This window comes from Littorina saxatilis, linkage group LG2 (assembly GCF_037325665.1).
Source record: "Littorina saxatilis isolate snail1 linkage group LG2, US_GU_Lsax_2.0, whole genome shotgun sequence".
Lineage (NCBI taxonomy): Eukaryota > Metazoa > Mollusca > Gastropoda > Littorinimorpha > Littorinidae > Littorina > Littorina saxatilis.
Window position 1 is genome coordinate 65939902 of NC_090246.1, and position 52574 is coordinate 65992475.

At 40.4% G+C, this 52574-nt stretch overlaps 1 protein-coding gene across 3 annotated transcripts; it reads right to left on the reverse strand.

The window, feature by feature from the left end:
* Positions 1-5252: 5252 nt before the first annotated feature.
* Positions 5253-51913, reverse strand: LOC138959561 (spermatogenesis-associated serine-rich protein 2-like). 3 transcript variants are annotated; one of them, XM_070331094.1, is made up of 16 exons: positions 51722-51913; positions 35555-35637; positions 35091-35199; positions 22817-22863; positions 21820-22015; positions 21223-21381; positions 20477-20593; positions 20018-20147; positions 19724-19782; positions 18355-18464; positions 17794-17874; positions 16382-16403; positions 15738-15890; positions 15182-15252; positions 13835-13895; positions 5253-11841 (listed from the first exon to the last, which is right to left on the reverse strand). In XM_070331094.1, exons 2-16 carry the CDS (start codon positions 35591-35593, stop codon positions 11381-11383), a joined length of 1815 nt encoding a protein of 604 aa, XP_070187195.1. In that variant the 5' UTR covers positions 35594-35637; positions 51722-51913; the 3' UTR covers positions 5253-11380. The 3 variants fall into 3 exon arrangements, with proteins under 3 accessions (XP_070187195.1, XP_070187194.1, XP_070187196.1); XM_070331093.1 differs by lacking the exon at positions 51722-51913 and adding an exon at positions 45180-45272; XM_070331095.1 differs by lacking the exons at positions 35091-35199; positions 35555-35637; positions 51722-51913 and adding an exon at positions 23681-23920.
* Between the last annotated feature and the right edge of the window lie 661 nt (positions 51914-52574).

Sequence of the window (52574 nt, forward strand, 5' to 3'; positions counted from 1 at the left end):
CCCTCTCTCTCTCGAAGCTTTGTCCTGATAAAAGATGTTAGTTGACACACGCGCGCGCGCAGATTTTTTTTATCCATACATGTACAGATATACACTGTAAACAAGCATACTCTCTCTATCTCGTGCGCACGCACGCCCTAACGCACGCACTTCGGAGTGGTTCCGCATTTCATGTATTACTGTTGTTATCTACCTTTCTTGTTGTTATCTTCATCAAGATTTTGTTCCAACAACTTACCTTTCTTGTTTTTGTATTCTGAATTTAGGAACGTTGGCAGTCTCTTTGTTTTTACGTTTAGTCAAGTTTTGACTAAATGTTTTAACATAGAGGGGGAATCGAGACGAGGGTCGTGGTGTATGTGTGTGTGTGTGTGTGTGTCTGTCTGTTTGTGCGTGTGTGTGTGTAGAGCGATTAAGACTAAACTACTGGACCGATCTTTATGAAATTTTACATGAGAGTTCCTGGGTATGAAATCCCCAGATCTTTTTTTCATTTTTTCGATAAATGTCTTTTATGACGTCATATCCGGCTTTTTGTAAAAGTTGAGGCGGCACTGTCACACCTTCATTTTTCAATCAAATTGATTGAAATTTTGGCCAAGCAATCTTCGACGAAGGCCGGACTTCGGTATTGCATTTCAGCATGGAGGCTTAAAAATTAATTGACTTTGGTCATTAAAAATCTGAAAATTGTAATTAAGATTATTTTTTTATAAAACGATCCAAAATTACTTTTATTTTATTCTTCATCATGTTCTGATTCCAAAAACATATAAATATGTTATATTCGGATTAAAAACAAGCTCTGAAAATTACAAATATAAAAATTATGATTAAAATTAAATTTCCGAAATCGTTTTAAAAACAATTTCATCTTATTCCTTGTCGGTTCCTGATTCCCAAAACATATAGATATGATATGTTTGGATTAAAAACACGCTCAGAAAGTTAAAACGAAGAGAGGTACAGTAAAGCGTGCTATGCAGCACAGCGCAACCGCTACCGCGCTGAACAGGCTCGTCACTTTCACTGCCTTTTGCACTAGCGGCGGACTACGGTCATTGTGAAAAAATGCAGTGCGTTCAGTTTCATTCTGTGAGTTCCACAGCTTGACTAAATGTAGTAATTTCGCCTTACGCGACTTGTTGGATTTTTTGTTATCTTCATTTCGATCTCTTAGTATATGATTTTCGTTTGTTTCAAGTTAACCTAACCAAAATGAACGCCTTGTTAGAAGGCATATATCATGGACTCATTGTCGGAGTGTAAACAGGGAAGAAAATCTGCATGGTTTTATTATATTGACTCGCCTGAGTAATTGGTGAGTATTAGGATTCATATATGTGTCCGTCCGTATGTCCGGCCGGATTTGCGATTCCTAAACGTCCCACTGAACGACTGACGTCACAGCCGCTTCGGCCTTTTCCGGAGGAACACTGCGTGCCACTTCGATCGCGTTGCACTTGCAGTCATTCGGCGATGCCACCTTGATTATCAGTTAATAAAGTTATTATTCAGGCAATATGAAAGAAATTCGTTTTTTCTTTTGTTACACTTACACATAGTTTTATGAAGATCAATTTCAGACTCGGCAAAAGAATGGTTGTATCATGAGCGACTGTCACAAGCGAGAGGTGCGGTTCGGTCAGTAGGTCAGTCACTGTCGAACTGTTCGGTGCGAAGCACGGTTTGTTTCTGGTAACTATATTGATTTCTTCAAGTTGTACTAATGTTTACGCTTTGCGCTGCGGTTTAATATGTGTGCTTGTTATTGGCTAATACGATGAGCCCACGCCGTTTAGTTTGCAGACTGTGCACATGTGAGCTTTGTGTAATCGCGTTTTCATCATAACATACCACCGTGCTAAACCGCTTTGGGGAAAATGGTTTTAAAAAAATAATAATAAAAACAAAATAAACGGAATGCATCAGGGTTGAAAAGATTGAAGGGTGGAGTTTAGGACACAAAATAGATGACAAAAATAAAGCAAACAAGAAAAAAAAAACTGTAACCAGGAAGGGAGTCGAACCCGAGTCAGCTGACCTTCAAGCTGGAGCACAAACCACTAGGCTACGACAGCAACTGACAGACAGGGCTACAAAAGTGAAGGCATTTCAGGGTTACTCCGTCGTATGTGGCGTTTCTCGCGCATGAAGGTTCTGTTACCAACTCTACGGCTAAGAAAGGTTGCATTTGAAGTTAAATGTCCACTAAAATATCAAAAGGAACACCATTTCTGAACAACACAACGGTTTGCGCTCGCCTCTCGCAGTCGTTCAGGTGAAACCAAATCGGCTTGCCTGATACAGCAGATGTTTGAACACTTCCACGTCACACTGAAACACTGAGCTACAGTTTAGTAACGTGATATGTTTTCAATTGTTCGTTCACTTATATTGCTTTCAGATTTAACACACCAAGATGAATGAAACAGTGGCACGGTTTTCGTTGCGAAAATGTGCAATGGCAGTGCTACGCGATCGAAGTGTGTATTATGTACACGCGGTGTTCCTCCGGAAAAGACCGAAGCGACATGTGACGTCAGTCGTTCAGTGGGGCGTTTAGGAATCGCAAATTCGCAAATGAAGACCCTTTTTTTTTTAAACCTTGATCTCTTCCAAAGCTTCGTGCAATCTCTTACGTCAAAGCAAATAAACGTCACTCTGGAAAGTGTAACGTGACGTGTTAGTTAGAACTACAACTTCATCAAGGGGAATTAGCGCATTTTTTTTCCATTATGACGTTTGTCTCGGTGATTTTGGCATCATAAGCAGTGGAAAAACAGGTCCCTGCTAGACTTGCTTGACATTACTTCATTTACATGATATACACACGTGTGGTTTGAACGATATTGTTATCTAATGAGTGGTTTCTCTCGCGTATGTAGGATAAATCATTTTTTCAAAATTTGGTGGATGTTGAGTATGTCAGGCAAGTGATAGTGGCAGTGGGGAGGAGGTTGGGGATTGTGCCAGTTTGATATGTGAAATATTCTTAGGGTTGAATAACTAAATGGATTGATACAGGTGACATAAGAAGTTCTCTTGAACATTATTTTATGAAGCTGGAACAGCTTTTTTTTTCTTGTATTTTTTTTGATGGGGTCATAGGTTGTGGAGTCTTCCTTTTAAAGACCTACAAAACCCTGAGAAAATCAGGTCTTATAATGGGGGTAAACTTACAGAGGTTATGAACAGAATATCTTATAAAACAGGGTCTTGAAAATGTCTTATTGCTCTATACACACACACACAGACACACACACACACACACACACACACACACACACACACACACACATACACCACGACCCTCGTCTCGATTCCCCCTCTATGTTAAAACATTTAGTCAAAACTTGACTAAATGTAAAGACGAAGGACACGAGGGCAAGCAAAGGCTCATTTGTTTTTGGGGATCATGAAAACAGGGGGAGGTAAGGCCCGGAAGATATGAGTTACGGAGCTTGTTCGCAATTTAAAAGGAAGGGCGTCTTCTAAGCGGTAAGGTGGTTAAAGGAGGGGCGGAGGTAACGAAGGCGAAGCGTGTGCAAGCATTTGCTTTTCTTGTTCATAGTTAATTTGTAAAGCGCGGAGAGCATAGTTTACTGTGGTTCGCGCTATATAAGCAGTCATTATCCCCGAGTACGCTAGTACAAGGGCTCAGCAGACTTTAATTGTGTGTCTGTGTGTCTGTCTTTCTCCACTTAACAGCTTATTGCTGGGAAACTACTGGGCGCAGTTCGTTCAAAAGTTGATACACTAACTTGATAATAGGTCCGATTGATCGTATTAAAACTTCATAAATGGGACCTAAATGCGAAATAAACCACAAAAACGACTTGGCCGTAGGAGGAGTTCACACCGGCGGGGCAACACGCAGCCATTGACCTGATAGAACAGCCGAACGCGTCACACAAAAATACGTCATGACAAAGTTACACGCAAAGCGAAAGAGACTCATTTGACGTCATTTACTTTTGTTCGGAATTTTCCGTCTGTTCCGAGCTTGTCAGTGAAGACCTGACGTGAGTAAGCTTACCCAAAACGTCTTTGTTCTCTATTCTCATTGCAGCTGTGAAATAATCAGTCTTGTGTCTCGGTCGTGTAGGTACAGAGTTTGCTTCTGCAATCATTGTGTTCGTGTTGATGACGGCTTCATAAGACAAAATAATAAGCGAATCGATCTATCGCGAGGAACTTGACGTTTATGTACAAATCACCGAACCCAACCCATTTTTTGTGTGCATTTTTCTGAAGAATAAACTGCATGTGGTTAATTTCATCCGTTTAATGCTTGTCGAAACATATCTGATCACAGAATGATGAGGTCGCAGTTTGTAGGTTGAATCTATGAATCGGCCAGAGATAGATCTGCATTTCTGGTCAGAAACCAACATTCACACCACAGACATTCCAAACATTTATATTTATTGAGCGAGCCAGTCTGAAGAGTACTCGGGTCCAGCGCGAGCGTTTTTTATCATTATTATACTATCTGAGTGTTGCCACTGCTCTCTTTATAACACTGTGTATGTAGTTGTTGTTGTTGTTGAAGGGGGATTATGGAAAAGAAAAGGGGATTTCATCCAGCGGATCAATTGTTGTGTCCTCTTGACTGTGCCTGTGTTAGTAGACACCAAGCTTCTAGCGAGATTTCACTCACCTCAGTTATCAGCGAGACATAGTATCCAGTAGCGGGTTTTTTTGGTCTGTCTGTGTGCGAACTTAAAGTTCCTAAAGATAGATCTTTGAAAATGTACCCACTTTCAGGGTTTACATTAAAATGTAAATAATCGTTTTCTTGAACGTGTTTGAAGAGTTCTACATCTTTGAAACCAAGATTTTTAAGTGTCACCATCATGCACCACTTCGTAAATTATCTTGCTCTAAGAACTTGCTTGAAAGTACGGTACATGAACATTTTGCAAAACAATTTCAAAGTCAGATTCAATTTTGTTTGTTACTCTCCCCTTGAGAGTCCTTTGCTATTGTTTTTGTGTTCCTTGGTAACTATGAAATAGAAAATAATTATTATTTGGATTCCATAGGTCACACGTTTGTGCGTGTTTCTTTGTTTCGTTCTTTGTGAAAATATAAGATAACAGCTAGGTCAGTGATTATCCGTGAATCTAACATTAATTAAAACACAAGAAACTGGTGAATGACAACACAAGTCTCACACACAAGTAGTCCTCCATCAACAGCTGTTACTGTGCATTCTTCACACCAAATCAGCAAAACTGACAGTCAAGATAGGTGTGGATACTGGATTTATTCATATTCATGTACAGAGACAATATTCAGTGTGCTCATCACCAAGTAACCGTTGTTGAAGAAACAGCAATGCTATCAAAATATTTTCTGAATGAAAATGACACAAAAATAGGTTTGTTACTAACACATCTCTTTCTCTCATATCACTGCTGAGTGTGCTTCACCCCACAAACTCAGTGACAACCATTGCCCACGACAAAGTGCCCGGTCCTGTTAGCAATTTTTTCAGAGTGTAACAAAATACTGATTTGTTGCATTGATCATTGGCAGTCAGCATATCACACACACGCACACACACACACACACACAAAGACATTAAACATACAAGCATGTATACACGCAAACACACACACAGACCTGTTTACCCTAAACCTGAGGCAAGAGTACTTTTTCAAAAAGTTAAGTGTATTTTTCAACAAGTTGGTGTACTTTGCAAGCAAAGCCATATGGGCTAGGCAAAACGTGCGCCGTGGGTGCAAAGGTGTTTGTGTAAGAATAGCACTGATGTCTTGTGAACATCTTCAGAATTTAACTCCTTCCGATACAACAGGGATAAAACAATTTTATTTACCTGTCAGTTTATAACATTATAACCAGTGTCTTCCAAGCAGATTGATAATGAAAAGATGAAGTTCGTGAAATAACATCTGTGGTTGACAGTGGCAAGTTCATTTTTACAATCATCTCAGAAAACATTGCTTCAGCACGGACTACAGCCTTTTCTTCTGGCAGGATTTGCTTTGCGGGAATGAACTTAATAATTGATTAATTCCTTGGCAGCTTTCAGCGGATTTCTTTCCAGCAACCTTGTCCATGTGAGTTTTGGAACTGCAGTGTCGTTCGATGTCATATTTCCCAGCATGGACAACGGAGAAATCTGATTTACAATACTTGCAGTGTGCATGACTTATTCCCATAGTAGACTCCAGAATTCCTGGCTCTTTCTTATATTTCTCCAAGAAAATCTGCTGCTTCTGCTGTTTAGACTTGGTACAGTCATCCGAAACTGGCACATTTTACCGCTTCATTTTGCCACGATTGTCCAGACGATCGCACGTGCCAACAACTGAACAAGGTTTACACAGCTGAACCCTTGCTGTCATAGTTATCTCCCTTCGACCGAAACCGGTATCAGTTGTACAATCCCGTAATCAGCACACCAACACCGGAAAACGTATTCTAGACTTTGTCTTATGCGTATTTTGTGCGTGTGTCGCGTATTTGCGTACTGATAATAATTTGGCGTACAAAATACGCCCAAATCGTACTGGTAAACAGGTCTGCACACACCTTCACACTTCCCTCCGGCCAGAAAAAAAATCACGTTTAGAGAAGGTCAGTTTCATTTAACTGTCATTTAAAGGGAAAACTTCACCGCCCGGTACATCACATACCGGTACATTAATGAAGAAGTTATTTCAACCACAGTATGGTCAAGTGGACAGAAAACTGAGCTGAATGCAAACAACAGTTAATTCATGCTCACACCGAGGACTAGTGCACACATCACAGTAAAACCTGTTATAGACAAACAGCTCAAATTAAGTACGAAGCTCATCGCTAGTGTTGACCATCTCTTGATCAAAGATGTCACTTTACACAAGCCACATTCTGCTCTCAACTGTGACAACAACTAAACCGTATGCAACAAATAATGCAATTCACATACTGGTGCCAGTGGCCTACTAAATTCCCTGTATCAAAACAGTTTGTCGTTGTTGTGCAAATTCCGTGACCAAGAAAAGACAGTACAGGTACACACCGAAAGATAAAGAAACATGAACAGGCAGAACATCCTGTACTGAAGTGCCATTTAAAAACAGTTTCCACACACACTCATGAAATCAATCAATTTTCCCTACTACATTGTATCCGGAAAACCAAAACCAAAGCAGGCCAAAGTGTGTGCTTTTTCTCCATGATTATGTTTATAACAAAACTGTCTATGATCATAAACCACTGCCAACTCACCCTGTCTATGATCATAAACCACTGCCAACTCCAGGGTGTAAAACCCTGACCTAAAATAAAAGCGTTCATCCAACATAAACCACAAACCAAATTTCAAACACGACAAAGCTGACATACATGTATCCCCTATGACATGAAATGTTTGCACATTTTAAGGGACACCCATTCAACATTAATTCATTTTTTAAAGAAGGAAGCATAAACAAAAACAAGCAAGCTTGTAAAGCTTCCTTTGCTCTATTTTCTTGAAATATTCAAAGTTTTCACACACAAACAAACACAATCAAAATCAATTACAATTCCATACATCTGATGGGTAGGATCACTACTTGAGACAGTACAACTGCTATTAAGTAGTTAATACATGTTACTGGAAATGATAATCCAAGAAACACAAAAACACTCAAAATAGCATATACCTGCATGTATCTTCTATTACATGGATTAGTAATAAGTGCACTTTGCCGAGTTGGGACGGGTAAAATGTACAAGAAATTAAACTCGAAAAATTCCAGAAAAGACAGAATTTTCGATACTGAAGGTTAGCTGTTGTTGAGAGCAACTTCTTCAGACAAAGCCACTGAACAGAACTATATCTTGAAAATTACACAAACATATTTGAATAAATCTGCTAAAAATCTGATATGCCATCTGTAACCATGTGGTAAGAATCAAACATCTGAATCACAATATGATGAACTGATTTCCAAAAGTATAAAACAGCAATCTGCACACAAAATATGACCAATCATAGGAGATGGGGGAATTTGAAAATTTGAGCATATGCAAACAATTTTCTAAAACTTCAAAGAAAAAAATGCAGGGTCCCATAACCACAGCACCCTCAACCCAAATGCAGCAGCGGGCTCTTTACAACATTTTGTTTTCACCCAGAACAATTATTATGTACACAGTTTCATGATGCAAAATATACTTCTGCAAGGTTAAACATACATATGTACACAAAGTGAAACACAGACCGAGATGCCACAAAAGTATGGAGGAGAGCAGTGTAAAAGTGTGTGTGTTGGGGGCGACACAAATACCACACTTCAAAGGAGATACAAGTGTTTTACTGGCAAAGCCAAGAATTAGTCAAGTTTTTTTAATCATTTTCATACCCAATGGATTCTCTTAAAGATGCAGTGTAGGTCACAGCAATGCTAAAGCAACAATTTGTCTTTTCCTCCCAAATTACGATATAAACCGTCTTCTTCTTCTTCTTCTTCAGCGTTCCAGAATGTTCTGGTGACGTGTGAGTTCGTTTGCCCATTTGGGTTCCCCACACTATACTCTGAGAGCATAGTCAGCTTCACTCCGCTTTCGTTGAGTAGGCATCCTGGGTATTTCCGTGTTTCCATAACCCACCGAAATCCGACATGGATTACAAGATCTTTTCTGTGCGCACTTGGTCTTGTGCTTGTGTGTACACACGAAGGGGGGGTTAAGACACTAGCAGGTCTGCACATAAGTTGACCTGGGAGATCAGAAAAATCTCCACTCTTAACCCCACTAGGCGACAGCGACCGGGATTCGAACTCACAACCTCCCGATTAGGAGGCCGACATCTTACCACCACGCCACTGCGCCCGTCAAAAGCTTTACACAACTTTCTCACAGATGACTGCACATACCTTCAGAGCTGCCAGCCAAACCAAACCTAATGCGATTTGTCTGTCTGCATTTCCCGCCAAAATGTAATGAACATTTCCCGTGATCACATTCTCCTCTACCGTACCTACCTGTAGAAATGTCCATGGTTTAACTTAGATTTGTAACAAAGCAATAAGTATTGTCTTTTTAACTGCTGTTACTCACACAAAAAATTGTGCTTGACAATTCAATGTTTCAAAACACTCACACACACACATTTGTATACACCTTCACAAAGTACAAATGCCATCACTGCCTTATTCCTGTTCTCCGACTTCTGTATAAGGGGCATGTGGATGCAGAAAACAATTAAACCTTTTGTGTAAATGTGCATGTTTGCGTACGTGTGTGTGTGTTTATGGTTGGGTTTTTTTTCTTTCTGTCAGGCTATTTGTTGATTTTTTATTCAAATAGGAAACCGTTTGATAAAAAAACATATTTTCCTGAGAAAAAGAGACAAAAAGAAAAAAAGATTTCACTGTTATTCGTTGGTACAGGTGTGGGTTGTGTCTGCATGTGTCACACTCACAACAGATTTCTTTGAAATTTGTCATCAAAACAAAGTGGTCAAAGGGTCTAGTCCAGAGCAGACCTGCCTACCCCAAAAATTACAAGGAGTAATGAGCCCAGCCAAAAAGAGTAATCTGGTTTTTCGTTGCCAAAAGTAACGGCCATCGGTGGGTGTGACTATAAGGAGAACCCAAATAAAGAATATGACACTACCTTGCCTGTGGGGTCCTGATTTGGCCTATATGGTCCGCTTGACCCAAAAAGCAACAACTAACTAACTAACTAACTACCTTGCCTGTAGACATCCTCAATTTTCTCCCAACGGAGAAATAGTTGTTCATAAAGTCTTGCAGGACACAAACATTCTTCTGCACACTTTCTGTTCATATTCAGTTGCTTCGCAAAAATAAAATGTCATTGATTTTATCAAATTGTGAAGTCAGTCAAAACGACCCCAGAACACAGCACTGGGAAACTACACTGATTGAAACGATCTAGGATGACGAAAGCAAAATATGTCATGTGCTCGGCGAGAGCAAAAATACGAATCGGATTTATATCGGGACGAAATGCAAAAATTTGTACTTTTGGTTTCTTAAAAATCGTATTTCCATCGCGGAAAGCGTAGAGGCATAGTTTGGAATAAAAATCGTAGTAAATTCCGCCCAAATCGTAAGGGTAGGCAGGTCTACCAGAGGTGCATCAAACTTTTGTGCAAACTTGGTACAAGACAACTTGCTTGGTTGTGACATTGAAAAAGGCTTAGCATGTTTACCCAGTACACTCCAAAGCATAAAACATGCAGTCCTCAAAACAGACGGCAGAAAAACACAACGTGAACAAATCAAACCCATTCATCAAAACACACAGCAACAATAAAGAAAATGGCGTCATCCTTACTGTGCTGGTAATTATATTTCACATGTAAAATGGTAAAACAGGTTACAAGTTTCAGTAAGTCAATAACAACAGGTCAACAGAAACATAAGATCATGAACTGTTACATATTCTTCCCAAACACCTCAACTACACAACAGCTACTCTATTAATACACAAAATTTATCAAAGTCACTCTCGCACAAACCATTTTGCTAAATTTTCTTGCATAGCATTTGTTAGCAGGCAAATAGACGTGCGTTGTAGTTTCCTTCACAAGAGTACAGGACATGTCAAAATAGATAAAAATAATAAAGTGAGACACTCTGCTGGACTAGCAGGTGTAGCCCCGGAGTCACAAAAATTACATTCCCTGTGTACATTGACATTGTGCAGTGTGTTACATTTGCAAAATCAACTGACTTTCAATTAAAAATTCTGCAGTTACTCAAACCACATTCAGACACAATAATGAACTCTTTTTACAAAAGATATTTCTCAACAACTCAGATTCTTAAAAATATATTTATCACATCACCACACCACCACAAAACAGTCTCTGAACAAAGAGCTCATTAAATATTTATTTACATTTACTTGTTTCTTCCCACACAAAAGCAAAGGTACAAAAATATTGCCTGAATGTTACTTTATTTCAGATAATGACACTGTTGTTAAAGATATGTCACCTTTTCTCCACTTCATTCGTGTGTAATATTCTGGATATCATGAAAGCGTAAAAAGATTGATCAGTATCTTCACACAGCATGATAATATGACAAAATATTGTCGTCAGTAGTAATAAGACCAGTGACCAGTTTCAAACCCGTAAGTAGAACGTAAGTCATACTCCTTCCACAAGCTAGCAAACAAGTGACATAAATTTACAAAAACACCCCAGACCTCTTGACAATGCAGACTGGCAATTTGGAGGTGTAAGTGGGAATGTGTGGGGGAGAGGCCAAGTTGCAAAGTGCACAATGACGAGACTAGACCATAACTGTGATTGAACAGGGCAGTTGGATAAGACATTCGTCCCATGCTATCATCAGGCCTAGACACACCGGCCTAGCCCACCCTAGCCCACCCGTTGCAGTCAGCTAGAGCTGCCGTTGACCGTGACTGGTCGATCTCCTTGCCTGCCTTGGTCCCCTCCTCCTCCTCCCCCTCCCCCACGCCCTCCCCCTCTCCCCCCGCCTCCGGAGTAAGGTCGACGAGGGCTGTCCCGACCTTGGTTCTGCCCTCCTCTGTACCCGCCTGACCCCTGACTCCCACGACCTCTGCCTCTGTAGCCTCCGCCAAAACCACCACCACCACGACCACTGCTGCCACCACGACCACTGCCACCACCACCACCGCTGCCACCACGGCGTGGAGAGCCACGCTGGGGAGAGGGACTACCACTTCCAGCCGAGGCCTGGGTGGAGGATGGGGTTCCTGCCCGGGAGTCAGACTGGGACTCTCCTACGTGCGCTGCGGTCATCCACCCTTCTTGATCCTGGCGTGGTCCTCTGTTGCGATTCCTGCGCCGTGCGTTTTTCAACTTGCTGTTTGGATCTGGAAAGATGAGACATACAAGATTGACTTAGCTGATTTCACTGACTGAGTTGCCTGAAAGGCATGTTTTACCCTTCTTTACTTATTGTTTAATGATGTGTATATTGACTACATTTGGAAAACAAGTCTCGTGAGGCGAAATTACTACATTTAGTCAAGCTGTGGAACTCACAGAATGAAACTGAACGTAGTCCGCCGCTAGTGCAAAAGGCAGTGAAAGTGACGAGCCTGTTTGGCACGGTAGCGGTTGCGCTGTGCTTCATAGCACGCTTTACTGTACCTCTCTTCGTTTTAACTTTCTGAGCGTGTTTTTAATCCAAACATATCATATCTATATGTTTTTGGAATCAGGAACCGACAAGGAATAAGATGAAATAGTTTTTAAAACGATTTCGGAAATTTAATTTTGATCATAATTTTTATATTTAAAATTTTCAGAGCTTGTTTTTAATCCAAATATAACATATTTATATTAAACAATGGCGACTGCACGTGAGAGGGAACAACAAAGAGACCAAAAAGCAATGTACTCACGTTAAAATGATGAACATGGAACGAATAACAGCGACGTTTCGACCTAAGGGTCTTCTTCAGGCACAAAAACACAAAAGTACACACACACAAAAGAAGAAGAAAGACGATAGAACAGATAAAGAGAAGAATAACTGACAAAACAACTGCACTGCACAAACCAACAAATGACAAAGACAGCAAGAAGCAAGGGAAGCTACTCGAGGGGAAGCCAACAATAACACAGGCAAGAAAAAGTTAGCGTTGAAAAGCGGCAGTTTTGAGGTCTGTAGACCAAACAAAATGTGTGTGTGTGGGGGGGGGGATGAATGGGAACGAAAGAGGAGACTCACGTACCCGTGCGGACACACATACACACACAAACACACACGCACACACACACACACACATACACACAAGGTAGAACAGCGGGGAGAAGGTTGAGACGAATGAATTAACGGCGGATGTTAATTCCATCGGGGCAGGTAGTGCCGAGGGATGATATGATGTGGGACTCCCTGAGTTTGCGCTCGAAAGAGTCGCCACGTACTTGCCACAGAGCCATGACTCTGACATGATCAAGTGAGTGATTAACGGCGGTGAAATGAAGGGATACTGGCCTATTGCGGGAATGACGGATGTCGGCCAGATGCTCAGAGAAACGCACCTCGAGGGTGCGCGCGGTTTCTCCGATATAAATGTTTTTGGAATCAGAAAATGATGAAGAATAAGATGAACATAAATTTGGATCGTTTTATAAAAAAAAAGTTTTTTTACAATTTTCTGATTTTTAATGACCAAAGTCATTAATTAATTTTTAAGCCACCAAACTGAAATGCAATACCGAAGTCCGGCCTTCGTCAAAGATTGCTTGGCCAAAATTTCAATCAATTTGATTGAAAAATGAGGGTGTGACAGTGCCGCCTCAACTTTTACAAAAAGCCGGATATGACGTCATCAAAGACATTTATCGAAAAAAAGAAAAGAACGTCCGGGGATATCATTCCCAGAAACTCTCATGTCAAATTTCATAAAGATCGGTCAAGTAGTTTAGTCTGAATCGCTCTACACACACACACAGACGGACACACACACACACACACACACACACACACACACACACACACACACACACACACACCTCGTCTCGATTCCCCCTCTATGTTAAAACATTTAGTCAAAACTTGACAAAATGTAAAAAGTACTGCCAATTAGACAGAACTAAAGGATGCACCAAAAAGACTTCACTTACAGATCAGCGCTACCCTCCAAATAACTGCAAAATTGACCTAAGGGAATCATAACATGAGCAAAGCTCTGAAATGAAATGAAAACCGTCTATCAAAACAAAGTGAAGAACTGATCAAACTCTGTGGGATCCTAAGTTCCCTGGGAATCCAAAGATCAAATTCTGTCTGCATGAAGATCAGTACAGTGAAACATTGCCTGAAGTCTATGTAAGCTACCAAGCAAAATACTATACCTTCAACACTGGCTGAACTATTGCTGCCGTTTACAGAAGAGTGGCCATGAGACTGAAAACCCTGCAACAATGAAGACATCAATTATGTCTATGTACTCACCAGACCTGTTTACACTACACATTGAGCGTAGTAAACTACGATTTTGGTCCCCAAACTACGCAACTACGAATGCTTGTCTTATACTACGCAAACGTTTCGTTTCGACTACACATTTTGACATTTTGAATACGCAAAAACGCGAGCGAGTTCCGATCCATAATTTGTACTAACCGGTTGTGTACTGCGTGCAAAACATGCCCGGCGCCCGCGAGAGTAGCGTAGTCAGTTGGTCTTGCTGCTGTTATTACAACTATCGCGGGCGTTTCAGCACATACTTTTCTGAACGCGGTCACTTCGTAGCTCATTCTTTCTGGAGGGAAAAAAATGGCTACAGCGACGAACACGGATTCAGAAGACTTTGGCGATCAACCGCCACGGAGCAAAAAAAAGAAGCTTGGTCAAACTCCCAGCAAGGCTTTTCTGCCAAAGTACTATGAGGAGCATCCATGCCTAGTTTCGTGGAGAAAAGGGAAGCATTTTGCCCACTGCACTGTGTGCAACACGGCTTTTTCAGAGAAGCACAGTGGGCTTTACGACCGTGTAACCGCCACAAGAAAAGCACTTCTCATGAGGAATTCGAGAATTCCCGACCAAAGCAGAGGAAAAATTGGTCTGTTTTGTGAAGAAACCCGTGCCAGGGAAAGAAGACCAAGACAAGCTCACTTTTGAGAGATCGGTAACCAGAGCAGAGGCAATGACCTGCCATATTATTATTATTGCCGACGCAAACCTGTTCTGTATTGTTCACATTGTAATAGTTTTGTTTGGAGTGTTGAGTGTTTGTTTTAGTATGGTATAAGTAACTGTTCTGTTTTGCGGTTTGGGTTGATCAAATTGAAATACTACACATTCACCTGCCAAACTACACATTTGCCTTATTTTCACACCCAAAACTACACATGGTACATTTCAGGGGTAGGCAGGTCTGACTCACACTCAGGAAATGAACTGAAAAACAAATCTTGCAAATGAGAGCAACAAAAACAAAAAGTGCTGTACTGTATTTCACGGCCTAGATTTTACTCGGTACTGTTTTATTTCCACTTTAACAGACTGAAAAATGTTGCTTATCTTTCTCAAACTGGCCAATTAACTGAACAGTTACCAAAAATTACATACTCCGCCACAAATTATACAACACTGTGAAATGTGAATCAAAGGGCAGGACCTCTGCCTCTGAGTTTGCATTATTAGCTCCTGGATTTCATTCATTTATTTGCTATTCACTATAAGTCGCATCAACATACCTGGATTTTCAAGGAATTCTGCAGACGAAGTTGTAAGCTAGCCAGTTCCTCTGCTGTCATCTTGTTGCTGTCTGTTTTAAAAATAACAAAATAACAAAATGTATAGATATAAAAATAAAAGACTCTAATAAATAAGCAGAAACTACTCTTACTAACCCCATAGTAATTCTGCAAAAAAAGCAAGTTTCATCCAAGTAAGGAACAATAACACTTTTACTGACTGAGTCAGAAAACAATTGTTGTGAAAATGTGTAAATCAGTATGTGTATGACCAACGCAGGGAAACAAGGAATAATGAAAATCATTTATCAAATTTTTTTCTCCACCGAACATTCTGATTGTATCTTAGTCAATCAATAGTTAAAATATATCAAAATCGTACAGTTTTCCCAAATCGTACAAGTATCACTGGGGCAACCTTCAGTAAATTTATTAGGAAAGATGTACTAGGACTTGTGAGAACTTGCAGTCAGTTATGTAGAGTCAGGCCATGACAGAGGAAAAAGAACAAATGAAACATTTTCAGCTCATCACGTTCAGATTTGCTCTCCCCTACCTTCTTGTTGTTGAGAGTAGCGGGAGGGGAGGGAACTGGTCGCAAGGTCAGGCACAGGAGACAGAGGGGTGTGCACATCATCGGCCGGACTGCTACTGGCCACAGAGGACACTGAGGGCCGTCTGGCAGTGTACGTACACTTCACTGGCATCACTGTCACAAACACAATAGAAAACATTATACACACTTTTCACACCACAAAATACTAGTTGTCCTGACATTCTTCATGGTGTAAGGTAACATACCACAAACAAGTTTTGCAGTCAAATAAACTTGGGCAGGTCTACATGTGGGTATATTGGATTGACAAAGGGAGATAATCTCATACCAAGGCCCTGTGCAAAAAAAAGTCTGGCATTGAGGGAGAATTAAAAGACATGTCTGTAGGCATACACTGTAGGCATGCTATGTTTCTATTCAGTCATCATAGCCGTTACAATCTAAATAACATTTCATTCAAACAAAGATTTCTTCTTCTTCTTCCCCTCGTTCACTAAATAAAGATTTGAAAGCCCAAACAACAATCAAAATAATTCCTTCAAACAAAGATTTGAAAACCCAAACAAGGGCACAGATGAGTAACAGTCTTGCTTTCAGTCACATTTGGTCTCATAATAAGCAGTTTAATGGGAATACTTTCTCACCTTCTCCAAACCGGAGGATTTCCTGAAACAAACACAAACAATCAAATTCAGCATACAAAGTAACAGAAATAAAGCAAGTCATCATGTTGATGTCTTCAACACTGCGTTCATTTACAAAGTCTTTACTTTTCTTCACTAGCATTTTTACCTGTTTAATGTAAATGTTTTCAAACAAAATGTGATGACAAATATGATATTTCCTTAAATATAACATTTCGGAAATGGTTTTGTTCAATAAACAGGCGGCAGCGTTAAAATAAAATCAAGGCTGACAAAAGTAAAATGTTTTGTCCATGATTTGCAACTCAAAGAAAAGTTATAGCCAGGATTAAAGGTTTATTATTGTGCCTTTGCTCAAGCTTGTTCTTGATGGGCTACCTTATAATTCTGCGAGAGGAAGAATGTTGAACATAGCCGAAAACGCTTGAACACACTGTGAATGTATGCTTTTATCAGGACCAGAACAAGGTTGCCATAACACAACAAACAGTTACTTCCCTTGCATTGTACATACAGAAGGATCATCTGCTACAGACACAATTCACTGGAGGACATTTACAAATGTTTACCAAGTTAGGAAGCAACGATGGCCCAGAAGATGATAAAGTTATCTGGCATTGTTCATTTTTTCTTACTGACAAATACAAAACTACAGGAATCGCATAATGCCAACAAGATCCTTTACCTGATAACTCAACGACCCTAACATATTTCCGTAATCGCTTGGAAATTGAAAGGGTTAGCTATTCCACTGATCGCAAAACAGTAAATCCCCAACAAATTGGAAGGGTAACCTATTTTATTGATAGCAAAACAAAAGATGTCCACCTATAATTTTGATTCTGGGTATTTGTTTGAAATCTCAGGACTTCACAATGTAACAATGACTGAAATCATATGGTAAATGATCTAAAAAGCAGAAAAAAATTATTTTCACAAAATTCAATTTGCCATTTTCACTACAATTTTAGCACTTTGGGATGAGAAGTTTGTACAGCTTTTTAACATTTCTGTACGTATTTTTTCGACCCCTCCTAATAGGAGATTTTACTGTCCCAAGGCTTTTGGCAATTTTGGGGACCGAGTTATCTTTTCTTGTCTTGGTCCACTACCGGAAAGGATGATGCATATATATATATTTGTGTGTGTATGTGTGTGTTGTTTATTTCCTTTTTTTCTGTCTGTCTGAAGACAGGTAATTCAAGGGGAGGGTTATTCTATGCAAGGGAGGTAACTCAATATTAATGCTGTCGTTAATGACAAAATGCTAATACGAGGCAAAACTTACTACTCTAATCTTGATTACATCAGCTAGTCTCTGTAAAATCTATGGAGGCAGCTTGTCTGAGAGAAAAAAAGTTAAAGCAAGTAGATAATAAAATAAATCAGACTGGACGCAGATGGAAACTCACATCCCTTAGGTGATCGGAATCGTACTGAAAGCGTGTGGTTTTCCCCAGCTCCTCATCAATTTTGCGATCAGCCACAAAATGCTGAAACAAATTTCATATCAATGAAGTGCAGTGTACACATACATTCCTTGTTAAGGAAAGACTTGTCACAGAAACAACTAGGATGTGGGTAGAATTCCCATCTTCTTGAATGTATCTGACTGGGTGTTGAATTTTAACCCTTAGGCTGGTTGTCGCGACATATGTCGCGCTACTTTACGTATACTGTCACCTGGTTGTCACGACATATGTCGCGCTACTGGCTCAGTCCGTTTGGTCAGTTCCGATTACCTCCCATGGATGCGAAAACCTATATGACCGTTTTTCTTTATTTTTCTCTCTGTTAATTCACCAGTGGCTATGTAACATGTGTTACAAAATTGCACCAGTGTAAGGGTTAAGCAACTTTTGTGCAATGTAATCAATGACATTAGAGCAAATTTTGCACTGAGAGCATGAGGGCAATAGAAAAGTAGTGAACATCCCACCTGTCCAAAGCATAATGGAAATGTCAACACTCACCTTGACATCTGCCCTGAGATCAGAAAGCTCTGCCTCAGACAATTTTTCCGCGCGTTCAATGTGGACTTTCAGCATGGCAGCCTTCTCTTGTCGCATTTTGAACACGTCATCTGCACGGAAAAAAATACAACTAGCATTAATTTGATGTTTTTCTTCTGGAACATTAAATAATGAGGAACATGCATTTTGTCTCATATCATCAACAATGAACAACTAATCCTTACGAAAATCCGTAAAATTACAGAAATGCTCCAACCACCACCTGTACAAGATGACATCCTGCCCCAAGATGGCCACTCTAAAGTTTTCTAACTTGTAACGCTATATTATTGACCGGAAAAAGTTGACCAACCCTCCTGCTTTACATTCAGAAATCAAGTTTCAGTTTTAATTGGTAGTTCCAGCTGTCCAGTGACCCTCCCACATCCCTTAAATCCTCCAACCGCCCTCAACCCCTCCTCCAACCCCTCGAGTCATCAAGATGGGTTCCACTGTATCCACACACCCCACCCCACCCCCAAAAAACAACAACAACACAAGAAGGGCAAAGCCCATACGACTCACATGCTTGACCTCGACCTTTAGGGTAACTAAACCTAGCAATGACATCATACACTAAGAACTGCTTTACACATTTTTCCTACCAAAATACATGTGACCTTGACCCAAGGTCAAGGTCATCCAAGGTCATGCAACACAAAGCTGTTAATTCAAGACATAGGAAGTACAATGGTGCTTATTGGCTCTTTCTACCATGAGATATGGTCACTTTTAGTGGTTCACTACCTTATTTTGGTCACATTTCATAAGGGTCAAAGTGACCTTGACCTTGATCATATGTGACCAAATGTGTCTCATGATGAAAGCATAACATGTGCCCCACATAATTTTTAAGTTTGAAACAGTTATCTTCCATAGTTCAGGGTCAAGGTCACTTCAAAATATGTATACAATCCAACTTTGAAGAGCTCCTGTGACCTTGACCTTGAAGCAAGGTAAACCAAACTGGTATCAAAAGATGGGGCTTACTTTGCCCTATATATCATATGTAGGTGAGGTATTCAATCTCAAAAACTTCAGAGAAAATGGGAAAAATGTGAAAAATAGCTGTTTTTTAGGCAACATTTATGGCCCCTGCGACCTTGACCTTGAAGCAAGGTCAAGATGCAATGTATGTTTTTTGGGGCCTTGTCATCATACACCATCTTGCCAAATTTGGTACTGATAGACTGAATAGTGTCCAAGAAATATCCAACGTTAAAGTTTTCCGGACGGACGGACGGACGGACGGACGACTCGGGTGAGTACATAGACTCACTTTTGCTTCGCATGTGAGTCAAAAAAGCTTTTTCAGAATATCATTACTTACATGCTTGTTCTTTGACTAAGTCCATCTGTGTCAACATCTCTTTCTCTCTGGTGTTCAAGCTGAAAAAGAAAATGTGAAAATCAGTGAAAATGTGAAAATCAGTGAAAATCAGTGAAAATCAGTGAAAATGTGTAAAGATGAAAGGAAGTGGGAGGGATGAAGACAAATCATAAAACTCATGATTGCTAGGTATTATGTGAAAATCGACCTTCATTTTTTCCACAGAAACACACGCTTTCTTAGGCTCACGCAAACACCATTGCACATGTGCAAACAAAAATGATATAATCTTACTGCGTCCTCATTTCGTCAAAGACGGTCTTGACACTCTTGTGGCTGCGGTCCATCTCATGGTCCAGTACCAGACGGAGCCTCTCCAGTGACGTAGTCTGACGCTGAAGGTCTTTGATGGATTTCTCCAGGCCTGAAAACAAAGACAAGCACAAAAGAAATCTTTCAGCTTCTAATCAAAACTAATCGTCCTTATCGCCCACACACACACACACACACACACACACACACACACACACACACACAAACACTTTGGCCTGCATCAAAAACTAGTTCTTTAGAATTTAAGTCCAAGACAGTTCAAGCTTCATGAAACAAAAGCTGCCACAAATTTGATATGGCTCACTCCAGAGATGAAGTTAAAGCAAACAGGAGATGGGGGTTACAATAGGTTGGAAGAGCGTATTAACAACAGAGAACACGCTGTAAGGTGACAGATGATGACTGCACAGTACAACGTACCATGAAACGGGCGTCTCAAATGATTGTCTCCCCCTGCTCCAACGCTGGAAGCTGTGCTGCATTCACTAGCTGTGCGAGCGCGTTGAGCGTGACCATGATGACCGTGACCGTGAGACCCTGACACAATAACATCAGTTAATGAATATCAGTCAGTTTTAACAATTGTGTAAATTGTTTAAGTTTACCTCAATGAGTATTACTGTTCGATTTGGCCTTGCGTACTGCATTATTTATTTGTGTATGTTATGTGAGGCGCTTAGAACTATTTTAGGATTTGCGCCAGATAAGTTTCCTCATTATTATTATTACACTGGTGAATTACACTGGCCTCCTCCTGCTTTAGCTTGACATTCATGATACAGTCTTACTATTGAGATTACACAGACATAGACACATCCACTCTCTAACATTAAGACATACAGTACAGGACAGAAACTGTCATAGATACAAAAATAACCAGAGAGATCATGCACACTTCATAATTCCATAACTACTGTTGATACTATAAATTTTATCATTGTTAAAATCAGCATGTCAGTCATAATCATGCAGCCAGGACTTGTCAATCTATCAAACTTGCACTGAAATTTATAACATCAAGCAAAGAAAACTCAAAAAAATGTGAGGTAAGGACAAGGGGAGGACTAAATTCATCCATATAAATATGCCAGTAAGAGTCTGCAGCATTGTGCTCAAGTATAACATAACAAGTATGGCTACACAGCCAGTTGTGACTGCAGACATACCGGCGTGTCCGCGATGGTTCAGATGTTTGCTGTGTGCGACATGCGCCGAGGAGAGGTGGGTGCTGGTGGAGGTGGAGGCGGAGGGGGAGGGGGTGGGGGAGGGTCCGGCAGCAGCTGCCCCCTCCAGTGTACTGGAGTTGCTGACCCCTTTCACACTGCCTGCAACATATGATACGAGGGTCATCGTCCTTTCATTTGACATAAACAGATAAACACAGACATACATGCACACACACACACATCCTTCATAAACTTTAAAGTAGCAGAAATGTACACTGCATTATGTGCACTGGTATGTGGCAACTTTGGACATAAAAAAGCTTGGGCCTCCGAATGATACACACGCTAAAACAAATGATACACACACTATACCGAATGATGCAAACAATTCAACGAATGATACACACTCTACAATCTTGTGAAGAATGACTCAAACTGATGAGGCATTCTCTTCCTTCTCTTTCAAGGTATGATTTTCTCAAATTTGTTTAATAAAAGGGGGGTTCCACCCTTAATACTTTGACTTATTTTGTTTTCTTTTGGTTTGATCCTTGCATCATTCTGCTATGCTTTCCATTGTTTTCGAGCGCTTCTTACCAGTGTAGAGGTCACCGTTGGGCAGGGAGGATTTAGAGTTGCTGCTACTACTGATTCCGTTGCTGGTGGACGGCCCCTGCAGGGCGGAGGGCTGGCTGGAGGAAGACGCTGCTGACACAGCAGCTGCAGCTACCCCGCTGGATGTGGCTGTCGCCCCATTGTCAGCCTTCTTTTTGTTCTTCTTCTTCTTGTTTGGCTGAAGACAGAAAAGGGGTCCTTGGTTTTGGCACTGTCATCAACTTGAAATTATAACAAAATGTAAAGAAACAAAAAAAACGCACACGCACACACACACACAAACAGGTGCTGTTATAGATTGTTGTTGATAGCGTTAATCAAAGTTCGTCAAGAAAAAAACCTGTCCACTTTCTATCTATAAATACATATATATACAAACCCTTGCAAAGTTTGACACCAAAGCAGCAGTCCCTAATTTGTCTGACTTACCCAATTCAGATGTGAACATGCCAGGATTTTAGCTCATATGTGAAAAAGCACTGAACATATTCACACATATTCAAACCAAAAAGATTGTGCAAATCTATCCTCAAACGCAAACACTGAAAGCCTGCATCAAGCACATTCAAAAACAAGCACAAACCCTTCCCTCCTGCTCTACAATGTTTAACACACACCCACACACACACACACACACATACATACATATGTACCCTATCTTTCACACACACACACACACACACACACACACACACACACACACACACACACACACACACACACACACACACTTTCTCTCACAGTGTTGCTGCACAAATTCAAATCAATAAAGTGCAGATGGCCAATATGTCAGCCTGAACTCCAGTCTGTGTGCTCCCAACACTCTCTCACAGCCTGCAAGCTTCCAACATAAATTACTTGAGGCTGTTTGCAAGCCATTAAGGCCTTATCTCAAATGCTGAGCTGCATATATATAAACATCTTTTTTTTTCTAGCAAGGTCTGTTTGGAATATCAAAACAATGCAGTGAGAAGCTCACCTTCGTGGCTGGGACATGCCACTCCCCCAGTGCTTCCTTGGCACCATCTGCACATCATCAAGATATGACATGCAGTCAGCAAGACAATACTCTTCCATGCAATGTATTCAATATCAGCAATGGCTGTTTTATACATAACATTTTGTAAGACTAAGAGAGAGAGAGAGAGAGAGAGAGAGAGAGAGAGAGAGAGAGAGAGAGAGAGAGAGAGAGAGAGAGAGAGAGAGAGAGGGACACAGAGAGCTTCACACAGTCGCACTTGTATGCACACACACACACACACACACACACACACACACACACACACACACACACACACACACACACACACACACACACTTACATTCTTTTTGTGCTGGCTTGCCTTCAAGTACACAATTCATAAGCTTCAAATTTACACCAGAGAAAATAAGTAAATACCATGACCAAGGCTCAAAGACAGATCATTAGTTTTGAAGTATTTCACACTGACAGTATGACCTATACAGTACACCATCATCCGAACATCTGAGTAGGAAAATATATGGTCACTATCTCTGCAGTATAGTACTTCTGACAATGAAAAAGTTTATACCGAGTTCAGCACTACTGTTTTCCTGTACCCGTTGCCACAGTAGCCAGAGCAATTTCCAAACAAACGGGTCTACCAATTACATGCCCATATTTTCTTTTTCTGTCCTATTTTAAGTTCAACCTAATCCTGTGAAAAGGGGCGTTAATATTTCATTGGGTTATTTCCCCTAAAACAATGTCAGCAGAGAACTGCAATTTTAGTGCATTCCAGGTGCATGGTCTTATACATAATTCAACCATGATGAATGGGAAACACATACTCATGAAAAGAATGTTAAATTGTCATCAAACCTTCTTCAATGGATGAACTCATAATACAGTACATGTAAATCCTGTTTTCCTCTTACAAGCTGTGGCAAACTTAAACTTAGCACACTTCCTTCTGATAAAAAGTGATCCAACAACAACCATGTGATTTATCACACGGAAATAGCAATGAATATGCACACAATTCCCTTCTGCAGGAGAAATAAAGCTAGAAACTTGTTCCATTAAACAACATCCTGGTAAGAAGGTTAAAAAGAAACAGCAAGCACTGCTGTAGATGCAGATCTCTTCTGCTTAAAAGAAAACATACAGATACTAAGAATTAAAGCACAAAAGTGTACTTTTGGTTTGCTACTCTTTCAGAGAAATTGTTGATTCAGCTAAACCAAAAACAAAAGTACCCCTACTTATACATGTTCACATTCCGACCCCCATTGGGAGAATTGTGTGCATATAGGTGTGTGTGTGTGTGCATATAGGTGTATGTGTGTGTGTGTGTGTAAGTGCGTTTGTGCTTCAGTGTGCGTGGCAAAGCAAGGAAGGCAATATTTTATTTGTTGAATTTGAGGGAAAAAAATTACAATTAAAAACAACAAACAAGAAGGGCAAAGCCCATACGACTCACATGCTTGACCTCGACCTTTAGGGTAACTAAACCTAGCAATGACATCATACACTAAGAACTGCTTTACACATTTTTCCTACCAAAATACATGTGACCTTGACCCAAGGTCAAGGTCATCCAAGGTCATGCAACACAAAGCTGTTAATTCAAGACATAGGAAGTACAATGGTGCTTATTGGCTCTTTCTAGCATGAGATATGGTCACTTTTAGTTTGTTTGTTTGTTTATTTGTTGCTTAACGTCCAGCCGACTACGCAGAGCCATATCAGGACGAGGAAGGGGGGGATGAAGGGGGCCACTTGTCAAGCGATTCCTGTTTACAAATGCACTAACCCATTACTTGTGTCCCAGCAGGCTTTAGTAAAACTAAATTAATACCTACTGGAAGATTACCAGTTTCCAGTATGTTAAAATAGGCTTAACCTATCTACTGCTGGACTTACATCAGAACACTAACAGATTAAACTATACATGAATCGCGAGACAAGCGGCAAGAGAAGAGATTTTTGGAAAAAATACAGGTGAATGAGCAAGAAGGCAGAAAAAAGAAAAGAATTCATGAAGAAAAAGAGAGCATGACAGGAAAGAGGAACCAAAAATCTACCTAACAGCAAACTAGAAAGCTCCTGCGGTTCCAAAAACAGGAGGGGCTTTTAATTTCATAACCGCAGTGCCCCACTGCGGGACTTTTAGTGGTTCACTACCTTATTTTGGTCACATTTCATAAGGGTCAAAGTGACCTTGACCTTGATCATATGTGACCAAATGTGTCTCATGATGAAAGCATAACATGTGCCCCACATAATTTTTAAGTTTGAAACAGTTATCTTCCATAGTTCAGGGTCAAGGTCACTTCAAAATATGTATACAATCCAACTTTGAAGAGCTCCTGTGACCTTGACCTTGAAGCAAGGTAAACCAAACTGGTATCAAAAGATGGGGCTTACTTTGCCCTATATATCATATGTAGGTGAGGTATTCAATCTCAAAAACTTCAGAGAAAATGGGAAAAATGTGAAAAATAGCTGTTTTTTAGACAACATTTATGGCCCCTGCGACCTTGACCTTGAAGCAAGGTCAAGATGCTATGTATGTTTTTTGGGGCCTTGTCATCATACACCATCTTGCCAAATTTGGTACTGATAGACTGAATAGTGTCCAAGAAATATCCAACGTTAAAGTTTTCCGGACGGACGTCCGGACGTCCGGACGGACGGACGGACGGACGACTCGGGTGAGTACATAGACTCACTTTTGCTTCGCATGTGAGTCAAAAAGATATGTAATAATGGGACACAACACTTGTAATTAATAACCATTAACAAATCAAACTGGATTAATAACTTAATAATTATGATCACAATTGTGTTAATAAGTCTGAATTTCAGAGAGGAAGAGAGAGAGAGAGAGAGAGAGAGACATACAGACAGAGACAGACAGACAGAGAGACAGACAGGACAGACAGAGGAATGAAGGAGAGGGGTGGGGTAGGGAGGGAGAGAGAGAGAGAGAGACAGAGAGACAGACAGACAGACAGACAGAGACAGACGAATGAGGGAGAGGGGTGGGGTAGGGAGAGAGAGAGAGAGAGAGAGAGAGAGAGAGAGAGAGAGAGAGAGAGAGAGAAAGAGAGAGAGACAGATAGACATACAGACAGAGACAGACAGAGAGACAGACAGGACAGACAGAGGAATGAAGGAGAGGGGTGGGGTAGGGAGGGAGAGAGAAAGAGAGAGACAGACAGACAGACAGACAGAGGAATGAAGGAGAGGGGTGGGGTAGGGAGGGAGAGAGAAAGAGAGAGAGAGAGACAGACAGACAGACAGGACAGACAGGAATGAAGGAGAGGGGTGGGGTAGGGAGGGAGAGAGAAAGAAAGAGAGAGAGAGAGAGAGAGAGAGAGAGAGAGAGAGAGAGAGAGATCGAGAGACAGACAGACAGACACAGATGAATGAGGGAGATGGGTGGGGTAGAGAGAGAGAGAGAGAGAGAGAGACAGACAGACAGACAGACAGACAGAGAGAAACAGACAGAGAGACAGACAGAGGAATGAAGGAGAGGGGTGGGGAAGGGTTTCTTCCAATGGTGTAATGTGAGGTTAAACTGCATGTACTTTTATTCTCCCGATCCCATCCAGCTCCTAGTCCTATGATTACAAATACAATGCCTTCTTGAGTTATGCTACTCGTACCAGGTTACTATGCACTTCACTTCTGCTATCTCAGTCACATTAAATGAAGATGCTTAACCTGTCAGTCTGAGATTGGTTGATATGATCTGAGCCTGACAAGTCATAAGGAAGAATTACATGTAACTCCTTGAAAACCAAGTATTACAGCGCATAGTAAAGCCACTTACTGTAATAGTGTAAAAGGGCACCGTAAAATTTACCGGCCAATGATAGAATAGTTCACTCAAATACATGAATGGACTTTCTTACTTTGTACATGTATGCATCCAGACCTTCATATTTTATGGGTTATGATCATCACCTCTTCTAGACTAGAGAGAAGAGGTGATGATCATAACCCCTGCCTCTCCTTCAAGAACCTTCATTTTGAACAAGGGGTTGGAGTAGAATGGAAAGAGGAACAGGAGGGGATCATGTGTCTGGTGGTCTTGTGTGTTATTGCGATTCAAGTTAGTTTTTATTCCTATCCCTACTTCCTCTTTCTTCCTATGTTCTTAGTGACATTTGCAGAGAGCAGAAATTGTTCTCCTTCTTCTCTGTTTATGGGCTGAAACTCCCAAGTACGCTTGTGCTTTTTTAGGAGAAGGTTTCTATGTGCACTGTATCAGTGTATGACTGGTTTTTTGCCCGCCATTTAGACAGCCATACTCCATTTTTGGGAGATGCATGCTTGGTATTTTCATGTTTCTATAAACCACCAACCTCTGACATGGATTGCAGGAACCTTTCCGAGCTTACTTGGTTTTGTGCTTGTGTTTACACATGATGGGGATAAGGCACTAGCAGGTGCACATAAGTTAAATCAGGAGATCGGAAAAATCACAACCATTAACCCATCAGGCACGGACGTGATTCAATCACTCAACCTTCCACATGAGAGGCCGACGTCTTTCCACTAGGCTATTGCGCCCGCCAAGAGCAGAAATGACTTACATCAAGAGTTGTGACTTACAACCCCAAATCCTGTTTTAGACTACACAGACAAAATGTTTGTCATGTGCAACCCTTTCTTCCCTGCTTCTTCATGAGGTGGACAACATACAAAATATGAGACCCTGATCCTCTTCAACTTGCACCATCCAAATAGGAATGATCTTTTCGTGCCTCTGGAGAGTAATGTCCCACATATGATCCACACCTTCTGACTTAAGGATACTCCTGACTAAGGATAAACATTATAAATATGGATCGTGTTGCCACCCACAGCCTCCACCTTGTTTATTAATTTACCAAATAACCCTTTGAAATACCCTCTGCAGAAATAACTCCTGGTGTTTAAGCTTACATGTACTGGCCCATGGTTGGACAAGATTTGTGTGGCTTTCAGAAGCTGAGGGTCAAGGCTAAACCAGGATAAATCATAACAAGTCGCGTAAGGCGAAATTACTACATTTAGTCAAGCTGTGGAACTCACAGAATGAAACTGAACGCACTGCATTTGTTCACAATGACCGTAGTCCGCCGCTTGTGCAAAACGGAGTGAAACTGATGAGCCTGTTCAGCGCGGTAGTGGTTTCGCTGTGCTGCATAGCACGCTTTTCTGTACCTCTCTTCGTTTAACTTTCTGAGCGTGTTTTTAATCCAAACATATCATATCTATATGTTTTTGGAATCAGGAACCGACAAGGAATAAGATGAAATTGTTTTTAAATCGATTTCGGAAATTTAATTTTGATCATAATTTTTATATTTTTAATTTTCAGAGCTTGTTTTTAATCCAAATATAACATATTTATATGTTTTTGGAATCAGAAAATGATGAAGAATAAGATGAACGTAAATTTGGATCGTTTTATAAAAAATACATTTTAATTACAATTTTCAGATTTGACTAAAGTCATTAATTAATTTTTAAGACACCAAGCTGAAATGCAATACCGAAGTCCGGCCTTCGTCGAAGATTGCTTTACAAAAATTTCAATCAGTTTGATTGAAAAATGAGGGTGTGGCAGTGCCGCCTCAACTTTTACAAAAAGCCGGATATGACGTCATCAAAAGTATTTATCGAAAAAATGAAAAAAAACGTCCGGGGATATCATACCCAGGAACTCTCATGTAAAATGTCATAAAGATCGGTCTAGTAGTTTGGTCTGAATCGCTCTACACACACACACACACGCACAGACACACACGCACACACATACACCATGACCCTCATCTCGATTCCCCCTCTATGTTAAAACATTTAGTCAAAACTTGACTAAATGTAATCAAAAAAACAGGAAAGGTAAGTTGTTGGAACGTTTGTTATCGACAAAACAATACGTTACAATCACAAATATATCTCCCCAACGGTCTTAGTGCAGACAAACAATTACATTGCACTGACAAGAACTTAGCTTGATGGAATTTTCGGCCGCTTGCTGGTATTCATTTGCTTGTGGTTTACCAGCAAGCGGCCGAAAATTCCATCAAGCTAAGTTCTTGTTACTATGTATTTGTTTGTCTGTGCACTTAAAAGACCGTTGGGTCGATATATTTGTGATTGTAACGTATTGTTTTGTCAATAACAAACGTTCCAACAACTTACCTTTCTTGTTTATTGATTCTGAATTTTGGAATGTTGGCAGTCTCTTTGTTTTTTGATTTAGGATAAATCATATTTCAGAACAAATTTTCCAAAGGTAGAGCTACACATAGATATTAGCAAAGCAGATCTGACCTACATGTTTTCCCCACAAGTTATCAGAAAGAGAACATATGAACTAATGTCACAGTGTGTGGACTTTTCAGGTCATGTCAGACACAGTTTAGCCCTTTACCCCTGTGGTTGTACGGTTTGCCTTGAAACAAACTGCAATCTGAATTCTGATGCCTATCTCTGTGTCCATGTTGATATAGGCCAGCAAGCCACAGATAGCCTGAGTAGTGCGAGTGTCCCACACACAAATTGTCCCACACACAAATCGTCTTCAAATCACACAGACTTTAGCTATCTTCAAATACAATTAAAATGTCTTTATTGAAGGATGGGTATCCTTGTAGTGCCTGTCCTTCCTAGTTGATAACTCAGCAAACTAGAACCCAAGGGTATATTAGCCTTCTCTGCGGCACTCAATCTGACATAAATAAATTGTCTTCCTGGAGAAACTAATATCAGAGCAGATTGTGAAGTCACCATAATGCCTATATATGGCCTAATGCTTGCTAAAGCCTTAAAAAGCTGCACCCTTCTGTTTCAAAAGGTTTACACAACTATCTTCACAGATGACTACACATACTTTGAGTGTTGCCAGCGAAACGAAACTTTGTGCGGTTTGTCAGTTCGCATCTCCCGCCAAAATGTACATTTCCCATGATCATGTTCTGGGGCTAAAGACTGACCAAAATGGACCCAAATACCATGTTTTACAATTTTCTTACGAAATCAAACACAATGATTGTCTTGACAGTGACTAGAGTAAAGTACCCAAGCTCAAACAAATTCTCCCTCTCCTTCTGTGCACCTTGAAGTTTCAAGCACAGTAACTTAAAGTTATGCCACTACAAAAGTAATTCATGTCATCAAAATGTTACAGCAATTTACAGCTTCCCTGGAACCTTAATACAATGAAACTTAAGACCCTCCATTTTAAGATCCCCTCTTGTTTAAGACCTTTTTTCACAGTTTCTCTTCATAAGGTCTGTAAAATTACCTCTGTTTTAAGACTCCCTCCATTTTAAGACCTAATTTTCGCAGATTTGTGAAGGTTTTAATACAGAGGTTTCACTGTACAGTGATCTTGTCACAAATCAGTCCAACAGAGTAACTGGAAAATCTATGCATTTTCAACAACACAAGTTCTCCAAGACCAAAGAGGCTTTTTTCTATTCATCATAGTGACTTCATTCCTAAAACGTTGATAATGTTAATTGTAATTCAATCAAGTTTGCGTTTTAATGAAACAGATCCTGTGATTGGTCAGAATGCCCCAACTCATTAAAAATTACCGGTGACTAATTGTCGATAGCCACTCGCTAAAAAATCCATTAACAACCTGCTGGCGAGGCGCATTGATGCAGTCTCGGTTAGCTTTGAGGGTCATTTTACAAGTAGGAAATATGAAGGCCAACGAAATACCGAGACCATAAGGTATGCGAAGTGATGACGTCGAATACGTGACGTAAGTTGATGCATGAATTCTTCCGGACTACGTCAGTCAATTCCAAAGATCGCTTTTGTGATGAAAGAATTTGTTTTAGAGTTTGCTGTCCAGAAACCCGTCAAAAAAGAAGGAAAAATGTGTGTGAAAGAAAACAAAACAGGAGCAGAGTGATACGATAGGAATACAGAGACATATTTCTTGGGACTTGACCCTTGCAGGTAGGTGGACTGAAAGTAGTGTGTGAACAGAACAGAACCAATTCTGTCTGTTTACAACCGCATGAAAGCAGGAAAGAGATCGTCGTCAGATTGAATTACAATAACATTAACATGCTTCCATTTGAAACTTCTCGGTCTTCATCGTGGATTGACGCCCTCCCAAAGTCTAATTGAAGCCCTCCGTCGCTTCGCTCCGTCGGACTTCAATTAGCTTTTGTCGGGCGTCAATCCCCGATGAAGACCTCGAAGTTTCAAATGGAAGCATGTTAATGTTAATTGTTATTATTTATCAGCCTAAATCTGGGTTGGAAACATTGTTATTCTCTATACCTAAAAACACTCATGGTATCTTTTTCACAATCTTTGACCACATATGTACACTACTTTCCATCAGACACAATATTTTGTGAAGTTTAATACCCTGTGAGAATGTGTTTCTATCTAAACGTGTGCATGTTTGCTTTTTTTACCCTTAACATTAGTGCACATTCCAGGAAAACAATGGAAAATAAACTAGTGTATTCTGCATTCTGTAGGGGAGGCCTTCAAAGGCAAGTGCTTGCCAGCATAGCAAGAACTGCTCAATAAATAATTGCACTGAACAGAACCCGGTTGACCTTTGAATACAGATAACTACTGCTTCGCATTCAGATCAATGCTATGTACTGCTTGCAGGCTGCTACAGAGAAACCTTAAAACTGTTAGTGTTACACCATCCCTGCTTACTGAGGCTTACTGCTGGCAGAGCTGTAACACGCCTTAATTCCATCATTCTGTCAACCCGATTCATTCTTTCTTTATTTGGTGTTTAACGTCGTTTTCAACCACGAAGGTTATATCGCGACGGGGAAAGGGGGGAGATGGGATAGAGCCACTTGTCAATTGTTTCTTGTTCACAAAAGCACTTAATCAAAAATTTGCTCCAGGGGCTTGCAACGTAGTACAATATATTACCTTACTGGGAGAATGCAAGTTTCCAGTACAAAGGACTTAACATTTCTTACATACTGCTTGACTAAAATCTTTACAAAAATTGACTATATTCTATACAAGAAACACTTAACAAGGGTAAAAGGAGAAACAGAATCCGTTAGTCGCCTCGTACGACATGCTGGGGAGCATCGGGTAAATTCTTCCCCCTAACCCGCGGGGGGAGCCCCGATTCATCATTTTGGCCATTAAAAAACAAAAAGTACAGTGAGTATCTTTTCCCTAATTAGGGAGAGGACAAGTATTCCACCTGATAAAATTTGCTGAATCAGCAGACAATTTGACAGTATGACATACATGCTGGGCTTAATAACTGCAACTCTACCATGTAAAATTTGTATTATGCACATGCAATATACAGAAGTCAAGTATTAGTTTTGTGACTGCAACTGACTCTTGCGCATTGAAATCCATGGGTTGTAGTTCTATGAAATGCAAACATTGCATCTAGGTAACACAGCGGAGTGCAATCAATACAATTCAAGTCAATACAAAAGCTAGAAGCTGATTGTTGTTGCAGTCTGTCATTCCAAGCATTGTAAGCTTGACGGAGCCCTGACATTAACTGAAATGCCTAGCAATTCCAAGTCCACATATCCATGTTGTGGCTCGGTTGTCATAAGCTGGAATTATTTCTTGTAATTCCACGTCAACAGATCTATGTTACGGTTCGCCGGCATATCTCTTACAACTTCTCTAAAACATTATTTCTAAATAACGCAGCTTAACACTGAAGCTGAAATTCATTCCCCATAATTCCCAGATTGGACAGTCATTAATTACACATTAACATGCTTCCATTTGAAACTTCGAGGTCTTCATCGGGGATTGACGCCCGACAAAAGCTAATTGAAGCCCGACGGAGCGAAGCGACGGAGGGCTTCAATTAGACTTTGGGAGGGCGTCAATCCACGATGAAGACCGAGAAGTTTCAAATGGAAGCATGTTAATGTTATTGTAATTCAATCTGACGACGATCTCTTTCCTGCTTTCATGCGGTTGTAAACAGACAGAATCGGTTCTGTTCTGTTCACACACTACTTTCAGTCCACCTACCTGCAAGGGTCAAGTCCCAAGAAATATGTCTCTGTATTCCTATCGTATCACTCTGCTCCTGTTTTGTTTTCTTTCACACACATTTTCCCTTCTTTTTTGACGGGTTTCTGGACAGCAAACTCTAAAACAAATTCTTTTCATCACAGAAGCGATCTTTGGAATTGACTGACGTAGTCCGGAAGAATTCATGCATCAACTTACGTCACGTATTCGACGTCATCACTTCGCATACCTTATGGTCTCGGTATTTCGTTGGCCTTCATATTTCCTACTTGTAAAATGACCCTCAAAGCTAACCGAGACTAGTTGAGGCTGTATCAATGCGCCTCGCCAGCAGGTTGTTAATGGATTTTTTAGCGAGTGGCTATCGACAATTAGTCACCGGTAATTTTTAATGAGTTGGGGCATTCTGACCAATCACAGGATCTGTTTCATTAAAACGCAAACTTGATTGAATTACAATTTACATTGAAAAATGTTTCAACAAAAGAATATTAAAATTCATTTCTGCAGGAGCTCGCCAAACATTATAGCGCAAACCAAGTAGAAGACACAAGGCACTAGCTTTTCAGACTTACCTATAGTTCCTAGTAGCCACTGGTTATTTAAGTCAACAATTTCTAACCTTAATAAACTGGTCATTGATTACTGATATTATAATAATGCTATGCAACTGAGCTCCCAGCAATTTTTAACATTCTTTCATCTCTATAAGGCTTCCTGTCAATAACAAGCTGATTTCTATTCCTGGCCACACTTACTGAGTATCAAGGCTAATTTTCGTCACAATTCATCACTTCTGGCAGTTTTTGAGTCACTGATTCCTAGCATCCTCTAGGTGGCAGCTATTTTGATGAAACATAATCCAGCAACTTTCAAGCGGTTGGAATCCTTTTTCTTTGTGGGGAAAAGTTACATTCTGTTACAGGCCTGCAGACAGATGTCACCATTTTTAGTGACCCCAAATCCATCCTGGTTCTGCTTCGATTATTTTGGAAGCATAGCTGTGACAATCTCCCGCTGTTTCAGAAGCACAACTGTCAAAATATGCGACCGTTTCAGAGGCACAGCTGTCAAAATCAGCCAGTGTTTGGACACCACAAAAAATTACTGCTGTGCAAGTTCCTGCCACTCTTAGCCCCACACTGACCTCTGCAACCATTTGCTGGAGTAGTGGGCGATGCCTGAAATAATCAACTTCAGAGGTATTCGGGAACGCTGCTGTCAGAATAACCTCACTGAAAATTATGACTGAATTCAACGGTCCACAAATTTCACTCCTCAATTTAAAAGAAAAACAGTTAGAAAGGTCAAAATGATGTGTCACCTGTTGTGTGTTCTACTTGATATCACTATCACTGTATCAGCAAGGTATAATGTTTCAGTTATGACCGTACCCTCAGATCTCTTAATCTGAGTTTACAAACACTCATGCTTTCCTGCAAACCCATAGTTTATCATGGCACGCTTAATAGAACTGATAACACAGATACATATGACAGTGCTCTACGAACAAAAGTTACACAGTATGCTAGGACTATCATATATATATATATATAGATATACATTAAAATACAGCTTTTGCACCTAACACTTTACCAAGCCCTCCGAAAAACGATATTTGCTCCAGTAAACAAACATGTGGTATCTCTGCCTGCCGTTTTGACTGTGTCAATGACCAATTCAACATGCTTGTGAAATAAACCTTCACACAGTTCATATTCCTGACCTCCTTTTCTCAGTTGTACTTCCTTATTTACTGGAGCTTTTATAACCCCTCATAAAAGCTAAAAGGTTTTCGCAGTCAATACACACAACAACAAAAAGGCAATGCCTAAATTAAAACCAGGATCCAGAAAGAACACAATACAATGGTGCATTTGAAACAGCCAAAAATATCCCCGTATTGCAGGTGACTTTTCGGTGTATTCGGGTAAACTTAGACCAAGAGACCACAGAAGTTTCCTTGACTGGGACCTCAAACTACAGGTAAAATGTACCACTAAGCAATGGGATTGGAAATTTAAAGTGGGAGATTAAAACACCAGGACAAAGAAGAAAAGAAAAGACTAAAAGTAAGACAACACAATCAAATCCAGAAAAAGTTCACCAGAGTGCAAAGCCAAACTCAACTTTAGCTACAGCTTAAACCTACAGCTGATCTTGCACAGAAATTATTATTATAACCGTTTTTAATTTCCCATACACACATTGTAATACACATACACACATTGTAATACACACCCAATGCTACTTGTAATGTACTCACCCTCCAAGTAGGCTTGGATAGCCTTCTCTACGTTGTAGTCATAATACTGAAGGACCAGGACAATTTCATTGTTGCTCTTCCCTGGAACAACTTCTCTGACTGACTGAACCTGTGACAAGTAATCAAGCAAATAAGAATAACATAAACAATTTAAGCAAAAGCACAGAAATCTACAAAGCAGGTAAAACAAACAGCTAGATTAAAACCATTGAATTCAGGAAGTCAATCCTGTTATCTAGCAAACGCATGAATATTCTGTGCCCTCCCAGGCTAAAACGCATCACATAACATATTAAACACACTATTCATTTGAGAATAATACACGGTCTATAACGACTACCAAAAACAGCATTTAGACTTGAAAAATAGAACGCTCAGACACCAATTACGAATGCTTCACATGAAAGCCATATCGGCTTGCAAAATCACAAACCTTTGCTTTAGACACATGGCAGTTCCCTTACCTTTTCTTTGATGTTGTCATTTGCATCGGGACCTGCCATGACGGCTCTAGTCCTGGTGTCAAAAGAGATGGAGCCTGGGTGCTCTGAAAGTTTAAACAACACCAACTCAACTGTAAGTTTAAAGAAAAACTACAGAAGTGAGCACGACATAGTTTAGTGATGCAGATTGACCAGGCCAAGACTCAAAATAGTCAAATGACAGAAATATATTGTTGCTGTGTGTGGTGTGGGGGGCCTGGGGGGGGGGGGGAGAGAACTAAACAACAATATGCAATACAATCTGCCCAACTGCAGTGTCACTTAATTTACCCTCATCAGCAAAAAATATTTCAAAGGTGGTAAGTTTAAATGATTCAAGTTCAACAAAAACTCATTGATCAAGTTTCCTAACATTATGTCCTGTAAATATATGATCTAGTCTGGTACAGTAGTAATAGACAGACCTGTTTACCCCTAAAACATTGCATGTGTATTTTCTGGGAGCAAAATGAGGCAAATGTGTAGTTTTGTAATTGAATGTGTAGAATTTCTCGTCGACCTATCACAACAATAAGAACAATGATTGCTACTTTTTACCACATGTATTGATTGACTGACGGAAAAATGGGAATTGCAGACAGTGCAATGAGCATGATGTTTTCCTTTCCACGAAGACAAGGCATGGGTAGTCCTGATGATATTTTGGCAGAAAGACTTGGTTCGGCGCATTGCTCGTCTTTTTCTTTTTGGTCGGTGGCCTTTCGGAGTCATTTTCTTCACAGTTCTCATCTTCACTTTCGTGTGCTCTGCGTTCAGCCGTTGTGTCGAAACGCCCGCATGGTTTGGCAGTAACGCTTTCAGTTGTGCCAGGCATTTGCTTGGAGAAGCCTATTCGGCATTAACAAGCTACAACGCAACGCCCGTGGGCGCTTTACGTGCTGCACGCAGCAAACGACTGCTGGCCGAAAACATGGATTGGAAAATGGATCGGTCAAGGGAGATGAAGAAAATGACGGATTGTGATATGCGTAGCCGAAACAATACCGTTTGCGTGCAGGGACGGGGTGGTGTGAGAGCACAACGGGACAAGGAACAGGTGTAAAGACGAAAAAGAAAAAAGAAATTTTTTTTTTTTTTTTTTTTTTAATACCGTTTGCGTAGAAAACGACAGACTTGCGTAGACGCGTAGTATATTATTCAAATTCGTAGTTTACTACGCTCAATGTGTAGTGTAAACAGGTCTGAATAGATGTACCCCCCTTTTTGACATTCCTCATTTTCAGACCTTGCTTTTTACATTTAGTCAAGTTTTGACTAAATGTTTTAACGTAGAGGGGGGAATCGAGACGAGGGTCGTGGTGGTGTATGTGTGTGTGTGTGTGTGTGTGTGTGTGTGTGTAGAGCGATTCAGAGTAAATTACTGGACCGATCTTTATGAAATTTTACATGCGAGTTCCTGGGTATGATATCCCCAGACGTTTTTTTCATTTTTTTGATAAATGTCTTTGATGACGTCATATCCGGCTTTTCGTGAAAGTTGAGGCGGCACTGTCACGCTCTCATTTTTCAACCAAATTGGTTGAAATTTTGGTCAAGTAATCTTCGACGAAGCCCGGACTTTGGTATTGCATTTCAGCTTGGAGGCTTAAAATTTAATTAATGAGTTTGCTCATTAAAGTTGTCATTAAAATCGATTTTTTGCAAACAGATTTAAAATTGATTGCATCGTATTCTTCATCACATTCTGAATCTAAAAATATACATGTCATGTTTACTCTTAAAATGTGATCACAATTAACGAAAATAGAATAATTAGTCTTACGATTAAAATGTAAGAAATCGATCCAAAAATGATGTCATCTTATTCGTGATCATTTCCTGATTCAAAAAACATATAGATATGATAGGTTCTATTCAAAACAAGCTCAGAAAGTTAACAAGAATACAGAAAAGCGCGCTTTCCTGCTTAGCACAATACGCTACCGCGCTAATCTGGCGTGTCAATATCACTACGTTTTGCACGTGGAAGGTGAGCGATTTCCTTCACACGGGGATTGACGAAGCTGTACTGTCTTAGTAAATAAATACAGTGCGTTCAGTTTCATCCCGTGAGTTCGACAGCTTGACTAAATGTAGTAATTTCGCCTTACGCGACTTGTTACATTTTCTGTTAATAACATCTGTACATTTATCTCGACTTCAAGACTTCCTCCTTTGTCCCTCACTTAAGACTTTTTCTCTCTGATTTTGGGGGGTTCTTAAAAGGGGGGGGTCTGTAGCTACCAGTATTTTGAAAGGCACAATCGCACATGCTTTGGGACACAGTAAAGGGTAGGGAAGGGAAGCCAGTAAAACTGTTGTTTACAATTCTCTCTGGCTCTGTGAGTGAAGCACTAATTTCTACATTTCTTTCCAATCATACATATATATTATACACATGTCGTATGCATAAAGAGCTTTCTTTCTTTATTTATTTGGTGTTTAACGTCGTTTTTAACCGTTCAAGGTTATATCGCGACGGGGAAAGGGGGGATCGAGATGGGATAGAGCCACTTGTTAATTGTTTCTTGTTCACAAAAGCGCTAATCACAAAATTGCTCCAGGGGCTTGCAACGTAGTACATGACCTTACTGGGAGAATGCAAGTTTCCAGTACAAAGGACTTAACATTTCTTACATACTGCTTGACTAAAATCTTTACAAACATTGACTATATTCTATACAAGAAACACTTAACAAGGGTAAAAAGAGAAACAGAATCCGTTAGTCGCCTCTTACACATGCTGCATCGGGTAAATTCTTCCCCCTAACCCGCAGGGTGGTTTTTTGTTTTGTTTTGTTTTTTTGTCCCCAAGGCACTGGGTTATATTATTTCCAAACAAGACAACATAAGACAGGTCAAAACAGTCCACATAGGATAACGAAAATAGCAAATATCCAATTAAAACCATCTCAACCATATCACTTACACACACGCATATAAACAGACAATACAAAAAAGATAAAGAGAAAAGAGAGAGAAAGAAAGAAGAGTGACAGAAGAGAATAGGGATCAGGGAAAGAAGAGAAAGAGGATAGCGAGCGGTGACCAGGCTTTACAGTTTACCTACACAAATAATTTTACACACACAAAAACAAAAACAAAACAAAAATCATTCAAACGCATGCCTGTACAGACTCCAGTTTCTGTTGAAAGAAGTTAACTCATTGTTAACCAATGCATTGTGCTTCTCTGCCAAAAATCTTTGTTTTAGAGTTAAAACAAGAACCTGAAAATGGGGGCAGGTCGCACGTATTTTAGATGTATAAATGTGGTATTTTGCGATTAGAAGGAACAAATCAAAGGTTTTGTCCGTCACACAGTTTGTTTGGTAGCCACAGATAATAAGTTGCTTATACAGTCTAACATTAGTACAATGTACAAAATTGTCTCGCATCCACTGAAGGAAATCATTCCAACAAGAAGAGCAAACGCTCGATCGAGTCACTTTCGCAGTTCTGAATATTATATGAGGCATCAGATGGACAGGAAGAAATTGCTATTCACAACACAATGAGTCACGTTCACATAAAATTTGAGCCCGGTCACTTTTATAGTTTCCGAGAAAAGCCCAACGTTAAGTTGTGTGTTGCCGAACAGAAAAGGCTAGTTATCTCCCTTGTTTTTCTGATAACGTTCGTAAAAGGCTACAGATGTAAATACTTTGATGTAAAGAATAATCCTACAAAGTTTCAATCACATCCGATGAACTTTGTCAAAGATATAAAATGTCTAATTTTTCCTTTGACGCTGACCTGTGACCTTGAAAAAGGTCAAAGGTCAACGAAACCATCGTTAAAGTGTAGAGGTCATTGGAGGTCACGACTAAACAAAATATGAGCCCGATCGCTTTGATAGTTTCCGAGAAAAGATATAAAATGTCTAATTTTTCCTTTGACGCTGACCTGTGACCTTGAAAAAGGTCAAAGGTCAACGAAACCATCGTTAAAGTGTAGAGGTCATTGGAGGTCACGACTAAACAAAATATGAGCCCGATCGCTTTGATAGTTTCCGAGAAAAGTCCAACGTTAAGGTGGTGTTTACGGCCGGCCGGCCGGCCGGCCGGCCGGCCGGACAGACTAACACTGACCGATTACACAGTCACTTTTTCTCAAGTGACTCAAAAAGCCTGTGTTTTTGTACAGTCCCAAAAAAGATGTTCTAGCGTTTCCTCCTGCTGTCCGCAGAAAGTACAAATAGGAGATTCAACAATTTTTCTCAGATGCAAAAAACGCTGGGTGGGTATAATTCTATATATCAGTCTATACTGAAACCATCTGAGACGTACGTCCTCAGTTGTTCTTTTAATTTTTAGAAAAACCTTTTTGACATCTACATTACAGTTCAGTGCAGCTGACCACTTTTCAATACATTTCAGAGGATCAGTACTCTTAATCAAATATCCATAGACATGTTTAGAACCACCACTGGCCAAGCACTGCCAAACACATGGGTCACTTACCAAAAAGTTATCACAAAAGTCAATTTCTAGCTTACATTGATACTTCTTAACAGCCCGTACTATTCCTTGGTATAACAAAAAATTAAGTCACATTTGGGTATTTTCTGCTAAATTCATCATAGGTCAAAAATCCATCTTCCTTCAGCAAGTGACCAACAGAAACAATACCACATTGTGCCCAGCTTCTAAGAAACAACACCTTCTTGTCTCTGCATATATTGATATTATAAAAAAGACATTCAGATACAAAGTCATGAAAAGAAGATGGAATACATTTGTTACACACTTTTTTATAATGTTTAAAAACATCAACCCAAAAAGGATTAACAATTCTTTGCATCAGTACATTTGCAAACTCGCCCCCACGTTGTTTCACAACTCGGACAGCAGGACATAATGCATAGAGAATTTGTGTAATTTTTCCATCATCATGTAAAACTTTCATTAGCCAGGTTATCTTCAATGACGATAGAAAAACTCTCACGTTAACCATTTTAAGTCCCCCCTCTTCGTATGCCTGATACATAGAGGTTCTTTTAATTTTGTCAATTTTCCCGTCCCAAACAAAATTAAACAGTAGTTTCTGTAGATTAGCTAGAAAATCCTCATCTGGGTCCGGCAAATTCATAAATAGGTAGGTAAGTTTGGACAATGCCAAAGTCTTAATGACTGTTATTTTTCCGAAAGGGGTTAAATTCCTTCTGGACCACGAGTTGAAAATTCTCTTAATCTCCACAAACTTGTTTTCATAGTTTAATGGAACAATTTCCTCGATGTTTGTCGAAAACCAGATACCCAAAACTCTGAAAACAGTGGGATTCCAAACAAAGTTATACTCTGGCATAAACTTAACGTTAGAATTTTTAGAGGCTCCTATCCACACTGCTGACGACTTGTCATAGTTAATAACTAGACCTGACAAAGAAGCAAACGTCTGTAGTGTTTTTACACATGCACAAAAAGAATCTTTGGTGCCATCAAGAAACAAGAAGAGCAAACGCTCGATCGAGTCACTTTCGCAGTTCTGAATATTATATGAGGCATCAGATGGACAGGAAGAAATTGCTATTCACAACACAATACAGATGTAAATAATTTGATGTAAAGAATAATCCTATAAAGTTTGAATCAAATCCGATGAATAGTTTCAGAGATATGATATTTCAATTTTTTTCCTTCAAGACATACCTGTGACCTTGAAAAAGGTCAAAGGTCACCAAAGCAGACGTCAAAGTGTATAGGTCACTGGGAGTCACGTTCACATAAAATTTGAGCCCGGTCACTTTTATAGTTTCCGAGAAAAGCCCAACGTTAAGTTGTGTGTTGCCGAACAGAAAAGGCTAGTTATCTCCCTTGTTTTTCTGATAACGTTCGTAAAAGGCTACAGATGTAAATACTTTGATGTAAAGAATAATCCTACAAAGTTTCAATCACATCCGATGAACTTTGTCAAAGATATAAAATGTCTAATTTTTCCTTTGACGCTGACCTGTGACCTTGAAAAAGGTCAAAGGTCAACGAAATCATCGTTAAAGTGTAGAGGTCATTGGAGGTCACGACTAAACAAAATATGAGCCCGATCGCTTTGATAGTTTCCGAGAAAAGTCCAACGTTAAGGTGGTGTCTACGGACGGCCGGACGGACGGACGGCCGGCCGGCCGGACAGACCAACACTGACCGATTACATAGAGTCACATTTTCTCAAGTGACTCAAAAAGGTAGTGCCATCAGCATATTGTGACAATAAAATTTCGACATCAAAAAAATTCAGTCCCTTGATTTTTGGATTCTGACGCATCATTATTGCCATAATTTCGGCACAAATTAGAAAAATATAAGGAGACAAAGGGTCCCCTTGACGGGTTCCTCTCTCCAGGTTAAACCACTCTGAATATTGTCCGTTTACTGCTACACATGATTTACTATTTCTGTAAAAAGTTAATATCCATTTTTTTATATCATTTCCGAAGCGCATTGACTATATTCTATACAAGAAACACTTAACAAGGGTAAAAAGAGAAACAGAATCCGTTAGTCGCCTCTTACGACATGCTGGGGAGCATCGGGTAAATTCTTCCCCCTAACCCGCGGGGGGTTGCATAAAGAGCGATTACTTCCCTTTGGTTATTTGATACATAGATATCATTCGGTGCAATGTGTATACAAATTGTCCACTGTGTGTGTGTGTGTTTGGTGCACGCTTTTGCTTTTCTCAGTCCTAGTTCAACCCTGTAAACTGTGCATAGATGATAGAGTGGCACAGTAGAAAGTAATCTCGATGCATACTTTGACCTGCTAAATGGAAATCTTATGGATCATTTTCAGATTAAACGCACCATGGGCTAACCAAATCCTATAAAGAATGTTGTTTTTAGCTTTGACTTTTTATTAATTAGAACAGACACAACAAACACTGGTTGAATCCTCAGAACCTACCGCTCCATGCACAAAGATAGGGACCAGCCATTGGGCAAGCCATTTTCCATACAGAAATTTCCTAACAAGTACAGTGGAGTCCGTGTACAACGAATCTCAAGGGAGATACATTTTAGTTCGTTATATCAGTAATTCGCTGTAGAGTTTTCAACCCTAAATGGTCTCAAGACAAGTTTTCCCAATCACCTTCAAATGATCGTCCCATCGATCTTTCCTTGGAGAGTACAATCTCTGCATGTTTTCAACAGCTTCATAATATAATCCATAGAGAGAGGCAAACTAACAGCGGGAGGTGCATGAAAAGCGTCAGTTTTCACGATAAAACTTTGACTCGCTCATTCACGGGACATAACTGCACTCCGGACTGTCCACAGTGTTGAGTAATTTAGGAGACTTCACTGCCTGAGGAGAGTAATTGATTCAAACGAACGCGTGGTTCTATATCACGTCACTCGGTCACGGATCGGAGAAAACAAAAAAACAGTTCCAGATTTCGAAACCATGTTCGTCAGCCATTGTTTTTAGCAAGACAGACCACATGTGCACGAGCTTCGCTGACGTACATCGCAAAATGTCATGACGTTACCACAACTTTCGGTTTTGGTTCGATCTGTTCCGTGCACCTCCTGCTGTTAGTTTGTTCGAGTTCGCTCATCACGCGATATGCACTTGTGTTTGTGCATTTTTGTCTTTGGAGACAAACATTGACATCAGTTTGTTGTAGCCTTGTGACTTTTAGAGACAAAACGGCTCTGGGGCGATGAAAACGTGTTTGTTAAAAGAGGGGTTCGTTATGCAAATGAGTTCAAAAGGTTTGATGTAGCCGCAAAGTAATAAGTAAGAAATAGAAGGCTGTCTGCCGGGAAATCAATGGCAGTTTGTTAAAAGAGGGATTTCGTTATACCCAGGTTCGTTATAGCTGGACTCCACTGTACATGCACCTATTCTGCTTCTCATATAAACCAGTTAGTAGTTGCTCTGTAGTGTTATGCAAACCAGGTCTAACACATAGTGTTTACATTATACACACATAGTGTTTACATTATATAAATTATTTGTCAGGAACGAAGCAGTAAAATGTATACCAGTATGTATTTGACCAGTCGCCACATTTATTTCAGGCATTTTAGAGTTTTACAGACATAAATACCGAACATTGCCCTGTGGGAAAATGGAAGTTTTCAGGTCTGAATGATCAGAGACATTTTATTGACAACTGTGAAAGCTGCATGGACCTATGCTCTGAGTTGTACTGTGAGTTCAGTGTCAGAACCCACGACCCTCCTGCTTAACCATTAAGGCCATAAAGTACAGGTACAATTTACATTGAAGATTTGACGTGAAGGAATGAAGTTTAAAAAGATCTATACATTTTATGTTCAGATATATATATATATATACACCAATACAGTGAAACACCCCATTTTAAGACCTCAAACAATCTGAGAAAATCAGGTCTTAAAAAGGAGGGAGTCTCAAAATGGAGGTCAAATTTTTTTTACAGAGGTTATGAACAAGAAATCTCAAAATTCAAGGTCTTAAACAAAGGGGAAGTTTGTAAATTGGGGGTCTTAAAAGGGGGGTTCCACTGTATTACAGTTATATTACAAATTACTTTCTGCGACTCACACTGAATCACTGAATGCAGAACTTTTTCTTTTATAAATGAATGCAGCATTCAAATTTCCAAGAAGCACTAGTCTCAAATAATTTCAATTTTCCTTCTATAACTAAGCTCAAATCACTTTTATTAGTTCTAACAGCTCTCTAGTCTAACTCACTCTAAACTATTCCGCTCTAGCTATAAATCAGCTGAATAGCTCTTGTGTAACCAGCTGTGCCTTTCTATCCGCCTCAAAAGACAACCACAAAAGGGTGGGGTCCAAACTTTGACAGAGCATAAACATCTCAGCAATGTTGCACAACATGACATCCCAGTTCATTTGTAAATGAAAAGAACAACAAAAACAAGAAAGGGTGTGTCAATTCTTTATCTTACCATATCTTTGGATTACACAGATTGAAAGTTAGATTGCTTGCCGGGCTGCAGTAAATCGAACAGCTTCAGCAAAGTAAGGCTGCCACTGTCCCAGGAACTACCACTTACATAATTTCACAGCACAAACATGCACATTCTTTTAACTGTGGTTCTCTGTTGATTTCTCCCTTCTTCCAAACTATCTTAAGATTTCTGCGCTTTGAGTACTGATCCCATTTCCACGTAGTTTTACGATGCGGTGTGTAACGTTGCCGTTACACAAATCGTGTCGTTTGAAGATTTCATTATCGACCTCGTTTTCCCTGAGCCAGCAAAACTTATCAGGAGTTTCACGGTAGCATCCGTACTCATAGTCATATTCATGATATTGACAGCTTCGCGTCAGTTAGATGTACTTTGAATCAAAATGAAATAAAACTGCCAGTGGGAAGAGAGACAGTAATAACAGTGATCACAAATTTCAGTGATACACTAAAGCCGTTTTGCTAGGCGGTGGCTGCTTGTAACTGAAATCCGACACCCCCCTCTGTCATTACGTTTCAACGATTTCGGTCAAACTGACGTTTGCAGAACAACCGACAGCATACGCAAAGGAAATATCTTCTGATGGTTTTCAAATACACGTTTTATGTACATGCATGCTTTAAGTGAAGAATAAACAACAGTCATCAGTCCCATTCGTGCAACGATGAACTAAAAAGCATGCTTACCAGACTTCACGTTGTTCTTTCGTGCCATTTTTCTCGACTTGCAATCGCCGGAAATAACTGCTGTTTACGTCGATGTGCTTACGGAAATTACCGAAGTTGGCCGAAGATTTGCAAGACGCTTTCTTCCCAAATAAATTCTAGAACTGAGTTACAAAAAAGAATATAATATAGAAGTGCATATCCTACAGGCACATAAGTTAGAGCTGTTGTTAAAACTGTGATCAACTTCTCCGAATTATAATTTCCCAATACTCTGTTCGCTCTTGCAACTCAGTCTCTCTGCTGCAGCGGTGTCGGCGAGTAGCCTGGGTTCACCTCCCCCAATCCCCCCCCCCCCCCCCCCCCCCCAATGTTTCCACCTTCTACATTAATTGTCAATTTGACAAAAGTAATCATGATGTGTTTGTCTCAAGTGTAGTTCACATTTCTGATAATATGTCAGAGTTTGGACTGACTTAAATACTGTTTTTCAGCACTGGAGCAACTCAGTGAACACCATGACATACAAGGCTCACGATCAAGACACAAGCCGAGCGGCCAGTTCACCAGATTTTGTTTGTTTGTTTTGTGTTGAAGACTAAGCGATGTATGCTTACAGTACAAACCCACATGTTTGCATTCCGTATACTCGTTTCAATTAAATATGACATTTCGAAACGGCTGTATACGGCGAACAGTGTCAGTCAGTTTCTGTTCAACAACAAAAACGGAGGGGGAGGGGGGGGGGGGGGGGTGCGAGGTGGGGGCAGGATGAAGGGATGGTTTTTTGTGTCGCCAAAAACTCAGACTGGGTCTTAATTTAAATGTGTCGGCCAGACGGGAAGAAGACGGTTTGCATGTGTCTGATTGACGTTTACGATGCAATGATTTGACAGCCTTCATGACTCGGCCGATCACTGATTTGCATTGTGTCCGACTGACGGTGTCTTCTCCTATTCTTTCAGTGGTGTGATGATGTGTGCATTGCATCTGTGGTTTCGGGACTTGTGGATGAGTTTCCGAGTGTACTTGGATCTCAGTTTTGTTATTGTTTTTGTTGGTGGTGGTAGCAGTTGGGTGATTTTTTTCAGTTTCAGTCACTGAACTTCAATCAGTCAGGTGTTGTTGTTGTTGTTGTTGTTGTTGTTGTTGTTGTTGTTGTTGTTGTTGTTGTTGTTGTTGTTGTTGTGTTTGCGTGTCTTTGTTGTTTTGGGTGTGTTTTAGTCTTCCCCCCGCTATGTCAGAATATCGTTGTATTTAGTGTTATTGGCCTGAGTCCTCAATCTTCACAGGCGCCCGACTAAAGCCCAGAACTCTTGCGTATTGTGATGTGTGTGTACCGCGCGAGCGCGAGACAGACACACAGCAGATATTCAGCGGGAAACTCACTTGCTGACTTAGCCAATATTAGTTAGAACTACAGGTATGTGTTAGAACCTAAAGCTAAAGGATTCACGAATGGGGAGAGAGACAGCGCAACAAGTTCTATTGAGGTCACGTGAGGTCAGATCCCCCTCAAGTGCACGTGTCTCGTATATGCAGACTGAGGAGTTTTACTGCCAGCTAATTGAATTTCAGCTGAAGGTATTGATCGACCGCACCTGAGACCGAGCCAGACAAATGGGTTCTGCAAGACAGGTCACAGCGATGCAAGATTAGGCTAGTAATTATTCATCAGTACTTTCCTCGTCACAACTCAGTTGCAGTTTATGAAGAATTCGGCGCTTTCTCAGAGTGTGAAGAATTCATTTCTTACTGAAGGCTTGCACAAGTACGGGTAGGCTGGGTATTATGAAACACAATCGTGTACTGCAACGTGATTTCGACATTATCAAAGGACTCGAACTTGAACCTTCCTTCATCATGCTCATAATTACTCGTCTAGGCGACACCTTGAAAGTGCACTCTAATACAAAGTATGTCAATGGAATAATGTTATCATGGCATAGGCTACATCACGTATTAGGTTCACCATCGCTTTCATTCTTCAGTGATGCCGATTTTATCAAGTCGTCTCCGTTTACTGTGTGTGTTTGTTGTTGTTGTTGTTGTTGTTTGTTTTCAAGGGGGGGGGGGGGGAGGGGGATTGAAGCTAAGAAACGGGGACAGATGTTTTTCTTTACGGATATACGGATATAACATAATGGCTGCAAACTTTGCGTTTGTGCTGACTACTTTGTATGACATAATTGCCAGTAGTTGTTTGTTTGTTGTTGTTGTTCTTCATAAGACAGCCGATTACCAACAAGCCACAAAAATACCTATTGAAAAAATAGCTAGTGCGAGTACTGGCGCCGGACAAATAACTGGGAATCAGAGGAATGTGTGTGTGAAAAAAGAGGGCGGAGGTGCGTGTGTAAGGGGTGGGGGGGGGGGAGGGGGTCGTGTCACATTACCGCAACCACGGATCTGAAGACATCAACAGACTAACTGATCAAAAGTGTTTGTTTTTTAAATTTAAAAAATACTGCTATGATTATCAACTGCGCAGTAAAACTTTTACCTCAGCAGTATCACGCCAAATCCCGTGCATCATTTTCACCACTCCTATTACAAATCAAACCGTTATAGTGCGACCACTGCGGTGTGCAAAAAGGCCACCATACCATACTGTAGCTAGGTTATTATTATCGATTACCAACTCGGGTTGCATTCACTGAATTCGCGATCGAACTTTGGAATAAGAGGGATAACATTGCGGCTGACTGACTTCTTTTTATAGACAGATCGGAACTAAAATGGGTTAGTGACAGAAATAGAAAGATGATCGAAATAGCTGACTAAGTCGCTTTTTCCTCCTCTTCTGAAAGTCGTGCGAGGGACAGAAAGGCAGATCGAGTGTATTTGTGTCAGGAGGGTTTGTTAGAAAGCTATCCTGGCCGCAGGCTGGGAAGTTTTTCAGGTCGAGTTGAGTTTTATGCACTGGTGTAAATCTGACATTATCCTACATACGTGAGAGAGACACCCGTGAGATAATAATCGTTCAAATCACACGTGTGTATATCAGTCATGTAAATGAGGTCATGTCAAGCAACTCTGGCAGGGACCTGTTTTTCCACTGCTTATGATGCCAAAGTCACCGAGACAAACGTCATCATAAAAATCGCGCTCGCTAATTACCCTCGATGAATCTTTAGAACTAACACGTCACGCCACACTTTCAGAGTGACGTTTCTTTGCTTTGACGTAATATATTGCACGAGGCTTTGGAAGAGATCGAGGTTCCAAAACAAGCGTCTTCAATGTAGCTGCCTCGACTGCAGGACATTTTCAGTAAAATACACGTAAGTACAGTATGTAGGATAAACAGAATACTACATGGCTTGCTGTTTCGTACCAGATTTACACTCGTTGCCTTTTTAAATAGTGAACAGCTCCCTTTCGCTCGCAGTTCAATATTTTAAAAAGCAACTCGTGTAAATCTGGTACGACACAGCAAGCCATGTAGTATTCTCTATTTAACCACAGATGGTGTCCTGTTTGTGGGTCAAATATGATAAGGAAGGTCACTTTCACACTGCGCGAAATTATCACTTTTGATGAACATCTGTGAAAATCCCCCCTTCCCTCTCTCACTCTCTCTCTCTCTCTTTGCCTAAAACCTTCCTTTTGTAATAAAGTTCTGAGTCTGAGTCTCTCTCTCTCTCTCTCTCTCTCTCTCTCTCTCTCTCTCTCTCTCTCTCTCTCTCTCTCTCTCTCTCTCTCTCTCTCTCTCTCTCTCTCTCTCTCTCGCTGACTCTGTCTTCCTCTGTGTTACTAGTACAATTGTGTCTGCGTCTGTTTTTGTCTGTCTCTGCCTGTTTCTGTCTGTCTGTCTGTCTGTCTGTCTGTCTGTCTGTCTGTCTGTCTGTCTGTCTCTCTCTCTCTCTCTTCCACACACACACACACACACACAAACACACAAACACCCTTTTTCTCTCGCTCTCCCTCTCCGTCCGTCCGTCCGTCCGTCTGTCTGTCTATCTGCCCCTCTGTCTGTCTGCCCCTCTGTCTGTCTGCCTGTCTGTCTGTCTGCCCCTCTGTCTGTCTGCCTGTCTGTCTCTGTGCCGCTCAATCTCAGTTACTGGGGGGGGCCCGGTAGCTCAGTTGGTAGAGCACTGGACTTGTGATCGGAAGGTCGCAGGTTCGAATTCGGGCCGGGACGGACACGGGTCAACTTTATGTGCAGACCCAGAGACGGAAGCCATGTCCCACCCCCGTGTCATCACAATGGCACGTAAAAGACCTTGGTCATTCTGCCATAATTGCTGGTGGCTGAATACACCTAAACACGCAGACACCTGGGTAGCGCGACTCCGTTGCTGCTAGCTTTCCACTGGGAGGAAGCGACCCGAATTTCCCAGCGATGGGACAATAAAGTAATGAAAATGAAAAAATGAAAATGAAATGTGTGTAGGCTACTTGAATACCCCATTTATAATAACATACATGCATGTCATGTGTTGCACCTATTCTGCTGATGCCTCCTCAACCCCCGTGTAGACCGACCTGATTTAAACCACCATAGGTCTCTTACGTGGAATAAGAGTATCCTTCTATAGTTGGACAAATTCCTTTACGAGATTAAAAAATGTTTAAATAAATAGCCTGGCTCGGACGGCTTGCAGCACAGAGTAGGATTTTGTTTTAAAATAATTTAGCAGACTGACAAAGATGTCATTGACTAAAAAATGTCAGGAAAAAATGCCACTCTTTTCGGTGGGTGTCTAAGTGAAGGAATTACCACAGCGCATGAAAAAGCCTCGGCGGATCTATGGTGAATTTACAGGACGGTTTATACACTAGAGGGAGGAAGGTATGTTTTAAGAAGCAGGTTAATTCAGGCCAGAGAAACGCGATATTTTGGTACAAAAGCTCTCAAATACGTGTGTGTGTGTTTTTTTTTAGCATATTTAGCTTTTTTGATCACCATAGAACCATTGCGTTGTGTTTATTTTGCCATTGTCACCATTTTCCTTGCAATTAAGCGATGCTTTTCAAAGCGATTTATAATATTTGACATCACTGTATACACGTTAGACGCCGTTTTCTAAGAATCGCACTGTGGTGCCGTCGCAGAGAAATAATCGTTCATTCTTTGTGTGTGTGTGTGTGTGTGTGTGTGTGTGTGTGTGTGCGTGTGTGTGTGTGTGTGCTTGCGCGCGCGCCCGCGTGCGTGCGTGTGTGTGTATTCGCCAGAAATGATGTCTCCACACAATAACAGAGAGCCTCACTATGAATTACAGAGGAATGATTTTGAGTATTTCTGTCAAAGTCGGGATACCTGCTAGTTTAAAAAAATAAAAGTTATGCATATGATATTTATTCAGGGAACGAAATTTGTTCATATAAATGAGAGAAAAAAAACCTCTCTGTTATTGTGTGGTGGGATCTGTTTAGATTGAAATACAAAATATTTCAAAACTCTATCTTTGTCAAGTTGTTCCGCTTGGCGATGAATGTTTTCTGAAAGTCGCAATAACAACAACAAAACGTCAATCCCGACCCATAAATCATGCAAATGTCAATTTTTCTGACCAAAAAAAAAACTTTTCTGGGTTTTTTGTTTTGTGTGAGGGTTTTTGGTCACAAAGTTCTGAGATGAAAATAAAAAGCCTTGAAAAGAAAAGAAAAAAATATTGAATTTCACGCAACCTCTGCCCTTAAATAGTGGTTAATCACCACCAGTATCTAACAAGTTTATCATCGCTAACAGATACCAAAAGAACTCATAACAAGGCTTTTGACCCTTCGCTATTCGGATAAGCGCTTCCAGGCTCACTAAAACACGACCAAAAGAGAAGAAAACTGTGCCTGTCACACCATTCTCCAGGGAAAAAAACATTTTAGCCTGGCCTTCCCTCATTCTTAGCGAAAGCTAATCTGTGAATAAACATACAGCGTGTTTTGTTTCGTTTGATTTTTTTTCTTTCTTTGCTGGCTTCTTTGAAAAGAAAAGAAAAGTCGTTAAGAAGCATGAAACGTGTAGCTTGCGAAGTGACCTTTCAGGTACATAGAGAACGCACACTTTCTGAGTGGCAGGATTCTGGAGAGTTTATCTTCGAATTTTAAAGAACGCGATAAATACTTTGCGACTTTCAAAAGTGTTGTTTTTTGGGGTTTTTTTCTCCCCAACTTTCACTCATTTTTTTCATTCTTTCTTTTTGTGAAACGGGTGTTTAAAAAGCTGAGAAACTTAAAAGCAAAGAACTGGCCTGGGTCTGAGAGTGAACGCATGAAATGGGGAGGGGGGGGGGGGAAGGGGCCTGTCGATCCATTGTTGCTTATATAATTTTGTCTACACACACACACTCGCACACACACACACCTCATCTCAGTCAGTCGTTCTGTCGTCCTGCTCCGCGCTCATAGCAACTCAATCAGTGACAATAAATATAAAACTATGTAAATATTTTACTTCTTTTGCTCCAAACCGCCACCCCCGAACCCCACTCCTTCCCCCTCCTCCTTTACTCCACTTCCAACTCTGACAACAACTCAAAAGCAATCATCCTCATCCTCTCAGTCTGGCTGTAAGCCGATGTTGGAATCGAAATTGGGGTGAAATTGACAACGCTACTTACATGCTACGAAGTCCAGTTGCCTATGCCGAGTCACTTTCACAATCGATCCAAGAAACTGACATCGAATCCAAGTGACAGCCGGACTGCTGTCGACACAAATCCGACGTAGATTTTGTGTGTGTCTGTTGTTTTTTTGAAGCTCACACGTGGTTTGTTTGTACGTCTGGGCCTTTTCTGTCCTGTTTTTGGTGGTGTACTGGTTAGGTCGGCTGAAAAACACTGACTGACGTCTTGCTTGTACATGTACATCTGTTTCTATCTATCTATTGATGTACTGACCGGGTCACGTTTGGCCCTCATATTATGATTGGTGGATTCACTGGTAAAGCAATATTGTTTTAAAGGGGCATTTGCTAATATTCTTTCATCATCATCGTCGTCGTCGTCGTCATCATCAGCATCAGTATCATCAGCACCAGCATCATCATCATCATCATCATCACCATCATGCATAAAATCACCATGTTTTGTGTTTTTTCCCCTGAGTTATGCTCACACTAAAGTTGAAGCAACAATAAAGATGTTGATGGATGTTTGTGGGTTGTGTAGTTGACGGTGTCTAGTATTTTGACATCAATCATTATCGGATATTCGAAGTTAGCACCCATAAAGTAAGCCAGTAAAAGACGGTTAGGGCATATGGAACCAACAACACGTTCACTGTCAAAACTGAAAACAGATGTTACTAGAGATACCAAGTAAGTTTTGTTAGGCGCTCTCCTGTTACAACCCAAGTTTGTCCTTTATTAAATGTATCTTACGCAAAGCATATGATCACAATATACGCCTGAATGTTTCAAAATATGCATTAAATATGCCTTGTTAAAATATGTCAAAACTAGATTGTTTAGAT

What these genes read in the sequence shown, in the direction of transcription:
- LOC138959561 (XM_070331093.1), bottom strand. Translation starts at nt 45,207, where the DNA reads ATGGCACGAAAGAACAACGTGAAGTCTG. An exon ending in TATCCAAGCCTACTTGGAGG is followed by an intron (nt 22,864 to 35,090) that starts GTGAGTACATTA and finishes GATGATGTGCAG; the next exon opens with ATGGTGCCAAGGAAGCACTG. An exon ending in TTTGAGACGCCCGTTTCATG is followed by an intron (nt 20,148 to 20,476) that starts GTACGTTGTACT and finishes CTTTGTTTTCAG; the next exon opens with GCCTGGAGAAATCCATCAAA.